The 67,917-nt window shown below is 46.2% G+C and overlaps 34 non-coding genes and 5 pseudogenes across 34 annotated transcripts; 20 read left to right on the top strand and 19 right to left on the bottom strand.

The window, feature by feature from the left end:
* The first annotated feature begins 19,702 nt into the window (after positions 1-19,702).
* Positions 19,703-19,866, top strand: LOC134950463 (U1 spliceosomal RNA). The gene has a single exon (XR_010183378.1). It is a non-coding gene; the product is annotated as a U1 spliceosomal RNA (small nuclear RNA).
* Positions 19,867-20,018: 152 nt separating this feature from the next.
* LOC134952180 (U1 spliceosomal RNA) lies at positions 20,019-20,181 on the top strand. The gene has a single exon (XR_010184759.1). It is a non-coding gene; the product is annotated as a U1 spliceosomal RNA (small nuclear RNA).
* Positions 20,182-20,855: 674 nt separating this feature from the next.
* Positions 20,856-21,019, top strand: LOC134951844 (U1 spliceosomal RNA). The gene has a single exon (XR_010184507.1). It is a non-coding gene; the product is annotated as a U1 spliceosomal RNA (small nuclear RNA).
* A 152-nt stretch (positions 21,020-21,171) lies between these two features.
* On the top strand, positions 21,172-21,334 carry LOC134952498 (U1 spliceosomal RNA). Its single transcript, XR_010185007.1, has one exon. It is a non-coding gene; the product is annotated as a U1 spliceosomal RNA (small nuclear RNA).
* A 670-nt stretch (positions 21,335-22,004) lies between these two features.
* Positions 22,005-22,168, top strand: LOC134951805 (U1 spliceosomal RNA). The gene has a single exon (XR_010184477.1). It is a non-coding gene; the product is annotated as a U1 spliceosomal RNA (small nuclear RNA).
* Positions 22,169-22,320: 152 nt separating this feature from the next.
* On the top strand, positions 22,321-22,483 carry LOC134953542 (U1 spliceosomal RNA). Its single transcript, XR_010185625.1, has one exon. It is a non-coding gene; the product is annotated as a U1 spliceosomal RNA (small nuclear RNA).
* A 671-nt stretch (positions 22,484-23,154) lies between these two features.
* On the top strand, positions 23,155-23,318 carry LOC134951450 (U1 spliceosomal RNA). The gene has a single exon (XR_010184188.1). It is a non-coding gene; the product is annotated as a U1 spliceosomal RNA (small nuclear RNA).
* A 152-nt stretch (positions 23,319-23,470) lies between these two features.
* LOC134952960 (U1 spliceosomal RNA) lies at positions 23,471-23,633 on the top strand. Its single transcript, XR_010185321.1, has one exon. It is a non-coding gene; the product is annotated as a U1 spliceosomal RNA (small nuclear RNA).
* A 671-nt stretch (positions 23,634-24,304) lies between these two features.
* On the top strand, positions 24,305-24,468 carry LOC134951659 (U1 spliceosomal RNA). Its single transcript, XR_010184358.1, has one exon. It is a non-coding gene; the product is annotated as a U1 spliceosomal RNA (small nuclear RNA).
* A 152-nt stretch (positions 24,469-24,620) lies between these two features.
* Positions 24,621-24,755, top strand: LOC134952674 (U1 spliceosomal RNA; annotated as a pseudogene).
* A 698-nt stretch (positions 24,756-25,453) lies between these two features.
* LOC134950409 (U1 spliceosomal RNA) lies at positions 25,454-25,617 on the top strand. Its single transcript, XR_010183333.1, has one exon. It is a non-coding gene; the product is annotated as a U1 spliceosomal RNA (small nuclear RNA).
* A 152-nt stretch (positions 25,618-25,769) lies between these two features.
* LOC134953274 (U1 spliceosomal RNA) lies at positions 25,770-25,911 on the top strand (annotated as a pseudogene).
* A 695-nt stretch (positions 25,912-26,606) lies between these two features.
* Positions 26,607-26,770, top strand: LOC134951686 (U1 spliceosomal RNA). The gene has a single exon (XR_010184380.1). It is a non-coding gene; the product is annotated as a U1 spliceosomal RNA (small nuclear RNA).
* Positions 26,771-26,922: 152 nt separating this feature from the next.
* On the top strand, positions 26,923-27,085 carry LOC134952464 (U1 spliceosomal RNA). Its single transcript, XR_010184979.1, has one exon. It is a non-coding gene; the product is annotated as a U1 spliceosomal RNA (small nuclear RNA).
* Positions 27,086-27,756: 671 nt separating this feature from the next.
* On the top strand, positions 27,757-27,920 carry LOC134951651 (U1 spliceosomal RNA). Its single transcript, XR_010184352.1, has one exon. It is a non-coding gene; the product is annotated as a U1 spliceosomal RNA (small nuclear RNA).
* Positions 27,921-28,072: 152 nt separating this feature from the next.
* On the top strand, positions 28,073-28,235 carry LOC134952463 (U1 spliceosomal RNA). Its single transcript, XR_010184978.1, has one exon. It is a non-coding gene; the product is annotated as a U1 spliceosomal RNA (small nuclear RNA).
* Positions 28,236-28,892: 657 nt separating this feature from the next.
* Positions 28,893-29,056, top strand: LOC134951650 (U1 spliceosomal RNA). Its single transcript, XR_010184351.1, has one exon. It is a non-coding gene; the product is annotated as a U1 spliceosomal RNA (small nuclear RNA).
* A 152-nt stretch (positions 29,057-29,208) lies between these two features.
* LOC134953460 (U1 spliceosomal RNA) lies at positions 29,209-29,350 on the top strand (annotated as a pseudogene).
* Positions 29,351-30,045: 695 nt separating this feature from the next.
* LOC134951345 (U1 spliceosomal RNA) lies at positions 30,046-30,209 on the top strand. The gene has a single exon (XR_010184102.1). It is a non-coding gene; the product is annotated as a U1 spliceosomal RNA (small nuclear RNA).
* A 152-nt stretch (positions 30,210-30,361) lies between these two features.
* LOC134952392 (U1 spliceosomal RNA) lies at positions 30,362-30,524 on the top strand. Its single transcript, XR_010184928.1, has one exon. It is a non-coding gene; the product is annotated as a U1 spliceosomal RNA (small nuclear RNA).
* Positions 30,525-32,599: 2,075 nt separating this feature from the next.
* On the bottom strand, positions 32,600-32,763 carry LOC134951007 (U1 spliceosomal RNA). Its single transcript, XR_010183824.1, has one exon. It is a non-coding gene; the product is annotated as a U1 spliceosomal RNA (small nuclear RNA).
* Positions 32,764-33,433: 670 nt separating this feature from the next.
* On the bottom strand, positions 33,434-33,596 carry LOC134952105 (U1 spliceosomal RNA). The gene has a single exon (XR_010184712.1). It is a non-coding gene; the product is annotated as a U1 spliceosomal RNA (small nuclear RNA).
* Positions 33,597-33,748: 152 nt separating this feature from the next.
* Positions 33,749-33,912, bottom strand: LOC134951344 (U1 spliceosomal RNA). Its single transcript, XR_010184101.1, has one exon. It is a non-coding gene; the product is annotated as a U1 spliceosomal RNA (small nuclear RNA).
* A 695-nt stretch (positions 33,913-34,607) lies between these two features.
* On the bottom strand, positions 34,608-34,749 carry LOC134953631 (U1 spliceosomal RNA; annotated as a pseudogene).
* A 152-nt stretch (positions 34,750-34,901) lies between these two features.
* LOC134951133 (U1 spliceosomal RNA) lies at positions 34,902-35,065 on the bottom strand. Its single transcript, XR_010183928.1, has one exon. It is a non-coding gene; the product is annotated as a U1 spliceosomal RNA (small nuclear RNA).
* A 670-nt stretch (positions 35,066-35,735) lies between these two features.
* LOC134953066 (U1 spliceosomal RNA) lies at positions 35,736-35,898 on the bottom strand. The gene has a single exon (XR_010185403.1). It is a non-coding gene; the product is annotated as a U1 spliceosomal RNA (small nuclear RNA).
* Positions 35,899-36,050: 152 nt separating this feature from the next.
* LOC134951449 (U1 spliceosomal RNA) lies at positions 36,051-36,214 on the bottom strand. Its single transcript, XR_010184187.1, has one exon. It is a non-coding gene; the product is annotated as a U1 spliceosomal RNA (small nuclear RNA).
* Positions 36,215-36,884: 670 nt separating this feature from the next.
* On the bottom strand, positions 36,885-37,047 carry LOC134953189 (U1 spliceosomal RNA). Its single transcript, XR_010185471.1, has one exon. It is a non-coding gene; the product is annotated as a U1 spliceosomal RNA (small nuclear RNA).
* A 152-nt stretch (positions 37,048-37,199) lies between these two features.
* On the bottom strand, positions 37,200-37,363 carry LOC134951447 (U1 spliceosomal RNA). Its single transcript, XR_010184186.1, has one exon. It is a non-coding gene; the product is annotated as a U1 spliceosomal RNA (small nuclear RNA).
* Positions 37,364-38,057: 694 nt separating this feature from the next.
* Positions 38,058-38,199, bottom strand: LOC134952791 (U1 spliceosomal RNA; annotated as a pseudogene).
* A 152-nt stretch (positions 38,200-38,351) lies between these two features.
* Positions 38,352-38,515, bottom strand: LOC134950972 (U1 spliceosomal RNA). Its single transcript, XR_010183796.1, has one exon. It is a non-coding gene; the product is annotated as a U1 spliceosomal RNA (small nuclear RNA).
* Positions 38,516-39,176: 661 nt separating this feature from the next.
* Positions 39,177-39,339, bottom strand: LOC134952853 (U1 spliceosomal RNA). The gene has a single exon (XR_010185239.1). It is a non-coding gene; the product is annotated as a U1 spliceosomal RNA (small nuclear RNA).
* A 152-nt stretch (positions 39,340-39,491) lies between these two features.
* LOC134950273 (U1 spliceosomal RNA) lies at positions 39,492-39,655 on the bottom strand. The gene has a single exon (XR_010183220.1). It is a non-coding gene; the product is annotated as a U1 spliceosomal RNA (small nuclear RNA).
* Positions 39,656-42,276: 2,621 nt separating this feature from the next.
* LOC134953558 (U1 spliceosomal RNA) lies at positions 42,277-42,439 on the bottom strand. The gene has a single exon (XR_010185635.1). It is a non-coding gene; the product is annotated as a U1 spliceosomal RNA (small nuclear RNA).
* Positions 42,440-42,591: 152 nt separating this feature from the next.
* On the bottom strand, positions 42,592-42,755 carry LOC134951196 (U1 spliceosomal RNA). Its single transcript, XR_010183982.1, has one exon. It is a non-coding gene; the product is annotated as a U1 spliceosomal RNA (small nuclear RNA).
* Positions 42,756-43,426: 671 nt separating this feature from the next.
* Positions 43,427-43,589, bottom strand: LOC134953188 (U1 spliceosomal RNA). The gene has a single exon (XR_010185470.1). It is a non-coding gene; the product is annotated as a U1 spliceosomal RNA (small nuclear RNA).
* Positions 43,590-43,741: 152 nt separating this feature from the next.
* Positions 43,742-43,905, bottom strand: LOC134951741 (U1 spliceosomal RNA). The gene has a single exon (XR_010184425.1). It is a non-coding gene; the product is annotated as a U1 spliceosomal RNA (small nuclear RNA).
* A 670-nt stretch (positions 43,906-44,575) lies between these two features.
* LOC134952497 (U1 spliceosomal RNA) lies at positions 44,576-44,738 on the bottom strand. The gene has a single exon (XR_010185006.1). It is a non-coding gene; the product is annotated as a U1 spliceosomal RNA (small nuclear RNA).
* A 152-nt stretch (positions 44,739-44,890) lies between these two features.
* On the bottom strand, positions 44,891-45,054 carry LOC134950771 (U1 spliceosomal RNA). The gene has a single exon (XR_010183632.1). It is a non-coding gene; the product is annotated as a U1 spliceosomal RNA (small nuclear RNA).
* Positions 45,055-67,917: the final 22,863 nt, after the last annotated feature.

Below are 67,917 nucleotides of genomic sequence, written 5' to 3'. Positions count from 1 at the left end.
GAATAGGAGAGATGAGAGCGTGCTTGAAGGCAGAGGGGACAGTGCCTGATGAGAGGGAGAGATTGAGAAGGTGGGAAAGATGGGAAAAAGCAGAAGAAGAGAGGTGGCAAAGGAGGCTGGAGGGGATTGGGTCAAGTGGGGAGGTGGTGAGGGGACAGGAACGAATGAGGGCCATGACTTCCTCTCCAGATGCATGGGAGAAAGATGACAGAGTTGGTGCGAGGGATGGGGAGGGTTGGTAAGGGTTGGGAGAAGGCTGGTTACTGATAGTCTGGTGTGATGTGATGTCCTGACGTATGGAGTCAATTTTGGATGTGAAGTAAGTGGCAAAGTCAAGAGCAGAGAGTGAGGAAGGGAGACGAGGTGGAGGTGGGCAGAGGAATGAGTTGAGAGTGGCAAAGAGGCGCCGGGGGTTGGAAGACTGGGAGGAGATGAGGTTCTTGAAGTATGACTGTTTAGCAAGAGAAAGGGCAGCACTGAAGGATGAGAGCATAAGTTTGAAATGGAGGAAGTCTGCCTTAGAGCGTGATTTCCTCCAGTGTCGCTCAGCCGTACGTGAGCATTTTTGCAGATATCTGGTGCATTTGGTGTGCCAGGGTTGAGGTGTTAATTTGTGAGGGTGAATAGTGGTTGGTGGAGCAACAGAGTCAAGAGCAGAAGTAAGGGAAGCATTGTATGTGGAAGTGGCTTGTTCAGGGCATGAGAGAGAGAGAATAGGAGAGAGAAGTGAGTCAAACAGGGAGGAAAGGAATGTGGTGTCAATAGCTTCAATGTTACGCTTAGTGATCGTAGCCTTAGGAGGTAGAGATGGGGAAGTCGAGAGAGATAGGTTGAAGGAGAGCAGGTGGTGGTCAGAGAGGGGAAATGGGGAGTTGGAAAAATCAGAAATATCACAGCGGTGAGTGAAGACCAGATCCAGTGAGCTCCCATTCGCATGGGAGGGTGAGGAGGTCCACTGGGAGAGACCAAGTGAAGAGGTGAGGTTAAGGAGTTTAGAGGCAGGGGATTGTGTGGGGATGTCAATAGGGATGTTGAAATCGCCTAGGATAATGGTGGGAATGTCAGAAGAGAGGAAGTGAGGAAGCCAGGAAGCAAAGTTGTCGATTAATTTGGAAGCAGTGCCAGGGGGGCGGTAAATGACAGCTACTCTAAGATGTACTGGTTGGAAGAGGCATATGGCGTGGACCTCAACTGTAGAGAATATAAGGGATGGTTCTGGTGGTATGAGTTGGTAGGAGTAACTAGAAGGTAAAAGGACCCCAACACCACCCCCATGGCGACCCCCAGGTCGGGGTGTGTGTGTGAATGTAAGGCCCCCAGCAGAGAGAGCAGCAGCAGAAGTAGTGTCAGAGGGCGTAATCCAAGTTTCAGTAATGGCTAGTAGGTGTAGGGAGTTGGAAATGAAAAGGTCATGAGTGGGGACCAGTTTGTTATAAACAGATCTGGCATTTCAGAGGGCACAGGATAGGGGGTATGAGTTTGTGGGAGAGATGTGAATTAGATTTTCAGGGTTGCTGTAGCGATGAGGTGGGATTAAGTTTGAGGGCAGGGATGATGAGAGAGTAGTGATGGTACGGGTGCCTGAGCTAGGAGGGGAAACTGCAGGAGGTGGGCAGGGAGGGAGGTCAGTGTGATGTGGATGGGGGTGTGGGGAGGTGACAGGGAAGGGAGAGAGGGAGCAGGGCTGAGTTGTGGGGTAGCAGGACCATGGGGCAGAGGTGAATGAAAGTGGGGTAACAGGAAAGGTGGGGGAAGGAAACAGAGGGATGGAGGGGAGACAGAGGAGGGGAGAGAGGAGGAGGTGGAGGAGACTAGGGGGGAAGGCTAAAGATACATTATTAGGTAAACACTGAGTGATGTGGGGAGTATAAGAAAACATTGACATAGTGTTAAGTAGGTAAATAGGTTGAGGGAAAGTGGAAGTAGGAGAGGAGACTGTAAGGCAATCCGAGCAGAAGAATTGCAGAAATGCAGGTGAGAAAAGCAGTGTAGGCTCAAGGGGTGTAGATTTAGTATGAAATGAGTCAAAAGCGTAGATAAAGTGGATGCAGAAAAGTATTTGGAGTGTAAGAAATGAAAGGATTGTGAGAGGTTTAAGAAGCAATGGTAATTATGTTAGATGTTTTAAGTGTATGCAGGTAAAATTGCATTGGTGCAGCTGTGCTTAAAAAACAAAATTACAATAATACAGATACAGGCATTTGTAGGTGAAATGGATGGTTTATGAAATGTCCAAGTAAGGTAGTTCTGTGCTATGTAATCAGATGCAACAATCAGGAGGTGAGTGATCTGAGGAGTAAGTGACTCACATTTGTTATTAGTTCTTCAGTTTTCTTTGTTTTGTTAGATTGGTGTGCTTCTGTTTTCCTTCTTTTTCACTTCGATTGAACGCTGATTGAACACTGCTGTTATGTGTCAATTTTATCACGCTTTGATAAAAATGCACGCTTAGATCAATAAATGCACAGCCAAATGGCTTTGCACATCCTACACCATTGGACTTAAGTAGAAGACTATTACAAGTGAAACCAATAATTGAAATCTGTAACCACACCCCACCCCCTCAAATGCCAGGCAATAAATTACCTTAAAAACAACAACCAGGCATTCCACAAAGATTAAACTGGGTCTATATCATTCAAAACTTTAAAAAAGTACTTCAAAATCACATACTATGCAATAATGTTTCAATTTGCATTACCCAGCAGAATTAGCTTTGCATGTATAGATATAGTGCAGCAGAATATATTGGTGGTTGTAGTCAATTGTAATTACTCAGCAGAATTAGCTTTGCATATATAGATATAGTGCAGCAGAATATATTGGTGGTTGTAGTCAATTGTAATTACCCAGCAGAATTAGCTTTGCAAATATAGATATAGTGCAGCAGAATATATTGGTGGTTGTAGTCAGTTGTAATTACCCAGCAGAATTAGCTTTGCATATATATAGTGCAGCAGAATATATTGGTGGTTGTAGTCAATTGTAATTACCCAGCAGCAGCTCTACTGCACTCAACATCACCAGTGCTCACAATATATATAATGCTATATACTATGCCATAGTGGTGCTTACTATAGTATATAACACCTCCTACTGCGTTCCCCCTGGCAATGAGCATGACATCCAGAGAGTGAAACCCCTGGCAATGAGCATGACACCCAGCACGTGAAACTCTTGGCATTGAGCAGTTTTTGTAAAAGTAATTAGAAGCTTTACTGTAGGGCATAGTGTATCACAGATATTGTGGTGAGTGACATAATATGTTCCAAAGGGCATTAATGTGTGGGGCTTAACATGGTGGAAATTACTGTACTTTTTTCCCTGTGGTGGCCGAGGTCTGTTGGTGCAGGGTCAAGAACTGGGGTGTAAGGTAGTCTTTGCCTGCAAGGCTACGCCCATTTTATGGAGACCATACCCATTTTTGCGAGGTCACGCCCCCCCATCCCGTCCGGAGCGCTCACGCAAATCTAGTTTTTTTTATATATATATATATATGGGGGAGGGGCACAATTTTTAATGCCAATGGTGGCGGGGAGCACGCATTTGAAGCCAAATTGTTTAGAAACACCCCTGCAAGAAAATATCTGCAAATCCAATGTTACCATAAGTGTGGCATATACCTGCGCTTGCTCGCGGGGTGAGAACATCTCCCTAATTGAATTCAGCGATATGAATAGAGGTTGTGCAGCAGCCACAGAAAGGGTTAATCTCTGCAACTTGTCACTAAATTACATTGTTGCAATTTTAGCTGGGAGCTGCAATAATTACTCTAATATATAACACAGCCAACACTTCTATATTCACACAATATACTGCATGGTGAATATAGAAGTGGTGCTTACTAAACAGCACCTCCTACTGCATTCCACATCACCGCTGGTCACACTCATATCAGGCCCATAATGCTGTATACTATGCCATAGTGGTGCTTACTATATAACACCAGGTGCTGTGCAGTGGTCAAAACACACTAACTGGTCCCATGCTGTTGTTGAACTAAAGGCCTATACACACGATGAGATTCGGTCTATGCTAATAGGTTTAAAAAGGTTACATAAAAGCTACTTTATGTATTTATTCATTAAAGTTTTTAAGTTGTATTTTACAACCATACAATGATATGATATATAATGTATCGTATAATCATTACATAATGTTGATGGCATTGAATTGTCTCTGCCTTGACTAGTGGCAGCAGCTTCAGCACTAGGTGGAAGTGGATCTTGATCTTTCCCTATTTTACCCTCCACCTTTTTGTTCTCCATTTTTTAATGTGTGGAATTATATGCCAGTAATATATCTGGAATTAGACGGTGGTAATGTCTGGAATTAGATACCACTAGATAGATACCAGATATCACTGCATACCCTCCAACATTTTACACACAAAAATTGGTACAACTTAGGAAAAGGGGCGTGGTCACGGGTAAAGAGGGCGTGGTCACGCCCCTTTTCCTATACTTTCAATGGAAGTTTGGAGAGCCAAAAATAGGTACAGACCATGAAAAAAAGGTACTGTACCTATTAAAAAGGTACAGTTGGAGGGTATGTCACTGTGACTGGAATGATGACATATGCACAGTGACAGGACACTACCACAGCACCCTACAGCAGCCATATGCGGCACAAGACACTGGAGTATTAGTAATGTACTGTAGTATACTGAGCACCACAAGACAATGAGCAGTGATACGGAGCACTGATGAGATTACTAGAACTGACACTGAGCAGCCAGATGCAGCACTGGACTATTAGTAATGTTCTGTAGTATACTGAGCACCACAATGCAGCACAAAACAATGAGCAGTGATACTGAGCACTGATGAGGATACTAGAACTGACACTGAGCAGCAAGATGCAGCACTGGACTATTAGTAATGTACTCTAGTATACTGAGCACCACAATGCAGCACAAGACAATGAGCAGTGATACTGAGCACTGATGAGGATACTACTGAGAACTGACACTGAGCAGGAGAGACACACTACAATTTCATCTTGCGCCTCTTTTTTTATTTATCTTTGCATCATGTGCTGTTTGGGGCTATTTTTTTAAGTGCCATCCTGTCTGACACTGCAGTGCCACTCCTAGATGGGCCAGGTGTTTGTGCTGCCCACTTGGGTCGCTTAGCTTAGTCATCCAGGAACCTTGGTGCAAATTTTAGGACTAAAAATAATATTGGGAGGTGTGAGGTGTTCAGAATAGACTGGAAAGGAGTAGAAATTATGGTTATTGAGCTTAATACTATAGGATCAAAATTACCCCCAAATTCTATGATTTTAGCTGTTTGAGGTTTTAAAAAAAAATCACCCGAATCCAAAACCCGAAAGGGTGGTTTTGCCAAAACGCGTCCGTATCCAAAACACAACTGCGGATCCGAAACCAAAACCAAAACATGAAACACGAAAAATGCCCGCTGCACATCTCTAGTTAGGGGTGAAGCATGTAGCCTTGTAGACTATGCACAGCTATATCTAGAAAAATATACGATCTAATCTTTAACCAACCAATGCAAGAAAGTATTTAATGTGAAAATACGAAACACTAGACTAATTGGAGGTGCGCCCTAAAGCAAATTACAATGTTAGGATTAGGGGGTTCGGAAAGACCTCTAGTGTATACACTACTATATACATTTTAAGATAGGAAGGTACAAATTACATATTCACATTGCATCTATGGGCTGGATTCAAATGTCCCTTTCCTCCCTCAATCGTGCCCGTCAGCAGCTATTCTAATGTTGCTGCCAATGGGTGCGACATGTTTATTTCAGCTCGCTACCCCCAGGGGAAACAAGCTGAAATGTGTGCAAAGAGACCCATTTGGGCAACCAAACGGTGTCTTTTCACGATCGCGCCCATTACTTTATTCAGGTTTAGGTGCTTTGTGCACCTAAACCAGATTGTAATGGGCGCAATAATTGAGGGCATTTGAATTTCCCTTATATGTGTGTGTGTGATATACACACAGACACACATACTGTATTTCTTTATATAATGGACACCTCAGTTTCTATTCATTCATGTCCTGCCCCCTACTCTGTCAGACCCCTTCCCCTCTACTTTTCTGACCCCAAACGCCACTCATTCTTGTTGAGTGTTGGTGGGCCCATTCAGAATTTTGCTATGGGGCCCACAAAGGTCTAGTTACGCCACTGGGCAGGGTTATAGAGGAGGCGGTGCAAGGCATCCTGGGAACAGTCAAAGCTTTAGCCTGTTGGTGCCTTGGATCAACATCCAACTCTACACCCCGATGTTAGTGTAGTGCCTTTTGGGGTTAAGGTTTTACAGAAAGTTACAGGTTTTTTTAATTTAGTAAAATATGCCCCATTTTAAAGATAGGGCATTTAAATTTGTTGCACCTGTGCAGTACATAGCAGCCTGCAGGGCATGTACAGTGGCTTCATTTGGGTGCACATACATTGCCGGCTCCTGGTCGCAAACTGAAATTATTGTGTGTAAGTGGAATTAGCGGTGTTTATGTCATACAGGGGGGTGGGGGAGGTTTGTGGTTGGCGGGGGGCACGCTGTGCGATTATTATCCTGCATCTATACATACATGCGCTAACACCTGGACATACACTGATGTACCCACACCTAATATCCATACATACACGCCCTGACACCTGGACATACACCAACATTCCCACACCTGCATCTATACATACACATGCTGACACCTGGACATACACCAACATACAAGCACCTGCATCTATATATACACGCGCTGACAAATGGACATACACCGACGTACCCACACTTGCATCTATACATACATGCACTGACATCTGGACATACAAGCACCTGCATCTATACATACACGCGCTGACACCTGAACCTACACTGACGTTCCCACACCTGCATCTATACATACACATTCTGACACCTGGACATACACAGACGTACCCACACCTGCATCTATACATACACGCGTTGACACCTGGACGTACACTGACGTACACACACCTACATCTATATATGCATGGATGCAAATGTGGGTACGTCTGTATACGTCCAGTTGTTAGCATGTGTATGTATAGATGTTAGGTGTGGGTACATCAGTGTATGTCCAGGTGTCAGCACATGTATGTATAGATTCACATGTGGGTACGTTGGTGTACGTTTAGGGGTCAGCGTGTTTATGTATAGATGTTGGTGTGTGTATGTCAGTGTACGTACAGATATAGGTGTGTGTATGTATGTATGTATGTATGTATGTATGTATGTATATGTATAGAGGAAGGTGTGATACATACATATAACACATACATGATAGATACATACATATATCACACACACGATAGATAGATAGATAGATAGATAGAACACATACATACAAGATAGATACATACATACATGATAGATACATATATACACACACATACGATAGATAGATAGATAGATAGATAGATAGATAGATAGATAGCACAAACATATATGATTCATACATATATCACACACACATACATGATACATACATGAGAAAGACCTGGGATGGTGATGAGGCCCGGGCCCTCTGCTGATGTTGCGTTGAGGAAGGCAGTGTTCCAGGGCGGATGCCAGTCGGGGAGAGCGCCGCGCAGCCCGGGAAAAATACTGCTGAGGAGCTACATCTGGAAGAGCCCCAGGGAGGGAGAGTGTCACATGCCCCATCCTGCGCGGCACACTCTGCAGGCCTGCACATGGGAAGGGAGGTCTCTGGCCACACATACTCACCATGCTGCTGAAGCCCCGCTGCTGTCCTCATCAGCGCTCTCCAGCGGGGAGCGGGGCCAGGATGAACCTCAACCTGTGAGAACTATCTTCATGATCAAGAGATCTCATATGCAAGATAAGTATGTGTTGGGAAAGGGCTGGGGAGGGCGGCTGCTCGGGCACACCCTCGTCAAGTTAAGGAGATTTAACTGAGGAAGCACAAGGGAACTCTCGTCTGAGGACAACAACTGCAGGGAGACCACATCTTTTCAGATGAACATGGGAGGGCGGAAGGCTGCCTAATACTGAAGCACCCTCAGACATTAAACCATATGCAACAACTATTGCAAGCATTCCTGGGGGAAGGTCTGCAGCAGACGGATTTGCATTCGGTGATGTCATCCAAGCAGTGGGCCAAAGTTGGCTGGAACCCTCATCTGTATATGAAAAGAGAAAAGGGGCATGCGGGGCATGGCGGTCTTTTGCGGCGCTTGGATAACCCCAAGTTTGCATTAAACACCCCCACCCTCCTTCGGTGTGGGGCTCATGTTGGCCATGCCCAAGCCCCTGAAGCATTCAAGCTGATTTATTGCAGCAGCTGGGCACTGTAACAGCTTCAGAGCTGCACTACAAGACAAGTAAAAGGGTGTGGGCCCTGCAGCACCACCGGTAGTTTGCATACACACATATATAGGACAGCATCTCTTATATGCCCCAGGGTCAATAAAATAGTATCCTTGTCTAGGCTATCCATCCCCTCAGATAAGGCATTTGTCCATGCCGCTACAGCACTACACACCCAGGTCGACGCAATTGCCGGTCTGAGTAAGGTACCTGAATGTGTATAAATGGACTTCAGGGTAATCTCCTGTTTGCGGTCAGCACACTCTTTGAGGGTAGCCGTATCCTGGGACGGGAGGGCTACCTTCTTGGATAAGCGTGTTAATGCTTTGTCCACCCTAGGGGAGGATTCCCATCGTAACCTATCCGTTGATGGGAAAGGATACGCCATAAGAATCCTTTTGGAAATCTGCAGTCTTTTATCTGGAGATTTCCAAGCTTTTTCACATAACTCGTTCAGCTCGTGTGAGGGGGAAAGGTTACCTCAGGCTTCTTTCCCTTGTACATATGTACCCTCTTGTCAGCGACAGGGGGTTACTCTGTGATGTGCAAAACATCTTTTATTGCCATAATCATAAATCGAATGGATTTTGCCAATTTTGGCTGTAACTTTGCATCATCGTAATCGACACTGGAGTCAGAATCCGTGTCAGTATCTGTGTTAACAAACTGGGATAGTGGGCGCTTATGAGACCCTGACAGTCCCTGCAACATAGGATCAGGCATGGGATGAGACCCTGACTGTCCCAAAGCTTCTGCCTTGTCTAATCTTTTGTGCAATGAGTTTACACTAGCATTTAAAACATTCCACATATCCATCCAATCAGCTGTCGGCGGAGACACCACATTCATTTGCTCCCGCTCCTCTCTAATATAGCCTTCTTCCTCAGACATGTCGACACACGTGTACCGACACACCACACACACAGGGAATGCTTTTTCTGAAGACAGTTTCCCCACAAGGCCCTTTGGAGAGACAGAGAGGGAGTATGCCAGCACACACCCCAGCGCTATATAACCCAGGAATAAAACAGTAACTTAATGTTTGCCCAGTAGTGCTGCTGTATGTAATTTGCGAATTATGTGCCCCCCCCCCCCCCCCTCTTTTCAACCCTCTTGTCTAACGTGGTATAAGCAGGGTAGAGTCCGGGGAGCTTCCTCTCAGCGGTGCTGTGGAGAAAAAATGGCGCTGGTGAGTGCTGAGGGAGAAGCCCCGCCCCCTCGGAGGCGGGCTTCTGTCCCGCTTAAACTGTAAAATTGGTGGGGGCTCATACATATATACAGTGCCCAGCTGTATATATGTTATATTTTTGCGAAAGAGGTTTATATTGCTGCCCAGGGCGCCCCCCCTGCGCCCTGCACCCTTACAGTGACCGGAGTATGTGAGGTGTATGGGAGCAAAGGCACACAGCTGCAGTGCTGTGCGTTACCTCAGTGAAGATCATGAAGTCTTCTGCCGCCTCTGAAGTCTTCTTTTCTTCTCATACTCACCCGGCTTCTATCTTCCGGCTCTGCGAGGGGGACGGAGGCGCGGCTCTGGGACGGACGGCGAGGGTGAGATCCTGCGTACCAATCCCTCTGGAGCTAATGGTGTCCAGTAGCCTAAGAAGCAGGACCTTGCAACTCAGAGAGTAGGGCTGCTTCTCTCCCCTCAGTCCCTCGATGAGGGAGTCTGTTGCCAGCAGTGCTCCCTGAAAATTAAAAACCTAACAAAATACTTTCTGTCAGAAAGCTCAGGAGAGCTCCTGAAAAGCACCCAGTCTCCACTGGGCACAGTATCAAACTGAGGTCTGGAGGAGGGGCATAGAGGGAGGAGCCAGTGCACACCCAGAACTAAAGTCTTTCTTAAAGTGCCCATGTCTCCTGCGGAGCCCGTCTATCCCCATGGTCCTTACGGAGTCCCCAGCATCCTCTAGGACTTTAGAGAAAATAGGATTTTAATACCTACTGGTAAATCCTTTTCTCTTAGTCCGTAGAGGATGCTGGGCACCCGTCCCAGTGCGTACTGTGTCTGCAGTTATTAAATGGCCCTTAACTCCAGAACATTTATGTGGAGACAACTTTCCTGACTTGACCATCTTCCTTGGATGTTTTCCCCCTGTGTGACTGCTCCCCAGCCTCGGAGGGTTGCATCCGTGGTCCCTAGGATCCCGTCCTGGATCCCAAACCATCGCCCCTCTAGGTGGTGAGAACTGTGCAGCCACCAATGGAGTGAGATTCTGGTCTTGGAAGACAGGATTATCCTCCGGTGCATGTGTAGGTGGGATCCGGACCACTTGTCCAACAGGTCCCACTGGAACACTCTGGCATGGAGCCTGCCAAACTGAATGGCCTCGTAGGCCGCAACCATCTTCCCCAGCAACCGAATGCATTGATGGATTAACACTCTTGCTGGTTTCAGAATTTGTTAGACCAGACTCTGGATCTCCAGAGCCATTCCACTAGAAGAAAACCTCTTCTGTGTCCAGTATCACTCCCAAAAACAACAACCGCGTCATTAGGATATCGGATTTTTCTGTATTTTGGAATAATTGCATACCATAACGAGATATTATGGTGATGGGACCTAAATCTAAGCACAGAATGCATTTATGTTTCATATATACCATATACACACAGCCTGAAGGTCATTTTAGCCAATATTTTTTATAACTTTGTGCATTAAACAAAGTGTGTGTACATTCACAGAATTCATTTATGTGTCATATACACCTTATACACACAGTCTGAAGTTCATTTAATACAATGGCCCTCATTCCGAGTTGATCGCTCGCAAGGCGATTTTAGCAGAGTTACACACGCTAAGCCGCCGCCTACTGGGAGTGAATCTTAGCTTCTTAAAATTGCGACCGATGTATTCGCAATATTGCGATTACAAACTACTTAGCAGTTTCAGAGTAGCTTCAGACTTACTCGGCATCTGCGATCAGTTCAGTGCTTGTCGTTCCTGGTTTGACGTCATAAACACACCCAGCGTTCGCCCAGACACTCCCCCGTTTCTCCGGCCACTCCTGCGTTTTTTCCGGAAACGGTAGCGTTTTTATCCACACGCCCCGAAAACGCTGTGTTTCCGCCCAGTAACACCCATTTCCTGTCAATCACATTACGATCGCCGGAGCGAAGAAAAAGCCGTGAGTAAAAATACTATCTTCATTGTTAAATTACTTGGCGCAGTCGCAGTGCGAATATTGCGCATGCGTACTAAGCGGAATTTCACTGCGATGCGATGAAATATACCGAGCAAACGACTCGGAATGAGGGCCAATATTTTTAATAACTTTGAGTATTAAACAAAGTTTGTGTACACTGAGCCATCAAAAAACAAAGGTTTCACTATCTCAGTCTCACTCAAAAAAGTCCGTATTTCGGAATATTCCGTATTTCGGAATATTTGGATATGGGATACTCAACCTGTATTACTTTTTTCTGCTACTGGTTCTTTACCTATGCAAACAAGCATCTGACTTGCCTTTCCTATTGCTTTGTTACATTGCTCACCTGAAATAGTAATACTTAGATAGCTTTCCTCTTGCCATTATAATGCCCTTAATATTATAGTTAGCCTTTGTATTTTTGAGACGTGTATGATTTTGCATTTTTTGGCATTAAATGTTGCCATGTTCTTGACCATTCCTCTAGTCCAGGGGCGGAACTGCCAGAGACAATGGAGTCAGTTGCCGCCGGGCTCCAGCCCTAAAGGGGCTTCCTCCATTGCCCTCCGGCTGTTACGTGCCCTTCCTACTAAATAGACAAAGGCGCTACCAGCAGGGTCTCGCAGTTTGTACATTCCATGCCGTAACACCCTTCTTTCCACCTTTTTAAAGACCCAGCCCAGCAGCCTCGCCGCTGCCACCACCGCTAGCTGCAGCACTGCCAGCGGTGGGGTGCCCCTGCTTCTTCTCACACCACAGATAGCTGGGCAGCACTGCAACTGCCTGCCTGATTGCTCCGCCCCCTTCCGGCTCCCAAGCACCTCTGCTGCCCAGTGATCCAGGAGCCTGCTGCTAGGAAGAAGTGGCCGAGCTTTAGCAAGCGAGTCTGGACACTGGCGGAGGAAGCCATGATAACCAGATAATGGGGAGTGGAGAGCCAGTTCCAAGGTAATACTTTATACAGCTGGTTGAGATCCTGGTCGGTGGATATGGATTCCAAGAAAACCCTGGAGGTGCTTCCTTTCAAGGGAGACACTCTCTTTGGAGAAGACCTCAATAAGATTGTAGCTGATCTGGCTACCGCTAAAACAGCTTGCCTACCTAGTATGACTTCTACCACGCAGAAGGCTAAAAGTACTTTCCCTTGGCCCTTTCATCCTCAAGGTAAAGCGTACCCAAGGTCAGGCATACCCAAAGCAAGCTCATGCTTCCAGACCTGCCAAGCCCAGACTGAAGCAAGCCTGGGCTGCCCATCAGCCTGCTTCCAAAACGGACAAGCCTGCCGCATGACGGTGCAGGCCTCCCTCTGGGGGATCCCAGGGTGGGGGGCCCGACTTCTAGGTTTGGCATAATTCTAAGCTAGAGAATTCTGTTTGGAGCTCACCTTGTACTTTGTGAAGAAATAATCAGCATTGTGGCTGAGCAGATACATGTAGTGTGTGGCTGCAAACTGCATGGATCTGCTGCGTTGTAATGCTGATACTTTTTTTTTCAAAGTACCAATAGCTTCATATAATGTTCACAATTTTTATGCAGGATCAAATAGCTCAATAGGTAGGGTGTTTGATTAGAATTCAACAGGTTATAGGTTTGAATCCTGGGTATGGTAGTTTGAGATGTGTTATTTAATAAAGTATGTTGTTCTGACTGCCGGCATCCTATCACCTGGGATATCATACTAAATAAATGGAGTTGATCAATTTTTTTTTATTTTTTTTTTAAACTAGGGACAATTTCCAGATACTTTTCTTTATAACTGAGATTGCCCCCTGGAACTTCACATCAGTTGACAACTATGCATGAGTGGGCAGTGCTTGCTCTGGATCTGCCCACCCATTTATGTGCCGTCATAAAAGAAAGCACAACTGACAGTTATCCTGGGCGTACACTACACAATTATCTGTCAGGCTATTTATCCAGTCTGGATGGATGGAATGAAAATCTGGTAATGTATAGGAGCAAATGTCAATTAACCATTTGCTCCCAAACACTAGAAAAGTGGTCAAAAATGGTCATTACACAAATTGGTTAAACCCAAAATTTAACCAATTTGTTTAGGGGACCATTTTTGTCCATTTTCTAGTGTTTGAGAGTAAATCGTTGATGGTCATTTGCTCACATAGATAACCGGATTTCTATTCCAACCAGCCAGTGTTGGAGATATGGTCTGCCAGATTACATAATGCATACCAGAGCCATAACTAGACTTTTTGGTGCCCTGTGACAGATAATTATATGCCCCCCCCCTCCCCATTTTTGCAATATAGACAAAAGGCGCATGCCTTGTGGGGAAGGGGCATAACAAGATTGGTCTCAGAGAAAGCACATGAGATATGAAGATATATCTAGTATACTTGACACTCAATGGTTTGTGGTATTGCCGGGGTGCCCTCCTTAAATGCATATACAGTCACACATGGCGTGTTTGTGCAAATGGCATATTAGCAGTCAGCACTAACTGGTGACATGCCATTTGTACAAGTAAGCCATGTGTGACTAGTATATAAACATACTTTATTAAATAACACCTCAACTATCATACCCAGGATTCAAACCTATAACCTGTTGAATTCTAATCAAATACCCTACCCATTGAGCTACTTGATCCTGCATCTATTCTAACCTCCAAAAACAGATTCAGTTGCATTTTCCAGCGTGTTTTGTTTGCGCCTTTGCAAATGTCTTACATCGACAAACTTATTTAGTACTATTTTGCAAATAGGGTTACATTGTCGCAACATTGTGTTCCCTAATTGCTTGATTTTTTTAAATGCAACAATTGATAAAGACACCTGATAATTGCTCTGTGGAGTCTTATTTTGTGTCTACTTCTTATCTACATTTAATTCCCTACCTCTAATCAAGGCATTTTTAAATGCTGGGGGCTGCCAGGACGTGAGGCCTACCTAGACTTTAGATCTGAATTTGAATGTACTTGTGAACTAACTTAATTTCCTACTTCTAAATTCATTCCTAAATTCACTACTTATATTAATCCTGTAGTTGGGCATTTTGAGCCTTCAATTGTGGGCATTGTTTTGTGTCCAGACCAGCAGCTGGTGGTGTGCATTTTGCTGGAAAGGCATCGAAGACCTCCGATATGCTGCATCTCCTGATGTGTGTCTCCCTCAAGTGGCTGTCAGCAAATGCATGCTAGACACCCCATTCCAAGCTGATTGTGACATCACGGAACATGCATCATAGAACAGGCATGCTAGAATATGGGTCTTCAACCTGCGACCCTCCAGCTGCTGTGGAACTACATATACCAGCATGCCCTGCATCAGGTTTTAGCATACCTTAATAGCAAAACTGTGGCAGGGCATGCTGGGATGTGTAGTTTCACAGCAGCTGGAGGGCCACAGGATGAAGACCCATGTGCTAGAGCCAAGCCGCAGGTACATTGAATGCTAGCAAGCTGAATATTTAAATCCTTTTTGTTCCGCAGCATTCCAATGTGGAAGATTCCATGGAACCAGAGATTATTCCATTGAGAAGGACATGCTGCCTGGATGACTGCACTGTGCAAATTAAATCACGGAGGCAGTTGGCTTGTGGGTGGCTCTGGTGACTGGGTGGTTGGGTGGGCGGTGTGTCGGAGGTGGAGCACATGCAAATGAATGTGTATCATCCAGCTAGTGAGAGTGAAAACTCATGCAGGAGTGTGCCTGCTTGTCAGTGGGTTATGCACCTTGCCAGGCGTCAAATCTACATGGAGCAGCTGGAGGGGACAAGAGCAGGTTTGCAAAATATAGATAGAAGAGCATATATGCTGGCGCATTCTCCATGATTGTGTCAGCTTATGTTTTGGTGCACTGCACTTTTCTTCACTAAGTTTTAGCCATTTTGGTTAAACGCAAGTGTAGTTGCTTCTCGCCCTTTTGGCTGTGATCTTGTATCATGGTTGAAGAGTCTGCTGGAGGGATTGTTTTGTTCATTGGCGAGAGACTGAAGATATTCCAGGATGGAAGGCTTGGGAACACTATCCGTTTTTCAGTTGTGGAAGAGTTGAAAGACCGGATTGGACTACATTCTATAGTAAAGGATATCTTTGTATTTATTAATCCTCCCTTTATATGTGTCTGTCTTTCAATAAAGCTTCGGGCTTGTGATTCCCTCACCCTCTTACACTCCACACACATAGCCTTATTAACTGTTGTATTATTGTATTGTTTAAATGTATAGTGCAGTTCATGATTTATAGTGTAGGCTGGCCTGTGCTGTAGTTCTTGAACTGTACTATACCGACAGCATTTGTATTGTGTTTTGGCTGTGCTGCAAAACGGTACTTATGTGTGTAATGTTTATGTATGTTTTTTTGCTTCTTTATGTCAATAAAGACTGCTTTTTCAATCCAATATCTGAAAACAATCAATGTTTATCTTTGATGGCAATAGAAGTGGTATGATATTTGCTGCTTTTGAAAGGCAATATCTGATATGTCCCCTATCTGGGAACCATATATTAAATGGCTTTTCAGAAAAGGAAGATGGTAGAAGAGCTTTCAGTACTTGTAGGACCGATGCTCATTTCCTATTCTAGCCTCCAAAAACAGATTCAGTTGCATTTTCCAGCGTGTTTTAAATGCGCCTTTGCAAATGTCTTACATCGACAAACTTATTTAGTACTATTTTGCAAATAGGGTTACATTGTTGCAACATTGTGTTCCCTAATTGCTTGATTTTTTAAATGCAACAATTGATAAAGACACCTGATAACTGCTCTGTGGAGTCTTATTTTGCGTCTACTTCTTATCTACATTTAATTCCCTACCTCTAATCAAGGCATTTTTAAATGCTGGGGGCTGCCAGGACGTGAGGCCTACCTAGACTTTAGATCTGAATTTGAATGCACTTGTGAACTAACTTAATTTCCTACTTCTAAATTCATTCCTAAATTCACTACTTACATGAATCCTGTAGTTGGGCATTTTGGGACTTCGATTGTGGGCATTGTTTTGTGTCCAGACCAGCAGCAGGTGGTGTGCATTTGCTGGAAAGGCATCGAAGACCTCCGATATGCTGCATCTCCTGATGTGTGTCTACCTCAAGTGGCTGTCAGCAAATGCCTGCTAGATACCCCATTCCAAGCTGATTGTGACATCACGGAACATGCATCATAGAACAGGCATGCTAGAACATGGGTCTTCAACCTGCGACCCTCCAGCTGCTGTGGAACTACACATCCCAGCATGCCCTGCCTCAGTTTTAGCATACCTTAATAGCAAAACTGTGGCAGGGCATGCTGGGATGTGTAGTTTCACAGCAGCTGGAGGGCCACAGGATGAAGACCCATGTGCTAGAGCCAAGCCGCAGGTACATTGAATGCTAGCAAGCTGAATGTTTAAATCCTTTTTGTTCCGCAGCATTCCAATGCGGAAGATTCCATGGAACCAGAGATTATTCCATTGAGAAGGACATGCTGCCTGGATGACTGCACTGTGCAAATTAAGTCACGGAGACAGTTGGCTTGTGGGTGGCTCTGGTGACTGGGTGGTTGGGTGGGCGGTGTGTCGGAGTTGGAGCACATGCAAATGAATGTGTATCATCCAGCTAGTGAGAGTGAAAACTCATGCAGGAGTGTGCCTGCTTGTCAGTGGGTTATGCACCTTGCCAGACGTCAAATCTACATGGAGCAGCTGGAGGGGACAAGAGCAGGTTTGCAAAATATAGATAGAAGAGCATATATGCTGGCGCATTCTCCATGATTGTGTCAGCTTATGTTTTGGTGCACTGCACTTTCCTCCATTAAGTTTTAGCTATTTTGGTTAAACGCAAGTGTAGTTGCTTCTCGCCCTTTTGGCTGTGATCTTGTATCGTGGTTAAAGAGTCTGCTGGAGGGATTGTTTTCTTCATTGGCGAGAGACTGAAGATATTCCAGGATGGAAGGCTTGGGAACACTATCCGTTTTTAAGTTGTGGAAGAGTTGAAAGACCGGATTGGACTACATTCTATAGTAAAGGATATCTTTGTATTTATTAATCCTCCCTTTATATGTGTCTGTCTTTCAATAAAGCTTCGGGCTTGTGATTCCCTCACCCTCTTACACTCCACACCCATAGCCTTATTAACTGTTGTATTATTGTATTGTTTAAATGTATAGTGCAGTTCATGATTTATAGTGTAGGCTGGCCTGTGCTGTAGTTCTTGAACTGTACTATACCGACAGCATTTGTATTGTGTTTTATCTGTGCTGCAACACAGTACTTATGTGTGTAATGTTTATGTATGTTTTTTTGCTTCTTTATGTCAATAAAGACTGCTTTTTCAATCCAATATCTGAAAACAATCAATGTTTATCTTTGATGGCAATAGAAGTGGTATGATATTTGCTGCTTTTGAAAGGCAATATCTGATATGTCCCCTATCTGGGAACCATATATTAAATGGCTTTTCAGAAAAGGGAGATGGTAGAAGAGCTTTCAGTACTGGTAGGACCGATGCAAAAACAGATTCAGTTGCATTTTCCAGCGTGTTTTGGATGCGCCTTTGCAAATGTCTTACATCGACAAACTTATTTAGTACTATTTTGCAAATAGGGTTACATTGTTGCAACATTGTGTTCCCTAATTGCTTGATTTTTTAAATGCAACAATTGATAAAGACACCTGATAACTGCTCTGTGGAGTCTTATTTTGTGTCTACTTTTTATCTACATTTAATTCTCTACCTCTAATCAAGGCATTTTTAAGTGCTGGGGGCTGCCAGGACGTGAGGCCTACCTAGACTTTAGATCTGAATTTGAATGTACTTGTGAACTAACTTAATTTCCTACTTCTAAATTCATTCCTAAATTCACTACTTACATGAATCCTGTAGTTGGGCATTTTGGGACTTCGATTGTGGGCATTGTTTTGTGTCCAGACCAGCAGCAGGTGGTGTGCATTTGCTGGAAAGGCATCGAAGACCTCCGATATGCTGCATCTCCTGATGTGTGTCTCCCTCAAGTGGCTGTCAGCAAATGCCTGCTAGACACCCCATTCCAAGCTGATTGTGACATCACGGTACATGCATCATAGAACAGGCATGCTAGAACATGGGTCTTCAACCTGCGACCCTCCAGATGCTGTGGAACTACACATCCCAGCATGCCCGGCCTCAGTTTTAGCATACCTTAATAGCAAAACTGTGGCAGGGCATGCTGGGATGTGTAGTTTCACAGCAGCTGGAGGGCCACAGGATGAAGACCCATGTGCTAAAGCCAAGCCGCAGGTACATTGAATGCTAGCAAGCTGAATATTTAAATCCTTTTTATTCCGCAGCATTCCAATGTGGAAGATTCCATGGAACCAGAGATCCTTCCATTGAGAAGGACATGCTGCCTGGATGACTACACTGTGCAAATTAAATCACGGAGCCAGTTGGCTTGTGGGTGGCTCTGGTCACTGGGTGGTTGGGTGGGTGGTGTGTCGGAGGTGGAGCACATGCAAATGATTGTGTATCATCCAGCTAGTGAGAGAGAAAACTCATGCAGGAGTGTGCCTGCTTGTCAGTGGGTTATGCACCTTTCCAGACGTCAAATCTACATGGAGCAGCTGGAGAGGACAAGAGCAGGTTTGCAAAATATAGACAGAAGAGCTCTCCAGCCTAGTTTGCTGTCTGTTTCCACTTCTCTTTTCTTGAGCCGCTCCCTTCTATGCCCTTGCGCACTATCCTGACTTCTCCCGTCTGCTTACTTTGTGCCTTCCAACGCACAATGCGAACTACAGGTAGTGCTGCAGGGCCCACACCCTTTTACTTGCCATACAGAGCAGCTCTGGAGCTGTTACAGTGCCCAGCTTCTGCAAGAAATCAGCTTGAATGCTTCAGGGGCTGGGGCATAGCCAACATGAGCCCCACACCGAAGGAGCGTGGAGGTGTTTAATGCGAACTAGGGGTCATCCAAGCGCTGCAAAAGGCCGACATGCCCTGCACGCCCCTTTTCTCTTTTCATATGCAGACGAGGGTTGAAGCCAACTTTGACCCACTGCTTGGATGACATCACCATATGCAAATCCATCTGCTGCAGGCCTTCCTCCAGGAATGCTTGCACTAGTTGTTGCATTTGGTTTGTTGTTTGGGGGTGCTTCAGTATTAGGCAGCCTTCTGCCCTCCCATGTTCATCTGAAAATATGTGTTCTCCCTGCAGTTGTTGTCCCCAGATGAGAGTTCCCTTGTGCTGCCTCAGTTGAATCTTCTTTACTTGACAGAGATGTGCCTGAGCAGCGGCCCTCCCCAGCCCTATCCCAAATCATACTTATTTTGCATAGGAGATACCATGGTCATGAAGATTGTTCTCCCAGGGTGAGGTTCATTCATTGCATTCTGGGTATGCTGACCCCTGTGATTTCCCCAAATGTGGGAAACTTGACTGCATTATTTGTGGTAGTGGGGGACTGTGTTTGTGCTTTCCTCTGGTCAGCTCTGGTAAAAGTCAGATTTTTTTGTCTCAGATCTTCCTCTAGCCTTGTTCTTCTTTCGAGAGTTCCCTTGTGCTGCCTCAGTTGGATCTCCTTTACTTGACAGGGGGGTGCCCAAGCAGCGACCCTCCCCAGCTCTAGCCCAACTCCTACTTACCTGCCAGGTGAGATACTATGATCATGAAGGTGCTTCTCCCAGGGCAAGGCTCACCCATTGCACTCTGGGTGTGCTGCCCCTGTGATTTCCCCAAATGTGGGAAACTTGACTGCATAATTTGTGTTTCCACTGGTCGGCTTTCATATAATTCAGATCTCTTTGTCTCAGGTCTCTCTCCAGCCTAGTTTGCAGTCTGTTTCCACTTCTTTTTTTTTGAGCCCCTCCCTTCTATACCCTTGTGCACTATCCTGACTTCTCCTCCTGTCTGCTTACTTTGTGCCTTCCAATGCACAATGCAAACTACAGGTAGTGCTGCAGGGCCCACAAACTTTTACTTGCATTACAGAGCAGCTCTGGAGCTGTTACAGTGCCAAGCTGCTGCAAGAAATCAGCTTGAATGCTTCAGGGGCTGGGGCATTGCCAACATGAGCCCCACACCGAAGGAGGGTGGGGGTGTTTAATGCGAACTAAGGGTCATCCAAGCGCCGCAAAAGGCCGCCATTCCCTGCATACCCCTTTTCTCTTTTCATATGCAGATGAGGGTTCCTGCCAACTTTGGCCCACTGCTTGGATGACATCACTGTATGCAAATCCGTCTTCTGCAGACCTTCCCCCAGGAATGCTTGTACTAGTTGTTGCATTTGGTTTGTTGTTTGGGGGTGCTTCAGTATTAGGCAGCCTTCTGCCCTCCCATGTTCATCTGAAAATATGTGTTCTCCCTGCAGTTGTTGTCCCCAGATGAGAGTTCCCTTGTGCTGCCTCAGTTGAATCTCCTTTACTTGACAGAGATGTGCCTGAGCAGCGGCCCTCCCCAGCCCTATCCCAAATCATACTTATTTTGCATAGGAGATATCATGGTAATGAAGACTGTTATCCCAGGGTGAGGTTCATTCATTGCATTCTGGGTATGCTGACCCCTGTGATTTCCCCAAATGTGGGAAACTCGACTTCATTATTTGTGGTAGTGGGGGACTGTGTTTGTGCTTTCCTCTGGTCAGCTCTGGTAAAAGTCAGATTTATTTGTCTCAGATCTTCCTCTAGCCTTGTTCTTCTTTCGAGAGTTCCCTTGTGCTGACTCAGTTGGATCTCCTTCACTTGACAGGGAAGTGCCCGAGCAGCGACCCTACCCAGCTCTAGCCCAACTCCTACTTACCTGCCAGGTGAGATACTATGATCATGTAGGTGCTTCTCCCAGGGCAAGGCTCACCCATTGCACTCTGGGTGTGCTGCCCCTGTGATTTCCCCAAATGTGGGAAACTTGACTGCATAATTTGTGTTTCCCCTGGTCGGCTCTCGTATAATTCAGATCTCTTTGTCTCAGGTCTCTTTCCAGCCTAGTTTGCTGTCTGTTTCCACTTCTCTTTTCTTGAGCCGCTCCCTTCTATGCCCTTGCGCACTATTCTGACCTCTCCTGTCTGCTTACTTTGTGCCTCCCAACGCACAATGCAAACTACAGGTAGTGCTGCAGGGCCCACACCCTTTTACATGCTTTACAGAGCAGCTCTGGAGCTGTTACAGTGCCCAGCTGCTGCAAGAAATCAGCTTGAATGCTTCAGGGGCTGGGGCATAACCAACATGAGCCCCACACCGAAGGAGGGTGGAGATGTTTAATGCGAATTAGGGGTCATCCAAGCGCCGCAAAAGGCCGCCATTCCCTGCACATCCCTTTTTTCTTTTCATATGCAGACGAGGGTTGAAGCCAACTTTGACCCACTGCTTGGATGACATCACCATATGCAAATCCATCTGCTGCAGGCCTTCCCCAGGAATGCTTGCACTAGTTGTTGCATTTGGTTTGTTGTTTGGGGGTGCTTCAGTATTAGGCAGCCTTCTGCCCTCCCATGTTCATCTGAAAATATGTGTTCTCCCTGCAGTTGTTGTCCCAAGATGAGAGTTCCCTTGTGCTGCCTCAGTTGAATCGCCTTTACTTGACAGAGATGTGCCTGAGCAGCGGCCCTCCCCATCCCTGTCCCAAATCATACTTATTTTGCATAGGAGATACCATGGTCATGAAGATTGTTCTCCCAGGGTGAGGTTCATTCATTGCATTCTGGGTATGCTGACCCTTGTGATTTCCCCAAATGTTGGAAACTCGACTGCATTATTTGAGGTAGTGGTGGGCTGTATTTGTGCTTTCCTCTGGTCAGCTCTGGTAAAAGTCAGATTTCTTTGTCTCAGATCTTCCTCTAGCCTTGTTCTTCTTTCGAGAGTTCCCTTGTGCTGCCTCAGTTGGATCTCCTTCACTTGACAGGGGGGTGCCCGAGCAGCGACCCTCCCCAGCTCTAGCCTAACTCCTACTTACCTGCCAGGTGAGATACTATGATCATGTAGGTGCTTCTCCCAGGGCAAGGCTCACCCATCGCACTCTTGGTGTGCTGCCCCTGTGATTTCCCCAAATGTGGGAAACTGGACTGCATAATTTGTGTTTCCCCTGATCGGCTCTCGTATAATTCAGATGTCTTTGTCTCAGGTCTCTCTCCAGCCTAGTTTGCTGTCTGTTTCCACTTCTCTTTTCTTGAGCCGCTCCCTTCTATGCCCTTGCGCACTATCCTGACTTCTCCCGTCTGCTTACTTTGTGCCTTCCAACGCACAATGCGAACTACAGGTAGTGCTGCAGGGCCCACACCCTTTTACTTGCCTTACAGAGCAGCTCTGGAGCTGTTACAGTGCCCAGCTGCTGCAAGAAATCAGCTTGAATGCTTCAGGGGCTGGGGCATAGCCAACATGAGCCCCACACCGAAGGAGGGTGGAGGTGTTTAATGCGAACTAGGGGTCATCCAAGCGCCGCAAAAGGCCACCATGCCCAGCATGCCCCTCTTCTCTATTCATATGCAGATGAGTGTTGAAGCCAACTTTGACCCACTGCTTGGATGACATCACCATATGCAAATCCATCTGCTGCAGGCCTTCCCCCAGGAATGCTTGCACTAGTTGTTGCATTTGGTTTGTTGTTTGGGGGTGCTTCAGTATTAGGCAGCCTTCTGCCCTCCCATGTTCATCAGAAAATTTGTGTTCTCCCTGCAGTTGTTGTCCCCCGATGAGAGTTCCCTTGTGCTGCCTCAGTTGAATCTCCTTTACTTGACAGAGATGTGCCTGAGCAGCGGCCCTCCCCAGCTATATCCCAAATCATACTTATTTTGCATAGGAGATACCATGGTCATGAAGATTGTTTTCCCAGGGTGAGGTTCATTCATTGCATTCTGGGTATGCTGACCCCTGTGATTTCCCCAAATGTGGGAAACTGGACTGCATTATTTGTGGTAGTGAGGGACTGTGTTTGTGCTTTCCTCTGGTCAGCTCTGGTAAAAGTCAGATTTCTTTGTCTCAGATCTTCCTCTAGCCTTGTTCTTCTTTCGAGAGTTCCCTTGTGCTGCCTCAGTTGGATCTCCTTCACTTGACAGGGGGGTGCCCGAGCAGCGACCCTCCCCAGCTCTAGCCCAGCTCCTACTTACCTGCCAGGTGAGATACTATGATCATGAAGGTGCTTCTCCCAGGGCAAGGCTCACCCATTGCACTCTGGGTGTGCTACTCCTGCGGTTTCCCCAAATGTTGGACACTTGACTGCATAATTTGTGTTTCACCTGGTCAGCTCTCGTATAATTCAGATCTCTTTGTCTCAGGTCTCTCTCCAGCCTCATTTGCAGTCTGTTTCCACTTCTCTTTTCTTGAGTTGCTCCCTTCTATGCCCTTGCGCACTGTCCTGACTTCTCCCGTCTGCTTGCTTTGTGCCTTCCAACGCACAATGCAAACTACAGGTAGTGCTGCAGGGCCCACACCCTTTTACTTGCCTTACAGAGCAGCTCTGGAGCTGTTACAGTGCCCAGCTGCTGCAAGAAATCAGCTTGAATGCTTCAGGGGCTGGGGCATAGCCATCATGAGCCCCACACCGAAGGAGGGTGGAGGTGTTTAATGCGAACTAGGGGTCATCCAAGCACCGCAAAAGGCCGCCATGCCCTGCATGCCAATTTTATCTTTTCATATGCAGACGAGGGTTGAAGCCAACTTTGACCCACTGCTTGGATGACATCACCATATGCAAATCCATCTGCTGCAGGCCTTCCCCCAGGAATGCTTGCACTAGTTGTTGCATTTGGTTTGTTGTTTGGGGGTGCTTCAGTATTAGGCAGCCTTCTGCCCTCCCATGTTCATCTGAAAATATGTGTACCTCCTGCAGTTGTTGTCCCCAGATGAGAGTTCCCTTGTGCTGCCTCAGTTGAATCTCCTTTACTTGACAGAGATGTGCCTGAGCAGCGGCCCTCTCCAGCCCTATCCCAAATCATACTTATTTTGCATAGGAGATACCATGGTCATGAAGATTGTTCTCCCAGGGTGAGGTTCATTCATTGCATTCTGGGTATGCTGACCCCTGTTATTTCCCCAAATGTGGTAAACTTGACAGCATTATTTGTGGTAGTGGGGGACTGTGTTTGTTCTTTCCTCTGGTCAGCTCTGGTAAAAGTCAGATTTATTTGTCTCAGATCTTCCTCTAGCCTTGTTCTTCTATCGAGAGTTTCCTTGTGCTGCCTCAGTTGGATCTACTTCACTTGACAGGGGGGTGCCCGAGCAGCGACCCTCCCCAGCTCTATCCCAAATCCTACTTACCTGCCAGGTGAGATACTATGATCATGAAGGTGCTTCTCCCAGGGCAAGTCTCACCCATTGCACTCTGGGTGTGCTGCTCCTGCGATTTCCCCAAATGTGGGAAACTTGACTGCATAATTTGTGTTTCCCCTAGTCGGCTCTCGTATAATTCAGATCTCTTTGTCTCAGGTCTCTCTCCAGCCTAGTTTGCTGTCTATTTCCACTTCTTTTTTCTTGAGCCGCTCCCTTCTATGCCCTTGCGCACTATCCTGACTTCTCCCGTCTGCTTAATTTGTGCCTTCCAACGCACAATGCGAACTAAAGGTAGTGCTGCAGGGCCCACGCCCTTTTAGTTGCCTTACAGAGCAGCTCTGGAGCTGTTACAGTGCCTAGCTGCTGCAAGAAATCAGCTTGAATGCTTCAGGGGCTGGGGCATAGCCAACATGAGCCCCACACCGAAGGAGGGTGGAGGTGTTTAATGCGAACTAGGGGTCATCCAATCGCCGCAAAAGGCCGCCATGCCCTGCACGCCCCTTTTCTCTTTTCATATGCAGACGAGGGTTGAAGCCAACTTTGACCCACTGCTTGGATGACATCACCATATGCAAATCCATCTGCTGCAGCCTTCCCCCAGGAATGCTTGCACTAGTTGTTGCATTTGGTTTGTTGTTTGGGGGTGCTTCAGTATTAGGCAGCCTTCTGCCCTCCCATGTTCATCTGAAAATATGTGTTCTCCCTGCAGTTGTTGTCCCCAGATGAGAGTTCCCTTGTGCTGCCTCAGTTGAATCTTCTTTACTTGACAGAGATGTGCCTGAGCAGCGGCCCTCCCCAGCCCTATCCCAAATCATACTTATTTTGCATAGGAGATACCATGGTCATGAAGATTGTTCTCCCAGGGTGAGGTTCATTCATTGCATTCTGGGTATGCTGACCCCTGTGATTTCCCTAAATGTGGGAAACTCGACTGCATTATTTGTGGTAGTGGGGGACTGTGTTTGTGCTTTCCTCTGGTCAGCTCTGGTAAAAGTCAGATTTCTTTGTCTCAGATTTTCCTCTAGCCTTGTTCTTCTTTCGAGAGTTCCCTTGTGCTGCCTCAGTTGGATCTCCTTCACTTGACAGGGGGGTGCCCGAGCAGCGACCCTCCCCAGCTCTAGCCCAACTCCTACTTACCTGCCAGGTGAGATACTATGATCATGAAGTTGCTTCTCCCTGGGCAAGGATCACCCATTGCACTCTGGGTGTGCTGCCCCTGTGATTTCCCCAAATGTGGGAAACTTGACTGCGTAATTTGTGTTTCCCCTGGTCGGCTCTCATATAATTCAGATCTCTTTGTCTCAGGTCTCTCTCCAGCCTAGTTTGCTGTCTGTTTCCACTTCTTTTTTCTTGAGCCCCTCCCTTCTATACCCTTGTGCACTATCCTGACTTCTCCTCCCGTCTGCTTACTTTGTGCCTTACAATGCACAATGCAAACTACAGGTAGTGCTGCAGGGCCCACACCCTTTTACTTGCCTTACAGAGCAGCTCTGGAGCTGTTACAGTGCCCAGCTGCTGCAAGAAATCAGCTTGAATGCTTCAGGGGCTGGGGCATGGCCAACATGAGCCCCACACAGAAGGAGGGTGGGGGTATTTAATGCGAACTAGGGGTCATCCAAGCGCCGCAAAAGGCCGCCATGCCCTGCATACCCCTTTTCTCTTTTCATATGCAGATGAGGGTTCCAGACAACTTTGGCCCACTGCTTGGATGACATCACCGTATGCAAATCCGTCTTCTGCAGACCTTCCCCCAGGAATGCTTGTACTAGTTGTTGCATTTGGTTTGTTGTTTGGGGGTGCTTCAGTATTAGGCAGCCTTCTGCCCTCCCATGTTCATCTGAAAATATGTGTTCTCCCTGCAGTTGTTGTCCCCAGATGAGAGTTCCCTTGTGCTGCCTCAGTTGAATCTCCTTTACTTGACAGAGATGTGCCTGAGCAGCGGCCCTCCCCAGCCCTATCCCAAATCATACTTATTTTGCATAGGAGATACCATGGTCATGAAGATTGTTCTCCCAGGGTGAGGTTCATTCATTGAATTCTGGGTATGCTGACCCCTGTGATTTCCCCAAATGTGGGAAACTGGACTGCATTATTTGTGGTAGTGAGGGACTGTGTTTGTGCTTTCCTCTGGTCAGCTCTGGTAAAAGTCAGATTTCTTTGTCTCAGATCTTCCTCTAGCCTTGTTCTTCTTTCGAGAGTTTCCTTGTGCTGCCTCAGTTGGATCTCCTTCACTTGACAGGGGGGTGCCCGAGCAGCGACCCTCCCCAGCTCTAGCCCAACTCCTACTTACCTGCCAGGTAAGATACTATGATCATGAAGGTGCTTCTCCCAGGGCAAGGCTCACCCATTGCACTCTGGGTGTGCTGCTCCTGCGATTTCCCCAAATGTGGGAAACTTGACTGCATAATTTGTGTTTCCCCTGGTCGGCTCTCGTATAATTCAGATCTCTTTGTCTCAGGTCTCTCCCCAGCCTAGTTTGCTGTCTGTTTCCACTTCTCTTTTCTTGAGCCGCTCCCTTCTATGCCCTTGCGCACTATCCTGACTTCTCCCGTCTGCTTACTTTTTGCCTTCCAACGCACAATGCGAACTACAGGTAGTGCTGCAGGTCCCACACCCTTTTATTTGCCTTACAGAGCAGCTCTGGAGCTGTTACAGTGCCCAGCTGCTGCAAGAAATCAGCTTGAATGCTTCAGGGGCAGGGGCATAGCCAACATGAGCCCCACACCGAAGGAGGGTGAAGGTGTTTAATGCGAGCTAGGGGTCATCCAAGCGCCGCAAAAGGCTGCCATGCCCTGCACGCCCCTTTTCTCTTTTCATATGCAGACGAGGGTTGAAGCCAACTTTGACCCACTGCTTGGATGACATCACCATATGCAAATCCATCTGCTGCAGGCCTTCCCCCAGGAATGCCTGCACTAGTTGTTGCATTTTGTTTGTTGTTTTGGGGTGCTTCAGTATTAGGTAGCCTTCTGCCCTCCCATGTTCATCTGAAAATATGTGTTCTCCCTGCAGTTGTTGTCCCCAGATGAGAGTTCCCTTGTGCTGCCTCAGTTGAATCTCCTTTACTTGACAGAGATGTGCCTGAGCAGCGGCCCTCCCCAGCCCTATCCCAAATCATACTTATTTTGCATAGGAGATACCATGGTCATGAAGATTGTTCTCCCAGGGTGAGGTTCATTCATTGCATTCTGGGTATGCTGACCGCTGTGATTTCCACAAATGTGGGAAACTCGACTGCATTATTTGTGGTAGTGGGGGACTGTGTTTGTGCTTTCCTCTGGTCAGCTCTGGTAAAAGTCAGATTTCTTTGTCTCAGATTTTCCTCTAGCCTTGTTCTTCTTTCGAGAGTTCCCTTGTGCTGCCTCAGTTGGATCTCCTTCACTTGACAGGGGGGTGCCCGAGCAGCGACCCTCCCCAGCTCTAGCCCAACTCCTACTTACCTGCCAGGTAAGATACTATGATCATGAAGGTGCTTCTCCCAGGGCAAGGCTCACCCATTGCACTCTGGGTGTGCTGCTCCTGCGATTTCCCCAAATGTGGGAAACTTGACTGCATAATTTGTGTTTCCCCTGGTCGGCTCTCGTATAATTCAGATCTCTTTGTCTCAGGTCTCTCTCCAGCCTAGTTTGCTGTCTGTTTCCACTTCTCTTTTCTTGAGCCGCTCCCTTCTATGCCCTTGCGCACTATCCTGACTTCTCCCGTCTGCTTACTTTTTGCCTTCCAACGCACAATGCGAACTACAGGTAGTGCTGCAGGTCCCACACCCTTTTATTTGCCTTACAGAGCAGCTCTGGAGCTGTTACAGTGCCCAGCTGCTGCAAGAAATCAGCTTGAATGCTTCAGGGGCTGGGGCATAGCCAACATGAGCCCCACACTGAAGGAGGGTGGAGGTGTTTAATGCGAGCTAGGGGTCATCCAAGCGCCGCAAAAGGCTGCCATGCCCTGCACGCCCCTTTTCAACGAGGGTTGAAGCCAACTTTGACCCACTGCTTGGATGACATCACCATATGCAAATCCATCTGCTGCAGGCCTTCCCCCAGGAATGCCTGCACTAGTTGTTGCATTTTGTTTGTTGTTTTGGGGTGCTTCAGTATTAGGTAGCCTTCTGCCCTCCCATGTTCATCTGAAAATATGTGTTCTCCCTGCAGTTGTTGTCCCCAGATGAGAGTTCCCTTGTGCTGCCTCAGTTGAATCTCCTTTACTTGACAGAGATGTGCCTGAGCAGCGGCCCTCCCCAGCCCTATCCCAAATCATACTTATTTTGCATAGGAGATACCATGGTCATGAAGATTGTTCTCCCAGGGTGAGGTTCATTCATTGCATTCTGGGTATGCTGACCGCTGTGATTTCCACAAATGTGGGAAACTCGACTGCATTATTTGTGGTAGTGGGGGACTGTGTTTGTGCTTTCCTCTGGTCAGCTCTGGTAAAAGTCAGATTTCTTTGTCTCAGATTTTCCTCTAGCCTTGTTCTTCTTTCGAGAGTTCCCTTGTGCTGCCTCAGTTGGATCTCCTTCACTTGACAGGGGGGTGCCCGAGCAGCGACCCTCCCCAGCTCTAGCCCAACTCCTACTTACCTGCCAGGTGAGATACTATGATCATGAAGTTGCTTCTCCCATGGCAAGGATCACCCATTGCACTCTGGGTGTGCTGCCCCTGTGATTTCCCCAAATGTGGGAAACTTGACTGCGTAATTTGTGTTTCCCCTGGTCGGCTCTCATATAATTCAGATCTCTTTGTCTCAGGTCTCTCTCCAGCCTAGTTTGCTGTCTGTTTCCACTTCTTTTTTCTTGAGCCCCTCCCTTCTATACCCTTGTGCACTATCCTGACTTCTCCTCCCGTCTGCTTACTTTGTGCCTTACAATGCACAATGCAAACTACAGGTAGTGCTGCAGGGCCCACACCCTTTTACTTGCCTTACAGAGCAGCTCTGGAGCTGTTACAGTGCCCAGCTGCTGCAAGAAATCAGCTTGAATGCTTCAGGGACTGGGGCATGGCCAACATGAGCCCCACACAGAAGGAGGGTGGGGGTATTTAATGCGAACTAGGGGTCATCCAAGCGCCGCAAAAGGCCGCCATGCCCTGCATACCCCTTTTCTCTTTTCATATGCAGATGAGGGTTCCAGCCAACTTTGGCCCACTGCTTGGATGACATCACCGTATGCAAATCCGTCTTCTGCAGACCTTCCCCCAGGAATGCTTGTACTAGTTGTTGCATTTGGTTTGTTGTTTGGGGGTGCTTCAGAATTAGGCAGCCTTCTGCCCTCCCATGTTCATCTGAAAATATGTGTTCTCCCTGCAGTTGTTGTCCCCAGATGAGAGTTCCCTTGTGCTGCCTCAGTTGAATCTCCTTTACTTGACAGAGATGTGCCTGAGCAGCGGCCCTCCCCAGCCCTATCCCAAATCATACTTATTTTGCATAGGAGATACCATGGTCATGAAGATTGTTCTCCCAGGGTGAGGTTCATTCATTGCATTCTGGGTATGCTGACCCCTGTGATTTCCCCAAATGTGGGAAACTTGACTGCATTATTTGTGGTAGTGAGTGACTGTGTTTGTGCTTTCCTCTGGTCAGCTCTGGTAAAAGTCAGATTTCTTTGTCTCAGATCTTCCTCTAGCCTTGTTCTTCTTTCGAGAGTTTCCTTGTGCTGCCTCAGTTGGATCTCCTTCACTTGACAGGGGGGTACCCGAGCAGCGACCCTCCCCAGCTCTAGCCCAACTCCTACTTACCTGCCAGGTGAGATACTTTGATCATGAAGGTGCTTCTCCTAGGGCAAGGCTCACCCATTGCACTCTGGGTGTGCTGCTCCTGCGATTTCCCCAAATGTGGGAAACTTGACTGCATAATTTGTGTTTCCCCTGGTCGGCTCTCGTATAATTCAGATCTCTTTGTCTCAGGTCTCTCTCCAGCCTAGTTTGCTGTCTGTTTCCACTTCTCTTTTCTTGAGCCGCTCCCTTCTATGCCCTTGCGCACTATCCCAGGATAATTATTGTAGCTGGTCTGCGGGTAACAGCTCTCAGATCCACTTCTAGAAAAAATGCAACAATGTAATTTGAGTGACAAACTGCAGAGATGAACCCTTTCTGTGACTGCTGCACAGGGATCACACAAACTCTATTCATAGGGCTGACTTCACTTAGGGGAGATGTTCTCGCCCCGCAAAGAAGTGCGAGTATATACCGCACTTACGGTACCATTGGATTTACAGATATTTTCTTGCAATACACTATGGGGGTCATTCTGAGTTGATTGCTCGCTTGCAGTTTTTAGCAGCCTTAAAACGGTGGAGTTAACATATCTCATGTGGAAGGTGGTCATGTTATTAGCCTTGGCTTCGGCTAGGCGAGTGTTGGAATTAGCGGCTTTGTCACATAAAAGCCCATATTTGGTGTTCCATGTGGATAGAGCGGAATTGCGGACCCATCCTCAATTCCTACCAAAAGTGGTCTCATCTTTTCATATGAACCAATCTATTGTGGTGCCTTTGGCTACGCGTGACTTGGAGGATTCCGAGTTACTTGATGTTGCCAGGGCTTTGAAAATTTACGTGGCCAGGACGGCTAGAGTCAGGAAAACTGAAGCGCTGTTTGTCCTGTATGCAACCAACAAGATTGGTGCCCCTGCTTCAAAGCAGGCTATTGCTCGCTGGATTTGTAACACGATTCAGCAAGCGCATTCTATGGCTGGATTGCAGTTACCGAAATCGGTCTAGGCCCATTCCACGAGGAAAGTGGGCTCTTCTTGGGCGGCTGCCCGAGGGGTCTCGGCACTACAGCTGTGTCAAGCTGCTACTTGGTCAGGTTCAAACACCTTTTCAAAATACTATAAGTTTGATACCCTGGCTGAGGAGGAACTCATGTTTGCTCAATCGGTGCTGCAGAGTCATCCGCACTCTCCCGCCCGTTTTGGAGCTTTGGTATAATCCCCATGGTCCTTATGGAGTCCCCAGCATCCTCTAGGACGTTAGAGAAAATAAGATTTTAAACCTACCGGTAAATCTTTTTCTCGTAGTCCGTAGAGGATGCTGGGCGCCCGTCCCAAGTGCGGACTACTTCTGCAATACTTGTATATAGTTATTGCTTCAATAAGGGTTATGTTATAGTTGCATCGGTCCTGCACTGATGCTACAGTATGTTGTTTTTTCGTACTCATAACTGGGTAGTTTATCACAAGTTATACGGTGTGATTGGTGTGGCTGGTATGAATCTTGCCCTGGATTAACAAAATCCTTTCCTCATACTGTCAGTCTCCTCTGGGCACAGTTTCTCTAACTGTGGCATAGAGGCGCATAGAGGGAGGAGCCAGTGCACACCCAGAACTAAAGTCTTTCTTAAAGTGCCCATGTCTCCTGCGGAGCCCGTCTATCCCCATGGTCCTTACGGAGTCCCCAGCACCCTCTACGGACTACGAGAAAAAGATTTACCGGTAGGTTTAAAATCTTATTTTCTACTTTATTCTTTTCTATCCTAGTTTATTACGACCAACTCTCATCCAAGGAGTTTGATATTCTACTACCTGCATGCAATTTAAATTGCTTAAATTGTTTATATGGTTGATTTGTCCTTCACAACCCATAATCTGCAACTTGGATGTACTTGTGTCATTGAAAATCTTATAATAAAAATGTTTATATATTGAAAAAAAAAGTTATAAGACATATGCATTCAATATTTGAAGAAACAAAATAAAATAAAGCTATGTATTGGGTTTCACTAACAAGCACATTGGAAGACTTGACTACTGTTAAAAGACATGCATTACATGGTATAGAGCCACAAACCACAATGTAGTAAAATAAAAACAAACTTACATGTGCTAGAGCTGGGGAGGGTCGCTGCTCGGGCAGCCCCCTGTCAAGTGAAGGAGATCCAACTGAGGCAGCACAAGGGAACTCTCGAAAGAAGAACAAGGCTAGAGGAAAATCTGAGACAAAGAAATCTGACTTTTACCAGAGCTGACCAGAGGAAAGCACAAACACAGTCCCCCACTACCACAAATAATGCAGTCGAGTTTCCCACATTTGTGGAAATCACAGGGGTCAGCATTCCCAGAATGCAATGAATGAACCTCACCCTGGGAGAACAATCTTCATGACCATGGTATCTCCTATGCAAAATAAGTATGATTTGGGATAGGGCTGGGGAGGGCCGCTGCTCAGGCACATCTCTGTCAAGTAAAGGAGATTCAACTGAGGCACCACAAGGGAACTCTCATCTGGGGACAACAACTGCAGGGAGAACACATATTTTCAGATGAACATGGGAGGGCAGAAGGCTACCTAATACTGAAGCACCCCCAAACAACAAACAAAATGCAACAACTAGTGCAAGCATTCCTGGGGGAAGGCCTGCAGCAGATGGATTTGCATATGGTGATGTCATCCAAGCAGTGGGTCAAAGTTGGCTTCAACCCTCGTCTGCATATGAAAAGAGAAAAGGGGCGTGCAGGGCATGGCAGCCTTTTGCTGCGCTTGGATGACCCCTAGCTCGCATTAAACACCTCCACCCTCCTTCGGTGTGGGGCTCATGTTGGCTATGCCCCAGCCCCTGAAGCATTCAAGCTGATTTCTTGCAGCAGTTAGCACTGTAACAGCTCCAGAGCTGCTCTGTAAGGCAAATAAAAGGGTGTGGGACCTGCAGCACTACCTGTAGTTCGCATTGTGCGTTGGAAGGCAAAAAGTAAGCAGACGGGAGAAGACAGGATAGTGCGCAAGGGCATAGAAGGGAGCGGCTCAAGAAAAGAGAAGTGGAAACAGACAGCAAACTAGGCTGGAGAGAGACCTGAGACAAAGAGATCTGAATTATACGAGAGCCGACCAGGGGAAACACAAATTATGCAGTCAAGTTTCCCACATTTGGGGAAATCGCAGGAGCAGCACACCCAGAGTGCAATGGGTAAGCCTTGCCCTGGGAGAAGCACCTTCATGATCATAGTATCTCACCTGGCAGGTAAGTAGGAGTTGGGCTAGAGCTGGGGAGGGTCGCTGCTCGGGCACCCCCCTGTCAAGTGAAGGAGATCCAACTGAGGCAGCACAAAGAAACTCTCGAAAGAAGAACAAGGCTAGAGGAAGATCTGAGACAAAGAAATCTGACTTTTACCAGAGCTGACCAGAGGAAAGCACAAACACAGTCACTCACTACCACAAATAATGCAGTCAAGTTTCCCACATTTGGGGAAATCACAGGGGTCAGCATACCCAGAATGCAATGAATGAACCTCACCCTGGGAGAACAATCTTCATGACCATGGTATCTCCTATGCAAAATAAGTATGATTTGGGATAGGGCTGGGGAGGGCCGCTGCTCAGGCACATCTCTGTCAAGTAAAGGAGATTCAACTGAGGCAGCACAAGGGAACTCTCATCTGGGGACAACAACTGCAGGGAGAACACATATTTTCAGATGAACATGGGAGGGCAGAAGGCTGCCTAATACTGAAGCACCCCCAAACAACAAACCAAATGCAACAACTAGTACAAGCATTCCTGGGGGAAGGTCTGCAGAAGACGGATTTGCATACGGTGATGTCATCCAAGCAGTGGGCCAAAGTTGGCTGGAACCCTCATCTGCATATGAAAAGAGAAAAGGGGTATGCAGGGCATGGCGGCCTTTTGCGGCGCTTGGATGACCCCTAGTTCGCATTAAATACCCCCACCCTCCTTCTCTGTGGGGCTCATGTTGGCCATGCCCCAGCCCCTGAAGCATTCAAGCTGATTTCTTGCAGCAGCTGGGCACTGTAACAGCTCCAGAGCTGCTCTGTAAGGCAAGTAAAAGGGTGTGGGCCCTGCAGCACTACCTGTAGTTTGCATTGTGCATTGTAAGGCACAAAGTAAGCAGACGGGAGGAGAAGTCAGGATAGTGCACAAGGGTATAGAAGGGAGGGGCTCAAGAAAAAAGAAGTGGAAACAGACAGCAAACTAGGCTGGAGAGAGACCTGAGACAAAGAGATCTGAATTAAATGAGAGCCGACCAGGGGAAACACAAATTACGCAGTCAAGTTTCCCACATTTGGGGAAATCACAGGGGCAGCACACCCAGAGTGCAATGGGTGATCCTTGACCAGGGAGAAGCAACTTCATGATCATAGTATCTCACCTGGCAGATAAGTAGGAGTTGGGCTAGAGCTAGGGAGGGTCGCTGCTCGGGCACCCCCCTGTCAAGTGAAGGAGATCCAACTGAGGCAGCACAAGGGAACTCTCGAAAGAAGAACAAGGCTAGAGGAAAATCTGAGACAAAGAAATCTGACTTTTACCAGAGCTGACCAGAGGAAAGCACAAACACAGTCCCCCACTACCACAAATAATGCAGTCGAGTTTCCCACATTTAGGGAAATCACAGGGGTCAGCATACCCAGAATGCAATGAATGAACCTCACCCTGAGAGAACAATCTTCATGACCATGGTATCGCCTATGCAAAATAAGTATGATTTGGGATAGGGCTGGGGAGGGCCGCTGCTCAGGCACATCTCTGTCAAGTAAAGGAGATTCAACTGAGGCAGCACAAGGGAACTCTCATCTGGGGACAACAACTGCAGGGAGAACACATATTTTCAGATGAACATGGGAGGGCAGAAGGCTGCCTAATACTGAAGCACCCCCAAACAACAAACCAAATGCAACAACTAGTGCAAGCATTCCTGGGGGAAGGCTGCAGCAGATGGATTTGCATATGGTGATGTCATCCAAGCAGTGGGTCAAAGTTGGCTTCAACCCTCGTCTGCATATGAAAAGAGAAAAGTGGCATGCAGGGCATGGCGGCCTTTTGCGGTGCTTGGATGACCCCTAGTTCGCATTAAACACCTCCACCCTCCTTCGGTGTGGGGCTCATGATGGCTATGCCCCAGCCCCTGTAGCATTCAAGCTGATTTCTTGCAGCAGCTGGGCACTGTAACAGCTCCAGAGCTGCTCTGTAAGGCAAGTAAAAGGGTGTGGGCCCTGCAGCACTACCTGTAGTTTGCATTGTGCGTTGGAAGGCACAAAGTAAGCAGACGGGAGAAGTCAGGATAGTGCACAAGGGCATAGAAGGGAGCAACTCAAGAAAAGAGAAGTGGAAACAGACTGCAAATTAGGCTGGAGAGTGACCTGAGACAAAGAGATCTGAATTATACGAGAGCCGACCAGGTGAAACACAAATTATGCAGTCAAGTGTCCAACATTTGGGAAAACCGCAGGAGTAGCACACCCAGAGTGCAATGGGTGAGCCTTGCCCTGGGAGAAGCACCTTCATGATCATAGTATCTCACCTGGCAGGTAAGTAGGAGCTGGGCTAGAGCTGGGGAGGGTCGCTGCTCGGGCACCCCCCTGTCAAGTGAAGGAGATCCAACTGAGGCAGCACAAGGGAACTCTCGAAAGAAGAACAAGGCTAGAGGAAGATCTGAGACAAAGAAATCTGACTTTTACCAGAGCTGACCAGAGGAAAGCACAAACACAGTCCCTCACTACCACAAATAATGCAGTCCAGTTTCCCACATTTGGGGAAATCACAGGGGTCAGCATACCCAGAATGCAATGAATGAACCTCACCCTGGGAAAACAATCTTCATGACCATGGTATCTCCTATGCAAAATAAGTATGATTTGAGATAGAGCTGGGGAGGGCCGCTGCTCAGGCACATCTCTGTCAAGTAAAGGAGATTCAACTGAGGCAGCACAAGGGAACTCTCATCTGGGGGCAACAACTGCAGGGAGAACACATATTTTCAGATGAACATGGGAGGGCAGAGGCTGCCTAATACTGAAGCACCCCCAAACAACAAACCAAATGCAACAACTAGTGCAAGCATTCCTGGGGGAAGGCCTGCAGCAGATGGATTTGCATATGGTGATGTCATCCAAGCAGTGGGTCAAAGTTGGCTTCAACCCTCATCTGCATATGAATAGAGAAGAGGGGCGTGCAGGGCATGGCGGCCTTTTGCGGCGCTTGGATGACCCCTAGTTCGCATTAAACACCTCCACCCTCCTTCGGTGTGGGTCTCATGATGGCTATACCCCAGCCCCTGAAGCATTCAAGCTGATTTCTTGCAGCAGCTGGGCACTGTAACAGCTCCAGAGCTGCTCTGTAAGGCAAGTAAAAGGGTGTGGGCCCTGCAGCACTACCTGTAGTTTGCATTGTGCGTTGGGAGGCACAAAGTAAGCAGACGGGAGAAGTCAGGATAGTGCGCAAGGGCATAGAAGGGAGCAACTCAAGAAAAGAGAAGTGGAAACAGACTGCAAATTAGGCTGGAGAGAGACCTGAGACAAAGAGATCTGAATTATACGAGAGCCGACCAGGTGAAACACAAATTATGCAGTCAAGTGTCCAACATTTGGGGAAACCGCAGGAGTTGCACACCCAGAGTGCAATGGGTGAGCCTTGCCCTGGGAGAAGCACCTTCATGATCATAGTATCTCACCTGGCAGGTAAGTAGGAGCTGGGCTAGAGCTGGGGAGGGTCGCTGCTCGGGCACCCCCCTGTCAAGTGAAGGAGATCCAACTGAGGCAGCACAAGGGAACTCTCGAAAGAAGAACAAGGCTAGAGGAAGATCTGAGACAAAGAAATCTGACTTTTACCAGAGCTGACCAGAGGAAAGCACAAACACAGTCCCTCACTACCACAAATAATGCAGTCCAGTTTCCCACATTTGGGGAAATCACAGGGGTCAGCATACCCAGAATGCAATGAATGAACCTCACCCTGGGAAAACAATCTTCATGACCATGGTATCTCCTATGCAAAATAAGTATGATTTGGGATAGAGCTGGGGAGGGCCGCTGCTCAGGCACATCTCTGTCAAGTAAAGGAGATTCAACTGAGGCAGCACAAGGGAACTCTCATCTGGGGGCAACAACTGCAGGGAGAACACATATTTTCAGATGAACATGGGAGGGCAGAGGCTGCCTAATACTGAAGCACCCCCAAACAACAAACCAAATGCAACAACTAGTGCAAGCATTCCTGGGGGAAGGCCTGCAGCAGATGGATTTGCATATGGTGATGTCATCCAAGCAGTGGGTCAAAGTTGGCTTCAACCCTCATCTGCATATGAATAGAGAAGAGGGGCGTGCAGGGCATGGCGGCCTTTTGCGGCGCTTGGATGACCCCTAGTTCGCATTAAACACCTCCACCCTCCTTCGGTGTGGGGCTCATGTTGGCTATGCCCCAGCCCCTGAAGCATTCAAGCTGATTTCTTGCAGCAGCTGGGCACTGTAACAGCTCCAGAGCTGCTCTGTAAGGCAAGTAAAAGGGTGTGGGCCCTGCAGCACTACCTGTAGTTTGCATTGTGCATTGTAAGGCACTAAGTAAGCAGACGGGAGGAGAAGTCAGGATAGTGCACTAGGGTATAGAAGGGAGGGGCTCAAGAAAAAAGAAGTGGAAACAGACAGCAAACTAGGCTGGAGAGAGACCTGAGACAAAGAGATCTGAATTATATGAGAGCTGACCAGGGGAAACACAAATTATGCAGTCAAGTTTCCCACATTTGGGGAAATCGCAGGAGCAGCACACCCAGAGTGCAATGGGTGATCCTTGTCCTGGGAGAAGCAACTTCATGATCATAGTATCTCACCTGGCAGGTAAGTAGGAGTTGGGCTAGAGCTGGGGAGGGTCGCTGCTCGGGCACCCCCCTGTCAAGTGAAGTAGATCCAACTGAGGCAGCACAAGGAAACTCTCGATAGAAGAACAAGGCTAGAGGAAGATCTGAGACAAATAAATCTGACTTTTACCAGAGCTGACCAGAGGAAAGAACAAACACAGTCCCCCACTACCACAAATAATGCAGTCGAGTTTCCCACATTTGTGGAAATCACAGGGGTCAGCATACCCAGAATGCAATGAATGAACCTCACCCTGGGAGAACAATCTTCATGACCATGGTATCTCCTATGCAAAATAAGTATGACTTGGGATAGGGCTGGGGAGGGCCGCTGCTCAGGCACATCTCTGTCATGTAAAGGAGATTCAACTGAGGCAGCACAAGGGAACTCTCATCTGGGGACAACAACTGCAGGGAGAACACATATTTTCAGATGAACATGGTAGGGCAGAAGGCTGCCTAATACTGAAGCACCCCCAAACAACAAACCAAATGCAACAACTAGTGCAAGCATTCCTGGGGGAAGGCCTGCAGCAGATGGATTTGCATATGGTGATGTCATCCAAGCAGTGGGTCAAAGTTGGCTTCAACCCTCGTCTGCATATGAAAAGAGAAAAGGGGCGTGCAGGGCATGGCGGCCTTTTGCGGCACTTGGATGACCCCTAGTTCGCATTAAACACCTCCACCCTCCTTCGGTGTGGGGCTATGCCCCAGCCCCTGAAGCATTCAAGCTGATTTCTTGCAGCAGCTGGGCACTGTAACAGCTCCAGAGCTGCTCTGTAAGGAAAGTAAAAGGGTGTGGGCCCTGCAGCACTACCTGTAGTTTGCATTGTGCGTTGGAAGGCACAAAGTAAGCAGACGGGAGAAGTCAGGATAGTGAGCAAGGGCATAGAAGGGAGCAACTCAAGAAAAGAGAAGTGGAAACAGACAGCAAACTAGGCTGGAGAGAGACCTGAGACAAAGAGATCTGAATTATACGAGAGCCGACCAGGGGAAACACAAATTATGCAGTCAAGTGTCCAACATTTGGGGAAACCGCAGGAGCAGCACACCCAGAGTGCAATGGGTGAGCCTTGCCCTGGGAGAAGCACCTTCATGATCATAGTATCTCACCTGGCAGGTAAGTAGGAGTTGGGCTAGAGCTGGGGAGGGTCGCTGCTCGGGCACCCCCCTGTCAAGTGAAGGAGATCCAACTGAGGCAGCACATGGAAACTCTCGAAAGAAGAACAAGGCTAGAGGAAGATCTGAGACAAATAAATCTGACTTTTACCAGAGCTGACCAGAGGAAAGCACAAACACAGTCCCCCACTACCACAAATAATGCAGTTGAGTTTCCCACATTTGGGGAAATCACAGGGGTCAGCATACCCAGAATGCAATGAATGAACCTCACCCTGGGAGAACAATCTTCATGACCATGGTATCTCCTATGCAAAATAAGTATGATTTGGGATAGGGCTGGGGAGGGCTCAGGCACATTCTGTCAAGAATTTATAAAGTCTATACATATATATAACCAAATGTCAATATATATATATAGAACCCAGCGCTCCTATCAAAACTTATCTATTTCACCAATTTGTTGCTTATTTAATCTTTATACATCTATTAATTTTCACCATATATTATAAAATGGTGCTCCCATAGGTAGTACTGTTCTACCAATAATAAACCAAATTTTAAAGATAATCACACTTGTTATCAAGGGAGCGCAAAAAATAAAATATACAAGCTCTTTATTTTTAAAAAAATATATATAGACAGAAGAAACCCACATTCAATAAAATACAATGGAGTCAACATATATAGGCACCACTATCCATATCTAAATGTAATCAGGATCTATTTCATATTGCCCTTGATGACAACGGAATGTTTATTAAAGTGTCCAAAAAATCCTCCTGGATACAGCTGTTGTAATTTAATCGTTACTTTCCAATTGTAATTGATACATTAAATTCCTTCTTGTGGATGAACAGCAACAGTTGTAACCAACGCCTCTTATTTACTGCAGTTAAAGTTCATATGTAACTCACGTGAGTAATGAAAGAAAACAGGGGGAGAGCGCTGTGATGGTTGGTGAAACACAGCGGTATGCTACGACCCCCGTTAACCGTGGCTGGATCTTATTGGCACTCGCGGTCGGGATATTTCTCCCTGCCGTGGGGTAGAGACCTCCTTTTGCTCGGTCTCAAATTGCTTTTTCCCCTTCACCGCTGTCTTTACATCAGACGTCCGCCGTGATGTAGCTCGTTCATGAACGGGCTTATATCTCAGCAATCAGAGTGTCCGGTAATCACCTTCCTTACGCGTTTCTCCGCTGTTATCCAAGAGCGGTTTCGTCAGAGGATACATCAGCAGCCTAGCAGGCTCTTTTTAAAATGCACCGGACCAATAGTATTACTAATTAGTTGATTGGATACATACATGTACTAATTGGATGCATACATGTAATGACTCACATATGGAACAACTTTCTAATTGCAATTGCACATATAAAGGCATTTCATAATATAAAAATAAGCAACATGGTGATTAAAAATAATAATAAAATAAGCAACAAGGTGGTTTAAAAAATAACAGAAAATATATAATCTATATACAGATTAACCTATAATCTTTCAATCAATACCTCATATCTATAATCACATATACATAATTCAGAGACTCAGCACTAAGGATCCCCATTTACTTATATAAAACCTTTTAGGGTAACATAAATCCATGCCACTACTAAAGCAGTTCTTGTGGCGCAGGGGAAACATCACCTGCACTCTATGCAGCTAGTCCCATGTTCGAATCCAACCTGCTCAGCTTAACATCTATATTATTTATTTACTTTTAATGGGATCATTCCATCAATTCATTTTTACCTTTAATTTTTGTTAATATTATTTCTATATTTCATTATTTTAACCCCTGGAATAATTACATTGCTGTTTAAACAACAAAAAGAATTGAAGAAAAAATAAATATTAAACAGACAATTTAAGGATTCGAAGATTTAAATATTTAAAGATTTTAAAATTTAAAACAGGGAGGGGGGGGAGGAAGGGGGGCCTTTTGGGAGAAGGAGGGCAAAAAAAAAAAAAATAGAAAAAAAAATATATATATAGAACCAAGAGAAAGTGTAAAAAGAGGATGGAGGAAGAAATCTGATGTTCATCATTACTAGTGGATTTTACTAAGGAACATTAAAGGAATACACACAACAGGATTATACAGTTTCATCCTAAGAGGAAAGCTGTTTCCAAAATAGCTACTTCTAATAATTTTGTTTATTTATTAAACATACAATAAATGGATATTCAATAAATAATATATTAGGTAAATCAATAGATAAAATCTTCAGAGACTGCCAATGTTGTTCAGTTCGATGCTCTCATTCAGACCATCAGGTGTAAGGGTACCCAGAGAAAAAATCCAAAATGCCTCCCTTGTCAAGTAAAGGAGATTCAACTGAGGCAGCACAAGGGAACTCTCATCTGGGGACAACAACTGCAGGGAGAACACATATTTTCAGATGAACATGGGAGGGCAGAAGGCTGCCTAATACTGAAGCACCCCCAAACAACAAACCAAATGCAACAACTAGTACAAGCATTCCTGGGGGAAGGCCTGCAGCAGATGGATTTGCATATGGTGATGTCATCCAAGCAGTGGGTCAAAGTTGGCTTCAACCCTCGTCTGCATATGAAAAGAGAAAAGGGGCGTGCAGGGCATGGCGGCCTTTTGCGGCGCTTGGATGACCCCTAGTTCGCATTAAACACCTCCACCCTACTTCGGTGTGGGGCTCATGTTGGCTATGCCCCAGCCCCTGAAGCAATCAAGCTGATTACTTGCAGCAGCTGGGCACTGTAATAGCTCCAGAGCTGCTCTGTAAGGCAACTAAAAGGGTGTGGGCCCTGCAGCACTACCTGTAGTTCGCATTGTGCGTTGGAAGGCACAAAGTAAGCAGACGGGAGAAGTCAAGATAGTGCGCAAGGGCATAGAAGGGAGTGGCTCAAGAAAAGAGAAGTGTAAACAGACAGCAAACTAGGCTGGAGAGAGACATGAGACAAAGAGATCTGAATTATACGAGAGCCGACCAGGGGAAACACAAATTATGCAGTCAAGTTTCCCACATTTGGGGAAATCGCAGGAGCAGCACACCCAGAGTGCAATTGGTGAGCCTTGCCCTGGGAGAAGCACCTTCATGATCATAGTATCTTACCTAGCAGGTAAGAAGGAGTTGGGCAAGAGCTGGGGAGGGTCGCTGCTCGGGCACCCCCCTGTCAAGTGAAGGAGATCCAACTGAGGCAGCACAAGGGAACTCTCGAAAGAAGAACAAGGCTAGAGGAAGATCTGAGACAAAGAAATCTGACTTTTACCAGAGCTGACCAGAGGAAAGCACAAACACAGTCCCCCACTACCAGAAATAATGCTGTCAATTTTACCACATTTGGGGAAATAACAGGGGTCAGCATACCCAGAATGCAATGAATGAACCTCACCCTGGGAGAACAATCTTCATGACCATGGTATCTCCTATGCAAAATAAGTATGATTTGGGATAGGGCTGGGGAGGGCCGCTGCTCAGGCACATCTCTGTCAAGTAAAGGAGATTCAACTGAGGCAGCACAAGGGAACTCTCATCTGGGGACAACAACTGCAGGAGGTACACATATTTTCAGATGAACATGGGAGGGCAGACGGCTGCCTAATACTGAAGCACCCCCAAACAACAAACCAAATGCAACAACTAGTGCAAGCATTCCTGGGGGAAGGCCTGCAGCAGATGGATTTGCATATGGTGATGTCATCCAAGCAGTGGGTCAAAGTTGGCTTCAACCCTCGTCTGCATATGAAAAGAGAAAATTGGCATGCAGGGCATGGCGGCCTTTTGCGGTGCTTGGATGACCCCTAGTTCGCATTAAACACCTCCACCCTCCTTCGGTGTGGGGCTCATGATGGCTATGCCCCAGCCCCTGAAGCATTCAAGCTGATTTCTTGCAGCAGCTGGGCACTGTAACAGCTCCAGAGCTGCTCTGTAAGGCAAGTAAAAGGGTGTGGGCCCTGCAACACTACCTGTAGTTTGCATTGTGCGTTGGAAGGCACAAAGTAAGCAGACGGGAGAAGTCAGGATAGTGCGCAAGGGCATAGAAGGGAGCAACTCAAGAAAAGAGAAGTGGAAACAGACTGCAAATTAGGCTGGAGAGAGACCTAAGACAAAGAGATCTGAATTATACGAGAGCCGACCAGGTGAAACACAAATTATGCAGTCAAGTGTCCAACATTTGGGGAAACCGCAGGAGTTGCACACCCAGAGTGCAATGGGTGAGCCTTGCCCTGGGAGAAGCACCTTCATGATCATAGTATCTCACCTGGCAGGTAAGTAGGAGCTGGGCTAGAGCTGGGGAGGGTCGCTGCTCGGGCACCCCCCTGTCAAGTGAAGGAGATCCAACTGAGGCAGCACAAGGGAACTCTCGAAAGAAGAACAAGGCTAGAGGAAGATCTGAGACAAAGAAATCTGACTTTTACCAGAGCTGACCAGAGGAAAGCACAAACACAGTCCCTCACTACCACAAATAATGCAGTCCAGTTTCCCACATTTGGGGAAATCACAGGGGTCAGCATACCCAGAATGCAATGAATGAACCTGACCCTGGGAAAACAATCTTCATGACCATGGTATCTCCTATGCAAAATAAGTATGATTTGGGATAGAGCTGGGGAGGGCCGCTGCTCAGGCACATCTCTGTCAAGTAAAGGAGATTCAACTGAGGCAGCACAAGGGAACTCTCATCTGGAGACAACAACTGCAGGGAGAACACATATTTTCAGATGAACATGGGAGGGCAGAAGGCTGCCTAATACTGAAGCACCCCCAAACAACAAACCAAATGCAACAACTAGTGCAAGCATTCCTGGGGAAGGCCTGCAGCAGATGGATTTGCATATGGTGATGTCATCCAAGCAGTGGGTCAAAGTTGGCTTCAACCCTCGTCTGCATATGAAAAGAAAAAAGGGATGTGCAGGGCATGGCGGCCTTTTGCGGCGCTTGGATGACCCCTAATTCGCATTAAACATCTCCACCCTCCTTCGGTGTGGGGCTCATGTTGGCTATGCCCCAGGCCCTGAAGCATTCAAGCTGATTTCTTGCAGCAGCTGGGCACTGTAACAGCTCCAGAGCTGCTCTGTAAAGCATGTAAAAGGGTGTGGGCCCTGCAGCACTACCTGTAGTTTGCATTGTGCGTTGGAAGGCACAAAGTAAGCAGACAGGAGAGGTCAGAATAGTGCGCAAGGGCATAGAAGGGAGCGGCTCAAGAAAAGAGAAGTGGAAACAGACAGCAAACTAGGCTGGAGAGAGACCTGAGACAAAGAGATCTGAATTATACGAGAGCCGACCAGGGGAAACACAAATTATGCAGTCAAGTTTCCCACATTTGGGGAAATCACAGGGGCAGCACACCCAGAGTGCAATGGGTGAGCCTTGCCCTGGGAGAAGCACCTACATGATCATAGTATCTCACCTGGCAGGTAAGTAGGAGTTGGGCTAGAGCTGGGGAGGGTCGCTGCTCGGGCACCCCCCTGTCAAGTGAAGGAGATCCAACTGAGGCAGCACAAGGGAACTCTCGAAAGAAGAACAAGGCTAGAGGAAGAAATGAGACAAAGAAATCTGACTTTTACCAGAGCTGACCAGAGGAAAGCACAAACACAGTCCCCCACTACTACAAATAATGCAGTCAAGTTTCCCACATTTGGGGAAATCACAGGGGTCAGCATACCCAGAATGCAATGAATGAACCTCACCCTGGGAAAACAATCTTCATGACCATGGTATCTCCTATGCAAGATAAGTATGATTTGGGATAGGGCTGGAGAGGGCCGCTGCTCAGGCACATCTCTGTCAAGTAAAGGAGATTCAACTGAGGCAGCACAAGGGAACTCTCATCTGGGGACAACAACTGCAGGGAGAACACATATTTTCAGATGAACATGGGAGGGCAGAAGGCTGCCTAATACTGAAGCACCCCCAAACAACAAACCAAATGCAACAACTAGTGCAAGCATTCCTGGGGGAAGGCCTGCAGCAGATTGATTTGCATATGGTAATGCCATCCAAGCAGTGGGTCAAAGTTGGCTTTAACCCTCGTCTGCATATGAAAAGAGAAAAGGGGCGTGCAGGGCATGGCGGCCTTTTGCGGCGCTTGGATGACCTCTAGTTCGCATTAAACACCTCCACCCTCCTTCGGTGTGGGGCTCATGTTGGCTATGCCCCAGCCCCTGAAGCATTCAAGCTGATTTCTTGCAGCAGCTGGGCACTGTAACAGCTCCAGAGCTGCTCTGTAAGGCAAGTAAAAGGGTGTGGGCCCTGCAGCACTACCTGTAGTTTGCATTGTGCATTGGAAGGCACAAAGTAAGCAGACGGGAGAAGTCAGGATAGTGCGCAAGGGCATAGAAGGGAGCGGCTCAAGAAAAGAAAAGTGGAAACAGACAGCAAACTAGGCTGGAGAGCTCTTCTGTCTATATTTTGCAAACCTGCTCTTGTCCTCTCCAGCTGCTCCATGTAGATTTGACGTCTGGAAAGGTGCATAACCCACTGACAAGCAGGCACACTCCTGCATGAGTTTTCTCTCTCACTAGCTGGATGATACACAATCATTTGCATGTGCTCCACCTGCGACACACCACCCACCCAACCACCCAGTGACCAGAGCCACCCACAAGCCAACTGGCTCCGTGATTTAATTTGCACAGTGTAGTCATCCAGGCAGCATGTCCTTCTCAATGGAAGGATCTCTGGTTCCATGGAATCTTCCACATTGGAATGCTGCGGAACAAAAATGATTTAAATATTCAGCTTGCTAGCATTCAATGTACCTGCGGCTTGGCTCTAGCACATGGGTCTTCATCCTGTGGCCCTCCAGCTGCTGTGAAACTACACATCCCAGCATGCCCTGCCACAGTTTTGCTATTAAGGTATGCTAAAACTGAGGCAGGGCATGCTGGGATGTGTAGTTCCACAGCAGCTGGAGGGTCGCAGGTTGAAGACCCATGTTCTAGCATGCCTGTTCTATGATGCATGTACCGTGATGTCACAATCAGCTTGGAATGGGGTGTCTAGCAGGCATTTGCTGACAGCCACTTGAGGGAGACACACATCAGGAGATGCAGCATATCGGAGGTCTTCGATGCCTTTCCAGCAAATGCACACCACCTGCTGCTGGTCTGGACACAAAACAATGCCCACAATCGAAGTCCCAAAATGCCCAACTACAGGATTCATGTAAGTAGTGAATTTAGGAATGAATTTAGAAGTAGGAAATTAAGTTAGTTCACAAGTACATTCAAATTCAGATCTAAAGTCTAGGTAGGCCTCACGTCCTGGCAGCCCCCAGCACTTAAAAATGCCTTGATTAGAGGTAGAGAATTAAATGTAGATAAAAAGTAGACACAAAATAAGACTCCACAGAGCAGTTATCAGGTGTCTTTATCAATTGTTGCATTTAAAAAATCAAGCAATTAGGGAACACAATGTTGCAACAATGTAACCCTATTTGCAAAATAGTACTAAATAAGTTTGTCGATGTAAGACATTTGCAAAGGCGCATCCAAAACACGCTGGAAAATGCAACTGAATCTGTTTTTGGAGGCTAGAATAGGAAATGTGCATCGGTCCTACAAGTACTGAAAGCTCTTCTACCAACTCCCTTTTCTGAAAAGCCATTTAATATATGGTTCCCAGATAGGGGACATATCAGATATTGCCTTTCAAAAGCAGCAAATATCATACCACTTCTATTGCCATCAAAGATAAACATTGATTGTTTTCAGATATTAGATTGAAAAAGCAGTCTTTATTGACATAAAGAAGCAAAAAAACATACATAAACATTACACACATAAGTACTGTGTTGCAGCACAGATAAAACACAATACAAATGCTGTCGGTATAGTACAGTTCAAGAACTACAGCACAGGCCAGCCTACACTATAAATCATGAACTGCACTATACATTTAAACAACACAATAATACAACAGTTAATAAGGCTATGGGTGTGGAGTGTAAGAGGGTGAGGGAATCACAAGCCCGAAGCTTTATTGAAAGACAGACACATATAAAGGGAGGATTAATAAATACAAAGATATCCTTTACTATAGAATGTAGTCCAATCCGGTCTTTCAACTCTTCCACAACTTAAAAACGGATAGTGTTCCCAAGCCTTCCATCCTGGAATATCTTCAGTCTCTCGCCAATGAAGAAAACAATCCCTCCAGCAGACTCTTCAACCACGATACAAGATCACAGCCAAAAGGGCGAGAAGCAACTACACTTGCGTTTAACCAAAATAGCTAAAACTTAGTGGAGGAAAGTGCAGTGCACCAAAACATAAGCTGACACAATCATGGAGAATGCGCCAGCATATATGCTCTTCTATCTATATTTTGCAAACCTGCTCTTGTCCCCTCCAGCTGCTCCATGTAGATTTGACGTCTGGCAAGGTGCATAACCCACTGACAAGCAGGCACACTCCTGCATGAGTTTTCACTCTCACTAGCTGGATGATACACATTAATTTGCATGTGCTCCACCTCCGACACACCGCCCACCCAACCACCCAGTCACCAGAGCCACCCACAAGCCAACTGGCTCCGTGACTTAATTTGCACAGTGCAGTCATCCAGGCAGCATGTCCTTCTCAATGGAGTAATCTCTGGTTCCATGGAATCTTCCGCATTGGAATGCTGCGGAACAAAAAGGATTTAAACATTCAGCTTGCTAGCATTCAATGTACCTGCGGCTTGGCTCTAGCACATGGGTCTTCATCCTGTGGCCCTCCAGCTGCTGTGAAACTACACATCCCAGCATGCCCTGCCACAGTTTTGCTATTAAGGTATGCTAAAACTGAGGCAGGGCATGCTGGTATATGTAGTTCCACAGCAGCTGGAGGGTCGCAGGTTGAAGACCCATATTCTAGCATGCCTGTTCTATGATGCATGTTCCGTGATGTCACAATCAGCTTGGAATGGGGTGTCTAGCATGCATTTGCTGACAGCCACTTGAGGGAGACACACATCAGGAGATGCAGCATATCGGAGGTCTTCGATGCCTTTCCAGCAAATGCACACCACCAGCTGCTGGTCTGGACACAAAACAATGCCCACAATTGAAGGCTCAAAATGCCCAACTACAGGATTCATGTAAGTAGTGAATTTAGGAATGAATTTAGAAGTAGGAAATTAAGTTAGTTCACAAGTACTTTCAAATTCAGATCTAAAGTCTAGGTAGGCCTCACGTCCTGGCAGCCCCCAGCATTTAAAAATGCCTTGATTAGAGGTAGGGAATTAAATGTAGATAAGAAGTAGACACAAAATAAGACTCCACAGAGCAATTATCAGGTGTCTTTATCAATTGTTGCATTTAAAAAAATCAAGCAATTAGGGAACACAATGTTGCGACAATGTAACCCTGTTTGCAAAATAGTACTAAATAAGTTTGTCGATGTAAGACATTTGCAAAGGCGCAAACAAAACACGCTGGAAAATGCAACTGAATCTGTTTTTGGAGGTTAGAATAGATGCAGGATCAAGTAGCTCAATGGGTAGGGTATTTGATTAGAATTCAACAGGTTATAGGTTTGAATCCTGGGTATGATAGTTTGAGGTGTTATTTAATAAAGTATGTTTATATATTAGTCACACATGGCTTACTTGTACAAATGGCATGTCACCAGTTAGTGCTGACTGCTGATATGCCATTTGCACAAACACGCCATGTGTGACTGTATATGCATTTAAGGAGGGCACCCCGGCAATACCACAAACCATTGAGTGTCAAGTATACTAGATATATCTTCATATCTCATGTGCTTTCTTTGAGACCAATCTTGTTATGCCCCTTCCCCACAAGGCATGCGCCTTTTGTCCATATTGCAAAAATGGGGAGGGGGGGGGGGCATATAATTATCTGTCACAGGGCACCAAAAAGTCTAGTTATGGCTCTGGTATGCATTATGTAATCTGGCAGACCATATCTCCAACACTGGCTGGTTGGAATAGAAATCCGGTTATCTATGTGAGCAAATGACCATCAACGATTTACTCTCAAACACTAGTAAATGGACAAAAATGGTCCCCTAAACAAATTGGTTAAATTTTGGGTTTAACCAATCTGTGTAATGACCATTTTTGACCACTTTTCTAGTGTTTGGGAGCAAATGGTTAATTGACATTTGCTCCTATACATTACCAGATTTTCATTCCATCCATCCAGACTGGATAGATAGCCTGACAGATAATTGTGTAGTGTACGCCCAGGATAACTGTCAGCTGTGCTTTCTTTTATGACGGCACATAAATGGGTGGGCAGATCCAGAGCAAGCACTGCCCACTCATGCATAGTTGTCAACTGATGTGAAGTTCCAGGGGGCAATCTCAGTTATAAAGAAAAGTATCTGGAAATTGTCCCTAGTTTAAAAATAAAATAAAAAAAAATTGATCAACTCCATTTATTTAGTATGATATCCCAGGTGATAGGATGCCAGCAGTCAGAACAACTATACCATACCCAGGATTCAAACCTATAACTACCATACCCAGGATTCAAACCTATAACCTGTTGAATTCTAATCAAACACCCTACCTATTGAGCTATTTGATCCTGCATAAAAATTGTGAACATTATATGAAGCTATTGGTACTTTGAAAAAAAAAGTATCAGCATTACAACGCAGCAGATCCATGCAGTTTGCAGCCACACACTACATGTATCTGCTCAGCCACAATGCTGATTATTTCTTCACAAAGTACAAGGTGAGCTCCAAACAGAATTCTCTAGCTTAGAATTATGCCAAACCTAGAAGTCGGGCCCCCCACCCTGGGATCCCCCAGAGGGAGGCCTGCACCGTCATGCGGCAGGCTTGTCCGTTTTGGAAGCAGGCTGATGGGCAGCCCAGGCTTGCTTCAGTCTGGGCTTGTCAGGTCTGGAAGCATGAGCTTGCTTTGGGTATGCCTGACCTTGGGTACGCTTTACCTTGAGGATGAAAGGGCCAAGGGAAAGTACTTTTAGCCTTCTGCGTGGTAGGAGTCATACTAGGTAGGCAAGCTGTTTTAGCAGTAGCCAGATCAGCTACAATCTTATTGAGGTCTTCTCCAAAGAGAGTGTCTCCCTTGAAAGGAAGCACCTCCAGGGTTTTCTTGAAATCCATATCCACCGACCAGGATCTCAACCAGCTGTATAAAGTATTACCTTGGAACTGGCTCTCCACTCCCCATTATCTGGTTATCATGGCTTCCTCCGCCAGTGTCCAGACTCGCTTGCTGAAGCTCGGCCACTTCTTCCTAGCAGCAGGCTCCTGGATCACTGGGCAGCAGAGGTGCTTGGGAGCCGGAAGGGGGCGGAGCAATCAGGCAGGCAGTTGCAGTGCTGCCCAGCTATCTGTGGTGTGAGAAGAAGCAGGGGCACCCCACCGCTGGCAGTGCTGCAGCTAGCGGTGGTGGCAGCGGCGAGGCTGCTGGGCTGGGTCTTTAAAAAGGTGGAAAGAAGGGTGTTACGGCATGGAATGTACAAACTGCGAGACCCTGCTGGTAGCGCCTTTGTCTATTTAGTAGGAAGGGCACGTAACAGCCGGAGGGCAATGGAGGAAGCCCCTTTAGGGCTGGAGCCCGGCGGCAACTGACTCCGTTGTCTCTGGCAGTTCCGCCCCTGCACTAGAGGAATGGTCAAGAACATGGCAACATTTAATGCCAAAAAATGCAAAATCATACACGTCTCAAAAATACAAAGGCTAACTATAATATTAAGGGCATTATAATGGCAAGAGGAAAGCTATCTAAGTATTACTATTTCAGGTGAGCAATGTAACAAAGCAATAGGAAAGGCAAGTCAGATGCTTGTTTGCATAGGTAAAGAACCAGTAGCAGAAAAAAGTAATACAGGTTGAGTATCCCATATCCAAATATTCCGAAATACGGAATATTCCGAAATACGGACTTTTTTGAGTGAGACTGAGATAGTGAAACCTTTGTTTATTGATGGCTCAGTGTACACAAACTTTGTTTAATACTCAAAGTTATTAAAAATATTGTATTAAATGAACTTCAGACTGTGTGTATAAGGTGTATATGACACATAAATGAATTCTGTGAATGTACACACACTTTGTTTAATGCACAAAGTTATAAAAAATATTGGCTAAAATGACCTTCAGGCTGTGTGTATATGGTATATATGAAACATAAATGCATTCTGTGCTTAGATTTAGGTCCCATCACCATAATATCTCGTTATGATATGCAATTATTCCAAAATACAGAAAAATCCGATATCCAAAATTCCTCTGGTCCCAAGCATTTTGGATAAGGGATACTCAACCTGTAATGCCACTGTATAGGTCCTTGGTACAGCCACATTTAGAATCCTGTGTTCAGTTCCAGAAGCCATATCTCAAGCGCCTTGAGTCCTGTTGGAGAAAGAGCACTATATAAATAAATAGTATCAAAATTTGTTTCACGGCACCCCTAGGCCAAAGTTTTCTTTATTGAGAAATTCAGAAAAAAATATAAAATTAAGTAAATTGTGTTTATAGCATGTCATCCTCAGGTTCAGTTATGTTGTGAGGGAATGGTTTTGCCAATTTAATAAAGTATAAATAATTTTAATTGGTCCTGGACCACCAAACTATGCTACCAGTGCAAGAACCCCAGTTTGGAAACTACTGCCATAAAATAAACCTTTTTTGTTTTTTTTAAACTACATGTAATACACCTTAGATCTCAGTTCCTAAAAGGTTTTAAACCCTTGCATACAGTAAACTACACATATTTAAAAATCCTACACCGGGCACAAGTGCTCACGGGCCAATTTCATGGCAGTCTCGGATAGGAGGGCATTGTGGATTCACCAAGGGAATGCTGATGCTGACTCCAAGAAGCCTCTTCAAGATCGCAGGAGCAGAGTCCTCTGCTTCTGCCATATCCACTGCATGACGCTGGGGCTCTCTTGCAGGAGCCCACACCAGTGGGGGGCACCAGGGGCGGAACTACTGGCAGGGCAGGCAGTGCATTGCACTGGGGCCCCGCCGCACTCAAGGGCCCACAGCCGCCGGCATTACAATGAGTCACAATGACTCATTGTATCATGCCGCAGCCGCACACCAGCGCTCCCGTCGGGTCTGCGTCCTGCGACTCCCGCCGCCCGCCCGTCGTAACGAACAGATCAGGCCAGGGCACTACGGGCAGCAGCCGCAGCACCAGACACGCTGCCGCCTCTGTAACACACGAAGAGGGAGGAGGGTCGCTTGGAGATGAGAGGAGCAGCGGCACGGGGGGGAGGAGGAGGAGGAGGGAGGTGAAGGAAGGAGCCGCAGCAGCGCTTTGTTACTGGTGGAGGCGCTGCTGCTGCTGCCCCTCTGCTTCACTATAGGCTGTCTTCCGAGAACAGCCTATAGTGAAGCAGAGGGGCAGCAGCAGCAGCGCCTCCACCAATAACACAGCGCTGCTGCGGCTCCCTCCTCCACCTCCCTTCTCCTCCTTCTCTACTGCCCGGGAATCGTCAAGCTGCACGAGGAGCCTGAGCCAGCGGAGAGGGTAAGTATAATTCTTCTTTCTTTCTTTCTTTCTTTCTTTCTTTCTTTCTTTCTTTCTTTCTTTCTTTCTTTCTTTCGTCTCTTTCTTTCTTTGTTGGGACTGCCTGCCGCTATGTGTAAAAAGGGGGAATCTGCCTGCCGCTATGTGTAAAAAGGGGGAATCTGCCTGCCGCTATGTGTAAAAAGGGGGAATCTGCCTGCCGCTTTTTGTGTAAAAAGGGGGAATCTGCCTGTAGCTATGTGTAAAAGGGGGGAATCTGCCTGCAGCTATGTGTTAAAAGGGGGAATCTGCCTGCAGCTATGTGTAAAAAGGGGGACTGCCTGCCGCAATGTGTAAAAAGGGGGAATCTGCCAGCCGCTATGTGTAAAAAGGGGGAATCTGCCTGCAGCTATGTGTAAAAAGGGGGACTGCCTGCCGCAATGTGTAAAAAGGGGGAATCTGCCTGCCGCAATGTGTAAAAAGGGGGAAGCTGCTTGCCGCAATGTGTAAAAAGGGGGAATCTGCTTGCCGCAATGTGTAACAAGGGGGAATCTGCCTGCCGTAATGTGTAACAAGGGAGATGCTGTCTGCCGTAATGTGTAACAAGGGCACGCTGTCTGCCATAATGTGTAACAAGGGCAAGCTGTCTGCTGTAATGTGTAACAAGGGCAAGCTGTCTGCTGTAATGTGTAAAAAGTGTACGATGTCTGCCATTATGTGTAACAAGGGCAGGCTGACTGCTGTTATGTGAAAAAAGTGTACGCTGTCTGCCGCTATGTTTAACAAGGGCAGGCTGTCTGCCGTTATGTGTAAAAAGTGTACGCTGTCTGCGGCTATGTTTAACAAGGGCAGGCTGTCTGCCGTTATGTGAAAAAAATGTACGCTGTCTGCCGCTATGTGTAACAAGGGCACGCTGTCTGCCGTTGTGTAAAAAAGGGGGATGCTGTCTGCCGTAATGTGTAAAAAGGGGACGCTGTCTGCTGTAATGTGTAAAAAGAGGACGCTGTCTGCTGTAATGTGTAAAAAGAGGAATCTGTCCGCCGTAAGGTGTAAAAGGGTCTCTACCTGGTGTAGTGGTGCTACTGTGCGGCGTAATTTGAATAATGGAGACTACTGTGCACCGTTTTATGAATTGGTATTATTTTGTGGCCACACCCCTTAACCACGAAGCCACACCACTATGTTTTTTTGCGCGCGCCTACGGCGCGCACTGCCCCTGTTTTGCATGCAGGGGTGGGGCTCCAATGCCGTTTCTTGCACACACTTCTAAAATGTCTAGTTACGGCACTGTTGCTAGGTATCCACTTCCCTGAGCAGGCCCCCCTCACCAGATCCTCTCCAGGGGTGAGGGGGTGGACTTGGATGGGATGGGATGGGGGGGGGGGGCCCAAGCCATTTTGTCGCACATGGGCCCACTGCTCGCTAGTTCCGCCACTGGGGGGCACGTCTAAAACTCTTCAGTCAGTTCTGGATTCATTCGGACCTGGACTCGTGGGTTTTACAAATAGTGTCCCAAGGGTACAAACTGGGGTTTCAAGAAGTTCCCCCTCACCAATTGTTCAAATCAGCCTTAGTCAGCAGGGAGAAGGTTTTTATTCAAGCCTCTTCGTGGTCCCGAAGCCGGACGGCTCAGTCAGACCAATCTTAAATCTGAAATCCCTTAATTTCTACCTAAAGAAATTCATTTTCAAGATGGAATCTCTCAGGGTAGTGATCTCCAGTCCGGGGGATAAAGGAGATTTCATGGTTTTGGTAGACATAAAGGATGCCTACTTACATGTTCCCATTTAGCCACTGCATCAAGCTACCTGAGGTTTGCAATTCAGGATTGTCATTACCAATTTCAGACGTTGCCGTTTGGTCTGTCCACGGCTCCGAGGATTTTCACCAGGGTGATGGCGGAAATGATGGTTCTCCTTCGCAAGCAAGGAGTCACAATTATCCCGTACTTGGATGATCTCCTGATAAAGGACGCGATCCCGGTACCAGTTGGTGCAAAACATCTACTCTCCCTGACAGTTCTTTAACAACATGGTTGGCTCCTAAACTTGCCAAAATCGCAGTTGGTCCTAATGACGCGGTTGTTGTTTTTGGGAGTGATACTGGACACAGAAGAGGTTTTCTTCTAGTGGAATGGCTCTGGAGATCCAGAGTCTGGTCAAACAAATTCTGAAACCAGCAAGAGTGTTAATCCATCAATGCATTCGGTTGCTGGGGAAGATGGTTGCGGCCTACGAGGCCATTCAGTTTGGCAGGCTCCATGCCAGAGTGTTCCAGTGGGACCTGTTGGACAAGTGGTCCGGATCCCACCTACACATGCACCGGAGGATAATCCTGTCTTCCAAGACCAGAATCTCACTCCATTGGTGGCTGCACAGTTCTCACCACCTAGAGGGGCGATGGTTTGGGATCCAGGACGGGATCCTAGGGACCACGGATGCAACCCTCCGAGGCTGGGGAGCAGTCACACAGGGGGAAAACATCCAAGGAAGATGGTCAAGTCAGGAAAGTTGTCTCCACATAAATGTTCTGGAGTTAAGGGCCATTTAATAACTGCAGACACAGTACGCACTGGGACGGGTGCCCAGCATCCTCTACGGAATAAGAGAAAAGGATTTACCAGTAGGTATTAAAATCCTATTTTCTCTAACGTCCTAGAGGATGCTGGGGACTCCGTAAGGACCATGGGGATAGACGGGCTCCGCAGGAGACATGGGCACTTTAAGAAAGACTTTAGTTCTGGGTGTGCACTGGCTCCTCCCTCTATGCCCCTCCTCCAGACCTCAGTTTGATACTGTGCCCAGTGGAGACTGGGTGCTTTTCAGGAGCTCTCCTGAGCTTTCTGACAGAAAGTATTTTGTTAGGTTTTTAATTTTCAGGGAGCACTGCTGGCAACAGACTCCCTCATCGAGGGACTGAGGGGAGAGAAGCAGCCCTACTCTCTGAGTTGCAAGGTCCTGCTTCTTAGGCTACTGGACACCATTAGCTCCAGAGGGATTGGTACGCAGGATCTCACCCTCGCCGTCCGTCCCAGAGCCGCGCCGCCGTCCCCCTCGCAGAGCCGGAAGATAGAAGCCGGGTGAGTATGAGAAGAAAAGAAGACTTCAGAGGCGGCAGAAGACTTCATGATCTTCACTGAGGTAACGCACAGCACTGCAGCTGTGTGCCTTTGCTCCCATACACCTCACATACTCCGGTCACTGTAAGGGTGCAGGGCGCAGGGGGGGCGCCCTGGGCAGCAATATAAACCTCTTTCGCAAAAATATAACATATATACAGCTGGGCACTGTATAAATGTATGAGCCCCCACCAATTTTACAGTTTAAGCGGGACAGAAGCCCGCCTCCGAGGGGGCGGGGCTTCTCCCTCAGCACTCACCAGCGCCATTTTTTCTCCACAGCACCGCTGAGAGGAAGCTCCCCGGACTCTACCCTGCTTATACCACGTTAGACAAGAGGGTTGAAAAGAGGGGGGGGGGGGCACATAATTCGCAAATTACATACAGCAGCACTACTGGGCAAACATTAAGTTACTGTTTTATTCCTGGGTTATATAGCGCTGGGGTGTGTGCTGGCATACTCCCTCTCTGTCTCTCCAAAGGGCCTTGTGGGGAAACTGTCTTCAGAAAAAGCATTCCCTGTGTGTGTGGTGTGTCGGTACACGTGTGTCGACATGTCTGAGGAAGAAGGCTATATTAGAGAGGAGCGGGAGCAAATGAATGTGGTTTCTCTGCCGACAGCTGATTGGATGGATATGTGGAATGTTTTAAATGCTAGTGTAAACTCATTGCACAAAAGATTAGACAAGGCAGAAGCTTTGGGACAGTCAGGGTCTCAACCCATGCCTGATCCTATGTTGCAGGGACTGTCAGGGTCTCATAAGCGCCCACTATCCCAGTTTGTTGACACAGATACCGACACGGATTCTGACTCCAGTGTCGATTACGATGATGCAAAGTTACAGCCAAAATTGGCAAAATCCATTCGAGTAATTGGCACATCACAGAGTAACCCCCTGTTGCTGACAAGAGGGTACATATGTACAAGGGAAAGAAGCCTGAGGTAACCTTTCCCCCCTCACACGAGCTGAACGAGTTATGTAAAAAAGCTTGGAAATCTCCAGATAAAAGACTGCAGATTTCCAAAAGGAATCTTATGGCGTATCCTTTCCCATCAACGGATAGGTTACGATGGGAATCCTCCCCTAGGGTGGACAAAGCATTAACACGCTTATCCAAGAAGGTAGCCCTCCCGTCCCAGGATACGGCTACCCTCAAAGAGTGTGCTGACCGCAAACAGGAGATTACCCTGAAGTCCATTTATACACATTCAGGTACCTTACTCAGACCGGCAATTGCGTCGACCTGGGTGTGTAGTGCTGTAGCGGCATGGACAAATGCCTTATCTGAGGGGATGGATAGCCTAGACAAGGATACTATTTTATTGACCCTGGGGCATATAAGAGATGCTGTCCTATATATGTGTGTATGCAAACTACCGGTGGTGCTGCAGGGCCCACACCCTTTTACTTGTCTTGTAGAGCCCAGCTGCTGCAAGAAATCAGCTTGAATGCTTCAGGAGCTTGGGCATGGCCAACATGAGCCCCACACCGAAGGAGGGTGGGGGTGTTTAATGCAAACTTGGGGTTATCCAAGCGCCGCAAAAGACCGCCATGCCCCGCATGCCCCTTTTCTCTTTTCATATACAGATGAGGGTTCCAGCCAACTTTGGCCCACTGCTTGGATGACATCACTGAATGCAAATCCGTCTGCTGCAGACCTTCCCCCAGGAATGCTTGCAATAGTTGTTGCATATGGTTTAATGTCTGAGGGTGCTTCAGTATTAGGCAGCCTTCCGCCCTCCCATGTTCATCTGAAAAGATGTGGTCTCCCTGCAGTTGTTGTCCCCAGACGAGAGTTCCCTTGTGCTTCCTCAGTTAAATCTCCTTAACTTGACGAGGGTGTGCCCGAGCAGCCGCCCTCCCCAGCCCTTTCCCAACACATACTTATCTTGCATATGAGATCTCTTGATCATGAAGATAGTTCTCACAGGTTGAGGTTCATCCTGGCCCCGCTCCCCGCTGGAGAGCGCTGATGGGGACAGCAGCGGGGCTTCAGCAGCAGGGTGAGTATGTGTGGCCAGAGACCTCCCTTCCCATGTGCAGGCCTGCAGAGTGTGCCGCGCAGGATGGGGCATGTGACACTCTCCCTCCCTGGGGCTCTTCAAGATGTAGCTCCTCAGCAGTATTTTTCCCGGGCTGCGCGGCGCTCTCCCCAACTGGCATCCGCCCTGGAACACTGCCTTCCTCAACGCAACATCAGCAGGGGGCCCGGGCCTCATCACCTTCCCAGGTCTTTCTCATGTATGTATCATGTATGTGAGTGTGATATATGTATGAATCATATATGTTTGTGATATATATATATATATATATATATATATATGTATCTATCTATCTATCTATCTATCTATCTATCTATCTATCTATCTATCTATCTATCTATCTATCTATCGTATGTGTGTGTATATATGTATCTATCATGTATGTATGTATCTATCTTGTATGTATGTGTTCTATCTATCTATCTATCTATCTATCTATCTATCTATCGTGTGTGTGATATATGTATGTATCTATCATGTATGTGTTATATGTATGTATCACACCTTCCTCTATACATATACATACATACATACATACATACATACATACACACACCTATATCTGTACGTACACTGACATACACACACCAACATCTATACATAAACACGCTGACCCCTAAACGTACACCAACGTACCCACATGTGAATCTATACATACATGTGCTGACACCTGGACATACACTGATGTACCCACACCTAACATCTATACATACACATGCTAACAACTGGACGTATACAGACGTACCCACATTTGCATCCATGCATATATAGATGTAGGTGTGTGTACGTCAGTGTACGTCCAGGTGTCAACGCGTGTATGTATAGATGCAGGTGTGGGTACTTCTGTGTATGTCCAGGTGTCAGAATGTGTATGTATAGATGCAGGTGTGGGAACGTCAGTGTAGGTTCAGGTGTCAGCGCGTGTATGTATAGATGCAGGTGCTTGTATGTCCAGATGTCAGTGCATGTATGTATAGATGCAAGTGTGGGTACGTCGGTGTATGTCCATTTGTCAGCGCGTGTATATATAGATGCAGGTGCTTGAATGTTGGTGTATGTCCAGGTGTCAGCATGTGTATGTATAGATGCAGGTGTGGGAATGTTGGTGTATGTCCAGGTGTCAGGGCGTGTATGTATGGATATTAGGTGTGGGTACATCAGTGTATGTCCAGGTGTTAGCGCATGTATGTATAGATGCAGGATAATAATCGCACAGCGTGCCCCCCGCCAACCACAAACCTCCCCCACCCCCCTGTATGACATAAACACCGCTAATTCCACTTACACACAATAATTTCAGTTTGCGACCAGGAGCCGGCAATGTATGTGCACCCAAATGAAGCCACTGTACATGCCCTGCAGGCTGCTATGTACTGCACAGGTGCAACAAATTTAAATGCCCTATCTTTAAAATGGGGCATATTTTACTAAATTAAAAAAACCTGTAACTTTCTGTAAAACCTTAACCCCAAAAGGCACTACACTAACATTGGGGTGTAGAGTTGGATGTTGATCCAAGGCACCAACAGGCTAAAGCTTTGACTGTTCCCAGGATGCCTTGCACCGCCTCCTCTATAACCCTGCCCAGTGGCGTAACTAGACCTTTGTGGGCCCCATAGCAAAATTCTGAATGGGCCCACCAGCACTCAACAAGAATGAGTGGCGTTTGGGGTCAGAAAAGTAGAGGGGAAGGGGTCTGACAGAGTAGGGGGCAGGACATGAATGAATAGAAACTGAGGTGTCTATTATATAAAGAAATACAGTATGTGTGTCTGTGTGTATATCACACACACACATATAAGGGAAATTCAAATGCCCTCAATTATTGCGCCCATTACACTCTGGTTTAGGTGCACAAAGCACCTAAACCTGAATAAAGTAATGGGCGCGATCGTGAAAAGACACCGTTTGGTTGCCCAAATGGGTCTCTTTGCTCACATTTCTGCTTGTTTCCCCTGGGGGTAGCGAGCTGAAATAAACATGTCGCACCCGTTGGCAGCAACATTAGAATAGCTGCTGACGGGCACGATTGAGGGAGGAAAGGGACATTTGAATCCAGCCCATAGATGCAATGTGAATATGTAATTTGTACCTTCCTATCTTAAAATGTATATAGTAGTGTACACACTAGAGGTCTTTCCGAACCCCCTAATCCTAACATTGTAATTTGCTTTAGGGCGCACCTCCAATTAGTCTAGTGTTTCGTATTTTCACATTAAATACTTTCTTGCATTGGTTGGTTAAAGATTAGATCGTATATTTTTCTAGATATAGCTGTGCATAGTCTACAAGGCTACATGCTTCTCCCCTAACTAGAGATGTGCAGCGGGCATTTTTCGTGTTTCATGTTTTGGTTTTGGTTTCGGATCCGCATTTGTGTTTTGGATACGGACGCGTTTTGGCAAAACCACCCTTTCGGGTTTTGGATTCGGGTGATTTTTTTTTAAAACCTCAAACAGCTAAAATCATAGAATTTGGGGGTAATTTTGATCCTATAGTATTAAGCTCAATAACCATAATTTCTACTCCTTTCCAGTCTATTCTGAACACCTCACACCTCCCAATATTATTTTTAGTCCTAAAATTTGCACCAAGGTCCCTGGATGACTAAGCTAAGCGACCCAAGTGGGCAGCACAAACACCTGGCCCATCTAGGAGTGGCACTGCAGTGTCAGACAGGATGGCACTTAAAAAAATAGCCCCAAACAGCATATGATGCAAAGATAAATAAAAAAAGAGGCGCAAGATGAAATTGTAGTGTGTCTCTCCTGCTCAGTGTCAGTTCTCAGTAGTATCCTCATCAGTGCTCAGTATCACTGCTCATTGTCTTGTGCTGCATTGTGGTGCTCAGTATACTAGAGTACATTACTAATAGTCCAGTGCTGCATCTGGCTGCTCAGTGTCAGTTCTAGTAATCTCATCAGTGCTCCGTATCACTGCTCATTGTCTTGTGGTGCTCAGTATACTACAGCACATTACTAATACTCCAGTGTCTTGTGCCGCATATGGCTGCTGTAGGGTGCTGTGGTAGTGTCCTGTCACTGTGCATATGTCATCATTCCAGTCACAGTGATATCTGGTATCTATCTAGTGGTATCTAATTCCAGACATTACCACCGTCTAATTCCAGATATATTACTGGCATATAATTCCACACATTAAAAAACGGAGAACAAAAAGGTGGAGGGTAAAATAGGGAAAGATCAAGATCCACTTCCACCTAGTGCTGAAGCTGCTGCCACTAGTCAAGGCAGAGACAATTCAATGCCATCAACATTATGTAATGATTATAAGATACATTATATATCATATCATTGTATGGTTGTAAAATACAACTTAAAAACTTTAATGAATAAATACATAAAGTAGCTTTTATGTAACCTTTTTAAACCTATTAGCATAGACCGAATCTCATCGTGTGTATAGGCCTTTAGTTCAACAACAGCATGGGACCAGTTAGTGTGTTTTGACCACTGCACAGCACCTGGTGTTATATAGTAAGCACCACTATGGCATAGTATACAGCATTATGGGCCTGATATGAGTGTGACCAGCGGTGATGTGGAATGCAGTAGGAGGTGCTGTTTAGTAAGCACCACTTCTATATTCACCATGCAGTATATTGTGTGAATATAGAAGTGTTGGCTGTGTTATGTATTAGAGTAATTATTGCAGCTCCCAGCTAAAATTGCAACAATGTAATTTAGTGACAAGCTGCAGAGATTAACCCTTTCTGTGGCTGCTGCACAACCTCTATTCATATCGCTGAATTCAATTAGGGAGATGTTCTCACCCCGCGAGCAAGCGCAGGTATATGCCACACTTATGGTAACATTGGATTTGCAGATATTTTCTTGCAGGGGTGTTTCTAAACAATTTGGCTTCAAATGCGTGCCCCCCGCCACCATTGGCATTAAAAATTGTGCCCCTCCCCCATATATATATATATATAAAAAAAACTATATTTGCGTGAGCGCTCCGGACGGGATGGGGGGGCGTGACCTCGCAAAAATGGGTATGGTCTCCATAAAATGGGCGTAGCCTTGCAGGCAAAGACTACCTTACACCCCAGTTCTTGACCCTGCACCAACAGACCTCGGCCACCACAGGGAAAAAAGTACAGTAATTTCCACCATGTTAAGCCCCACACATTAATGCCCTTTGGAACATATTATGTCACTCACCACAATATCTGTGATACACTATGCCCTACAGTAAAGCTTCTAATTACTTTTACAAAAACTGCTCAATGCCAAGAGTTTCACGTGCTGGGTGTCATGCTCATTGCCAGGGGTTTCACTCTCTGGGTGTCATGCTCATTGCCAGGGGGAACGCAGTAGGAGGTGTTATATAGTAAGCACCACTATGGCATAGTATATAGCATTATATATATTGTGAGCACTGGTGATGTTGAGTGCAGTAGAGCTGCTGCTGGGTAATTACAATTGACTACAACCACCAATATATTCTGCTGCACTATATATATGCAAAGCTAATTCTGCTGGGTAATTACAACTGACTACAACCACCAATATATTCTGCTGCACTAAATCTATATTTGCAAAGCTAATTCTGCTGGGTAATTACAATTGACTACAACCACCAATATATTCTGCTGCACTATATCTATATATGCAAAGCTAATTCTGCTGAGTAATTACAATTGACTACAACCACCAATATATTCTGCTGCTCCTATATCTATATATGCAAAGCTAATTCTGCTGGGTAATGCAAATTGAAACATTATTGCATAGTATGTGATTTTGAAGTACTTTTTTAAAGTTTTGAATGATATAGACCCAGTTTAATCTTTGTGGAATGCCTGGTTGTTGTTTTTAAGGTAATTTATTGCCTGGCATTTGAGGGGGTGGGGTGTGGTTACAGATTTCAATTATTGGTTTCACTTGTAATAGTCTTCTACTTAAGTCCAATGGTGTAGGCTGTGCAAAGCCGTTTGGCTGTGCATTTATTGATCTAAGCGTGCATTTTTATCAAAGCGTGATAAAATTGACACATAACAGCAGCGTTCAATCAGCGTTAATTTATCTTCAGCTGATATTGATTGTGAATTGACGTTTCTTCTCTTCTTGTCACCTACAGGTAATTACAATTGACTACAACCACCAATATATTCTGCTGCACTATATCTATATATGCAAAGCTAATTCTGCTGGGTTATGCAAATTGAAACATTATTGCATAGTATGTGATTTTGAAGTACTTTTTTAAAGTTTTGAATGATATAGACCCAGTTTAATCTTTGTGGAATGCCTGGTTGTTGTTTTTAAGGTAATTTATTGCCTGGCATTTGAGGGGGTGGGGTGTGGTTACAGATTTCAATTATTGGTTTCACTTGTAATAGTCTTCTACTTAAGTCCAATGGTGTAGGCTGTGCAAAGCCGTTTGGCTGTGCATTTATTGATCTAAGCGTGCATTTTTATCAAAGCGTGGTAAAATTGACACATAACAGCAGCGTTCAATCAGCGTTAATTTATCTTCAGCTGATATTGATTGTGAATTGACGTTTCTTCTCTTCTTGTCACCTACAGGTAATTACAATTGACTACAACCACCAATATATTCTGCTGCACTATATCTATATATGCAAAGCTAATTCTGCTGGGTAATGCAAATTGAAACATTATTGCATAGTATATGATTTTGAAGTACTTTTTTAAAGTTTTGAATGATATAGACCCAGTTTAATCTTTGTGGAATGCCTGGTTGTTGTTTTTAAGGTAATTTATTGCCTGGCATTTGAGGGGGTGGGGTGTGGTTACAGATTTCAATTATTGGTTTCACTTGTAATAGTCTTCTACTTAAGTCCAATGGTGTAGGCTGTGCAAAGCCATTTGGCTGTGCATTTATTGATCTAAGCGTGCATTTTTATCAAAGCGTGATAAAATTGACACATAACAGCAGCGTTCAATCAGCGTCAATTTATCTTCAGCTGATATTGATTGTGAATTGACGTTTCTTCTCTTCTTGTCACCTACAGGTAATTACAATTGACTACAACCACCAATATATTCTGCTGCACTATATCTATATATGCAAAGCTAATTCTGCTGGGTTATGCAAATTGAAACATTATTGCATAGTATGTGATTTTGAAGTACTTTTTTAAAGTTTTGAATGATATAGACCCAGTTTAATCTTTGTGGAATGCCTGGTTGTTGTTTTTAAGGTAATTTATTGCCTGGCATTTGAGGGGGTGGGGTGTGGTTACAGATTTCAATTATTGGTTTCACTTGTAATAGTCTTCTACTTAAGTCCAATGGTGTAGGCTGTGCAAAGCCGTTTGGCTGTGCATTTATTGATCTAAGCGTGCATTTTTATCAAAGCGTGATAAAATTGACACATAACAGCAGCGTTCAATCAGCGTTAATTTATCTTCAGCTGATATTGATTGTGAATTGACGTTTCTTCTCTTCTTGTCACCTACAGGTAATTACAATTGACTACAACCACCAATATATTCTACTGCACTATATCTATATATGCAAAGCTAATTCTGCTGGGTAATGCAAATTGAAACATTATTGCATAGTATGTGATTTTGAAGTACTTTTTTAAAGTTTTGAATGATATAGACCCAGTTTAATCTTTGTGGAATGCCTGGTTGTTGTTTTTAAGGTAATTTATTGCCTGGCATTTGAGGGGGTGGGGTGTGGTTACAGATTTCAATTATTGGTTTCACTTGTAATAGTCTTCTACTTAAGTCCAATGGTGTAGGCTGTGCAAAGCCGTTTGGCTGTGCATTTATTGATCTAAGCTTGCATTTTTATCAAAGCGTGGTAAAATTGACACATAACAGCAGCGTTCAATCAGCGTTAATTTATCTTCAGCTGATATTGATTGTGAATTGACGTTTCTTCTCTTCTTGTCACCTACAGGTAATTACAATTGACTACAACCACCAATATATTCTGCTGCACTATATCTATATATGCAAAGCTAATTCTGCTGGGTAATGCAAATTGAAACATTATTGCATAGTATATGATTTTGAAGTACTTTTTTAAAGTTTTGAATGATATAGACCCAGTTTAATCTTTGTGGAATGCCTGGTTGTTGTTTTTAAGGTAATTTATTGCCTGGCATTTGAGGGGGTGGGGTGTGGTTACAGATTTCAATTATTGGTTTCACTTGTAATAGTCTTCTACTTAAGTCCAATGGTGTAGGCTGTGCAAAGCCATTTGGCTGTGCATTTATTGATCTAAGCGTGCATTTTTATCAAAGCGTGATAAAATTGACACATAACAGCAGTGTTCAATCAGCGTTCAATCGAAGTGAAAAAGAAGGAAAACAGAAGCACACCAATCTAACAAAACAAAGAAAACTGAAGAACTAATAACAAATGTGAGTCACTTACTCCTCAGATCACTCACCTCCTGATTGTTGCATCTGATTACATAGCACAGAACTACCTTACTTGGACATTTCATAAACCACCCATTTCACCTACAAATGCCTGTATCTGTATTATTGTAATTTTGTTTTTTAAGCACAGCTGCACCAATGCAATTTTACCTGCAAACACTTAAAACATCTAACATAATTACCATTGCTTCTTAAACCTCTCACAATCCTTTCATTTCTTACACTCCAAATACTTTTCTGCACCCACTTTATCTACGCTTTTGACTCATTTCATACTAAATCTACACCCCTTGAGCCTACACTGCTTTTCTCACCTGCATTTCTGCAATTCTTCTGCTCGGATTGCCTTACAGTCTCCTCTCCTACTTCCACTTTCCCTCAACCTATTTACCTACTTAACACTATGTCAAGGTTTTCTTATACTCCCCACATCACTCAGTGTCTACCTAATAATGTATCTTTAGCCTTCCCCCCTAGTCTCCTCCACCTCCTCCTCTCTCCCCTCCTCTGTCTCCCCTCCATCCCTCTGTTTCCTTCCCCCACCTTTCCTGTTACCCCACTTTCATTCACCTCTGCCCCATGGTCCTGCTACCCCACAACTCAGCCCTGCTCCCTCTCTCCCTTCCCTGTCACCTCCCCACACCCCCATTCACATCACACTGACCTCCCTCCCTGCCCACCTCCTGCAGTTTCCCCTCCTAGCTCAGGCACCCGTACCATCACTACTCTCTCATCATCCCTGCCCTCAAAGTTAATCCCACCTCATCGCTACAGCAACCCTGAAAATCTAATTCACATCTCTCCCACAAACTCATACCCCCTATCCTGTGCCCTCTGGAATGCCAGATCTGTTTATAACAAACTGGTCCCCACTCATGACCTTTTCATTTCCAACTCCCTACACCTACTAGCCATTACTGAAACTTGGATTACGCCCTCTGACACTACTTCTGCTGCTGCTCTCTCTGCTGGGGGCCTTACATTCACACACACACCCCGACCTGGGGGTCGCCATGGGGGTGGTGTTGGGGTCCTTTTACCTTCTAGTAACTCCTACCAACTCATACCACCAGAACCATCCCTTATATTCTCTACATTTGAGGTCCACGCCATATGCCTCTTCCAACCAGTCCATCTTAGAGAAGCTGTCATTTACCGCCCCCCTGGCACTGCTTCCAAATTAATCGACAACTTTGCTTCCTTGCTTCCTCACTTCCTCTCTTCTGACATTCCCACCATTATCCTATGCGATTTCAACATCCCTATTGACATCCCCACACAATCCCCTGCCTCTAAACTCCTTAACCTCACCTCTTCACTTGGTCTCTCCCAGTGGACCTCCTCACCCTCCCATGTGAATGGGAGCTCACTGGATCTGGTCTTCACTCACCACTGTGATATTTCTGATTTTTCCAACTCCCCATTTCCCCTCTCTGACCACCACCTGCTCTCCTTCAACCTATCTCTCTCGACTTCCCCATCTCTACCTCCTAAGGCTACCATCACTAAGCGTAACATTGAAGCTATTGACACCACATTCCTTTCCTCCCTGTTTGACTCACTTCTCTCTCCTATTCTCTCTCTCTCATGCCCTGAACAAGCCACTTCCACATACAATGCTTCCCTTACTTCTGCTCTTGACTCTGTTGCTCCACCAACCACTATTCACCCTCACAAATTAACACCTCAACCCTGGCACACCAAATGCACCAGATATCTGCAAAAATGCTCACGTACGGCTGAGCGACACTGGAGGAAATCACGCTCTAAGGCAGACTTCCTCCATTTCAAACTTAGGCTCTCATCCTTCAGTGCTGCCCTTTCTCTTGCTAAACAGTCATACTTCAAGAACCTCATCTCCTCCCAGTCTTCCAACCCCCGGCGCCTCTTTGCCACTCTCAACTCACTCCTCTGCCCACCTCCACCTCGTCTCCCTTCCTCACTCTCTGCTCTTGACTTTGCCACTTACTTCACATCCAAAATTGACTCCATACGTCAGGACATCACATCACACCAGACTATCAGTAACCAGCCTTCTCCCAACCCTTACCAACCCTCCCCATCCCTCGCACCAACTCTGTCATCTTTCTCCCATGCATCTGGAGAGGAAGTCATGGCCCTCATTCGTTCCTGTCCCCTCACCACCTCCCCACTTGACCCAATCCCCTCCCGCCTCCTTTGCCACCTCTCTTCTTCTGCTTTTTCCCATCTTTCCCACCTTCTCAATCTCTCCCTCTCATCAGGCACTGTCCCCTCTGCCTTCAAGCACGCTCTCATCTCTCCTATTCTTAAAAAACCTACCCTTGATCCAAACACTCTCTCCAACTACCGACCCATCTCTCTCCTCCCTTTTGCCTCCAAACTCCTTGAGCGTATTGTCTACAACCGCCTTACTTCCTTTCTTTCCTCACACTCACTGCTTGACCCATTCCAGTCTGGCTTCCGTCCTCTCCACTCCACTGAAACTGCCCTTACAAAAGTATGCAATGACCTCCATGCTGCTAAATCTAAGGGACACTACTCTCTACTTATTCTACTTGATCTCTCTGCTGCTTTTGACACTGTGGACCATCCTCTCCTACTGCAAATCCTTCACTCCATTGGTCT

This window comes from Pseudophryne corroboree, chromosome 8 (genome assembly GCF_028390025.1).
Source record: "Pseudophryne corroboree isolate aPseCor3 chromosome 8, aPseCor3.hap2, whole genome shotgun sequence".
Classification (NCBI taxonomy): domain Eukaryota; kingdom Metazoa; phylum Chordata; class Amphibia; order Anura; family Myobatrachidae; genus Pseudophryne; species Pseudophryne corroboree.
Note: the sequence above shows the minus strand (reverse complement) of the source record. Positions and strands in the feature narration are given on the sequence as shown.